The 70810-nt window shown below is 38.4% G+C and overlaps 6 protein-coding genes across 9 annotated transcripts in view; 5 read left to right on the top strand and 1 right to left on the bottom strand.

The window, feature by feature from the left end:
• LOC149104309 (uncharacterized) overlaps positions 1-906 on the top strand; it is a 3385-nt gene extending 2479 nt beyond the window's left edge. Inside the window, exon 4 of the mRNA XM_089271225.1 lies at positions 700-906. Within this exon, the coding sequence (XP_089127351.1) occupies positions 700-833 (134 nt within the window). The 3' untranslated portion in view covers positions 834-906. The remainder of the gene's footprint in view (positions 1-699) is intronic.
• A 14016-nt stretch (positions 907-14922) lies between these two features.
• On the top strand, positions 14923-25343 carry LOC149104308 (uromodulin-like). 3 transcript variants are annotated; one of them, XM_089272051.1, is made up of 4 exons: positions 14923-15260; positions 22882-23031; positions 23493-23633; positions 24269-25343. In XM_089272051.1, exons 1-4 carry the CDS (start codon positions 14945-14947, stop codon positions 24628-24630), a joined length of 969 nt encoding a protein of 322 aa, XP_089128177.1. In that variant the 5' UTR covers positions 14923-14944; the 3' UTR covers positions 24631-25343. The 3 variants fall into 3 exon arrangements, with proteins under 3 accessions (XP_089128177.1, XP_089128176.1, XP_089128178.1); XM_089272050.1 differs by lacking the exon at positions 14923-15260 and adding an exon at positions 21910-22276 and having other exon boundaries at positions 23484-23633; positions 24269-25238; XM_089272052.1 differs by lacking the exons at positions 14923-15260; positions 22882-23031 and adding an exon at positions 21910-22276 and having other exon boundaries at positions 24269-25233.
• Positions 25344-27890: 2547 nt separating this feature from the next.
• On the top strand, positions 27891-31240 carry LOC110068128 (uncharacterized). The gene is made up of 4 exons (XM_089272049.1): positions 27891-28258; positions 28902-29051; positions 29534-29683; positions 30622-31240. Exons 1-4 carry the CDS (start codon positions 27943-27945, stop codon positions 30981-30983), a joined length of 978 nt encoding a protein of 325 aa, XP_089128175.1. The 5' UTR covers positions 27891-27942; the 3' UTR covers positions 30984-31240.
• A 2440-nt stretch (positions 31241-33680) lies between these two features.
• LOC110068133 (NFU1 iron-sulfur cluster scaffold homolog, mitochondrial-like) lies at positions 33681-59794 on the top strand. 2 transcript variants are annotated; one of them, XM_089272064.1, is made up of 11 exons: positions 33681-33897; positions 34684-34825; positions 35619-35685; positions 37570-37684; positions 38740-38803; positions 39296-39335; positions 43916-43951; positions 45406-45504; positions 46992-48586; positions 50751-50831; positions 58662-59794. In XM_089272064.1, the coding sequence occupies exons 1-9, from the start codon at positions 33711-33713 to the stop codon at positions 47106-47108; spliced, it is 867 nt and encodes a 288-aa protein (XP_089128190.1). In that variant the 5' UTR covers positions 33681-33710; the 3' UTR covers positions 47109-48586; positions 50751-50831; positions 58662-59794. The 2 variants fall into 2 exon arrangements, with proteins under 2 accessions (XP_089128190.1, XP_089128191.1); XM_089272065.1 differs by lacking the exon at positions 50751-50831.
• LOC110068134 (intestine-specific homeobox-like) lies at positions 39958-41932 on the bottom strand. The gene is made up of 3 exons (XM_089271224.1): positions 41893-41932; positions 41372-41523; positions 39958-40753 (listed from the first exon to the last, which is right to left on the bottom strand). The coding sequence occupies exons 1-3, from the start codon at positions 41930-41932 to the stop codon at positions 40271-40273; spliced, it is 675 nt and encodes a 224-aa protein (XP_089127350.1). The 3' UTR covers positions 39958-40270.
• A 3573-nt stretch (positions 59795-63367) lies between the features above and the next one.
• On the top strand, positions 63368-67576 carry LOC149104307 (uncharacterized). Its single transcript, XM_089272101.1, has 6 exons — positions 63368-63539; positions 64272-64346; positions 65276-65335; positions 65842-65909; positions 66610-66787; positions 67366-67576. Exons 1-5 carry the CDS (start codon positions 63464-63466, stop codon positions 66775-66777), a joined length of 447 nt encoding a protein of 148 aa, XP_089128227.1. The 5' UTR covers positions 63368-63463; the 3' UTR covers positions 66778-66787; positions 67366-67576.
• Positions 67577-70810: the final 3234 nt, after the last annotated feature.

Genomic DNA, 70810 nt, shown 5'->3' with positions numbered 1-70810 from the left:
GGGTTTCTGGGGGGAAGCCACCCCCCAAGGTTTTTTTCAAATTTTTGAAAAACCCATTTACTCTAAGGGGCTGAAACTTTCAGTAGCTGTTCATTCATCTTCTACAGAAATGTTGATATGACAATTGTGTGCCTCTCAGCTTTCACGTTGCCATGACAACCATCAAATTTCATGAAGTTTTGGCCAAAAAGCTTTTTTGACATAATTCTGTATTTTTTTTCCAGTTTTCTTTACCAATTTGTAGAAATTTCAGAAATTTGTACATTTCATAAGCATTCTGGCTTGATTTTGTACTGGTTTCAATTATTTTTTACTTTTTTAAAAAATTGAAATCCAAGATGGCTCATCCAAGATGGCGGGTCAAATGACGTCATTTGATGTCATATGACTTCATAAGCAACAAAACCGGTATCATCTTGTAGAGGAATCTCAGGGCTTTCTAATCAACGTAAATTTATTTCGCTCTGCCCTTGCAGAACCAAATCCAAGTTGGGGGAGGGTGGTTCATCAACCCACCCTTCCCTTGTACCACGGTAGGGGTATGAGTTAGCTTGTACGTCCGAGGGTTAATTGTTTTACTTAAGAAGAAAAAACGATGACCCTAGCCAGGGCTTTTGTGGTATAATGTGGAAGGGTCATGTAAAAACAAACTTTAAATGTGTGCTTTTTTGATATTGTTTATTTTTTTTTATGACTCAGAGATCAACGAATGCACGAGTAATCCCTGTTTAAACGGAGGTTCATGTGCGGACCAGGTTAACGGATATGTTTGTTCCTGCCAGGCTGGATATACAGGAATTCATTGTGAAAGTAGTAAGTACAATTCGCGTTAGATATAGTGCATTTTACCTAGGGCCTTTCGCTAAACAGAACATTTTCACTGTTTGCTCACTCGTAACACGAAATGGCCCCTTCTAAAAGAGAATTTCAATGAAGATCTTTTTCCATCTCTTTCGTCGTCGTCTTCTTCTTCTTCTTCTTCTTCTTCTTCTTCTTCTTTTTCTTTTTCTTCTTCTTTATTCAGAAATCAACCAATGTGTCAGTGATCCCTGTTTAAACGGAGGCTCATGTGCAGACCAGGTTAACGGATATGTTTGCTACTGTAAGAATGGATACACGGGATTTCATTGTGCAAGTGGTGAGTACAATTCTAGTTTTGATGAAATTCATTCAGGCTCTCTGGCTGAACAGAGAATTTTGAGTTTTTGCGAACTGTTCTTTCGAGCTCGCCCTCTTTACAAGCGAGTCTCAAATAGGTGTTTTCATCTTTTCCTCCCTCTCTTTTTGTAACTCAGAGATCAACGAATGTGCCAGAAATCCCTGTTTAAACGGAGGGTCATGCACGGACCAGGTTGACGGATATGTTTGTTCCTGTTGGGCTGGATACACAGGAATTCATTGTGAAAGTAGTACGTACAATTCGCGTTTTGATATTGTACACTTTCAGTGGTCACAGGTCTTTCGCTGAACAGAAAATTTTTAATATTTGCTCAGTCGTAATACCAAACTGTTCTTTTTAGCAGAGACTTTCAATAAGGTTTTTCTTTTTCTTTTTGTTTTCACTCAGAAATCAGCCAATGCGCCAGCAATCCCTGCTTAAACGGAGGCTCATGTGCAGACCAGGTTAACGGATACGTGTGCCACTGTCAAAATGGCTACACAGGATTTCATTGTGCAAGTGGTAAGTACAACTCTAGTTTTGATATATTTAATTCAGGTTGTTTGGCTGAACAGAAAATTTGCAGTATTTGCTCACACTTCTCTCGAGTTCGCCCCTTTCACCAGAGACTCTCAAAATAGTGTTTTCATCTTTTTTCCCCTCTCTTTTTATAACCCAGAGATCAACGAATGTTCCAGCCTGAGCAATCCCTGCTTAAATGGAGGGTCATGTACAGACCAGGTTGACGGATACGTTTGCTACTGTAAGGATGGGTACACAGGAATTTATTGTGAAAGTGGTAAGTGAAATTCTAGTTTTGATCTCATATATCAAACACGAGAGACCGTGTTTAACCACATTTCCAAACACCGAGAAGAGAGTTAAAAATACGACGCGTAGCAACGTATTTTTTATTAGCCTCGAGGTATTTGGAAATGTGTTCAAATAATGTCTTGAGTGTTTGATATATCTTCTCAATCGAAAACAAATCTAAGGGGAAAACGGAGTAATAAAATGATGAATTATTAACGAGGTTTAAGGTCTCTCTTCAACGCAACCCCCCCTCCCCCGCCCATTTTTTTCAAGTCAGACCATTTAAGTAAAACTGTCATAAATGTAGTTAACATTGAGAATTTTGAAAAAGGTTCTCTCAAGAACTTTGCGTTCTAAGCTGTAACAATTACAAATTATTATCACATGCATGACTATTAAAGCTAGTGTAAATTAGCTTTAGCACATTAAGTGTGCGATTTGTTACAAAAAAACTTAGTTCTCGGGAAAGCAATAAAGCTATTTTAAACTTATTTACTTCATACAGTAACTTCAGTTGAATAATTTCAGAAAATTGGATTGCCTTGACACCATCTGCAGTTTGTTTTGGCGCCAAAGATGACTCTTATGGCTCTTTCAAGATTCTCGTTCCTGGTAAAATCATAACCTTCAAATTGACATATTTGAATGGCAGCGTGAGCTGTGACGAAAATGTGCCACGAGCTGAGTCCAAATGGGGATGTAAGAGGCTAGCTGTCAGTGCTCACCCTTTGGGGACTCACATCACTGATTCCAACAAGGAACGTCTTCTGCCTAAAACTGAGCACTTGAAAGGAGGATCTCAGTGTATAGCTGATATATACTACAACCTGCCATGGACCACACCGGATTCTCCAGAGCTCATATTCGATAAATTCATTTCCCCTTTACCTGTGACAGAGAACCAGGAATTCCAAGTATGGTTTGGTGAGGATTTAAACAACTGCTCTGAAGGGGATAACGGCCCTGAGAAGACTTGTGCAGAAGTGTATGGCTTGTATGTTTGACTTTTAATATACTTTTCTCTCCGCCCAGGAATGATCGGCCATTACCTAACGCTTCCCTATCCGTTCCCCTAATTACGAACTCAGGAAAGCTTTCCCCTTCTTAACACAGTAGCAACCCGCGCGTATGAACCTACCATTTTTGAAGTCTGGCAAAATGGGTTATCGGATAGTTATTGGCAATTTAGGTTAATTAGGTTCTTTTAAATTAGGTTCTTAATTTCTAAGAAGAAGACAAGGGTTGTTGATTACCAAAAAGTATTAATAAACTTGAGTTTGGTCCTGATATATACAGTATTTATTCGCATCACTTACTGCATTACGTATTTTCTTGTTAATAAATTTGCAATCATAAAGTGACATGCACTCCTTGGTTAATATGTTTATCATAGTACTAATTTAACTGTAACCCACATATAAGAACCTGCTTGATCTTGCTGGGCTAAACAGTTTCTAATATTTTCGGGTATTAAAATGGCAAATTTCCACCAGCAGGTTCTCAAACCACTGGGTTCTTACAAGCGGGTGTTTTACTGTATTTCAATCAGGAAATCGTTCAAGAGGAAGATTCCATGATAACCTATTACAGTGATCACCCATTTTTTCTAATAAAATATGTATAAACCTAGGAGTGGATATTCCTACTTTCTCTCACTATTCATAGTTATCGACAGGATCGGCTTTCTGTAATATTTAATTAGTTTAAGTAGTTTTTTAATTACAAAAATGTGCTACCCAAAATATATGATACGTGTATTGTGTTCTAGGATTAAACAATAATTGTAAGAACTGCTACTTTGTATACACACCTTTTCATGCATTAAAAAATGTCATTAACAATCAGCATGATTATTATCCGTAATTACAACAAGAGCGTGCTGAAAATCAGCTTTTATTAAGGAGCAAAAGTCTTGTGCGTTTACATCATTTCTGGACTGCAACCATGGGACATGACTTTTTGGTAACCTGTTTGTTTTTAATCATGAGAAGTTTCAGTTGCTAAATAAGGTAATTATGCCACAGTTCAGATCAAATGAAAAAAAAAAATTATGACAACACAGGGCATTCTTATTCGGTCAACCATTTATTGCTGGCGCGTGTTTATACCGGTCACGCCATCAAAAATAAAAATCGTAAGCATTTAATAAATTAATTAAGTAAAAAATCTGGGATATGATAGATGATTGATATATAAAAGACCACGCCAAGAGTTAGGTCTGCGCTGTTTTTCATTCACGCGTTATTACAAAAATTATGACAACACAGGGCATTCTTATTCGGTCAACCATTTATTGCTGGCGCGTGTTTATACCGGTCACGCCATCAAAAATAAAAATCGTAAGCATTTAATAAATTAATTAAGTAAAAAATCTGGGATATGATAGATGATTGATATATAAAAGACCACGCCAAGAGTTAGGTCTGCGCTGTTTTTCATTCACGCGTTATTACAAAAATTATGACAACACAGGGCATTCTTATTCGGTCAACCATTTATTGCTGGCGCGTGTTTATACCGGTCACTAACATGGCGGCCGTAACATAACGGAAACATCTGTCATTGAGTTTTGCTATCGAATTGAAACATTTTTACTCTAGAGTTCAGAAACATTTAAAGTAATAGTTCTTCTAGGGAAAGAACTGTTCAGTTAGCAAAACGTTGAGCGATAACTCTTCTTTTGACATACGCGAGAGCCTTCTCGGACCGCCATTTTAATGCCACGCAACGCATAGACATAGGAATTTAAACGTCTTCTATCATAAAATAAGGAACCCTGTCGAGCTTAACGTTGTTAAACGTCAAGTTCTTAGAGGGTGTTTTATCTGATGAAACCAGAACTTCAGAGGGATTGGTACAAGTTTTTGAGTTTGGAAAATGACTGCGTCATACGAAAACCGGAAATAAAATGGTAAATCCTTAACCCTTCACGATTTCATACGATTACTCAATTAATCAAAACTATAACAAAATTCTCGAACGTGATTGGCTATAAGCAGCCCGATTTGAGCATTTATTGGACAGTGTACGAGTTATGCTTGTAATTGGACAGTACGCGTCATTTAGCGGGCGCTGTTGCGGTACACTATGTTGAGTAAACTGCTGTGTTTTTCAGCATTCATGAAGACATTCAATCGTTAGGCGCTCAATCGATAGTTTGTTCGTTTCTCGAATTTTGTCATAGCAGGAGCCATAATCGGGGACGGAGACAGTAAGCGAGCGCCATTTCTAGTATTGGGGTTGTCCCCATGATATGGGACAATAATTCTATTTTTAGAACAAATTGCGCCATCACCTGCGGCACACGCGCGTACTTGCTGCGAGGATTTTTGCGGATGTCGCGCGGGGGAAATGGCGTCCGAAAGTCCCGAAATTTTTCATGTTTTTGGCCCACAACTCAACGCGTTTACGTCTGTTGGAATTTTGCTTAAGTATTTTCGTCGTAAGCTGCTCCAGTTTGAGTGAAGTAAGACAGTGTCGAATTTAGTTATGTTCCGCTGTAAGCTTATATATATATCGCTGACCAGGTTGTGTTCCGACGGATGCTTCTTTTACATGAGCTGTACATTAATCCACTTTAAATTTCACATATGTTGAAGATTAACAGCTTTTCTATCACACAGCAAAGAACTAGCTGGATATATTTGGATATAGCAGAGCTTCAGGACTTCATAGTTTCCTAGCTCCTCTTGCCACACGTTTGCGAGGAATTTGTCAGTTATCTATCGCGACCGAAAAGTAAAACAAAATAATTGCGAGTTTGAGTTTCGCTGGAGTTGTATGCAACGCTTGATGTTTCATCAAGGCCCAATAACTTTACGTCCGTAGATACTGCTCAGTTTTATTCGTGCAAAATTCCAGTAAATTCTCTGTTGTCGATGAATGAGAGCGCCCGCCGATGCGTATTTTGTACAGTCATTAAACATGACAAATTGTACTTCCGCCGCACTTTCGTGTGAAAGCGTACATCGAACTCAAACAAGAACTCTATAGTTTTTAAATATGTTTTAAGATTGATAAATGTTTGAGAACATATTAAAAGCTAAGCTGAAAATATGTGAATAAAGCAGAAATAATCAGCAAAGTTACGATGACGCTTTCTTTAATCAACTTGGAATAAAGATTTCGATTTTGTTGATCGAGTCAATGTCGAGTTATCAAAACTCCTTGTCTATTTTCATTTTCGCAGTGTAAAACTTCACTATGCTTATGTTGAAGAAACACACATGATGTTAGTAGCCTTTTTCGCGTTCGTGAAATTTGTTGCAGCATCTCAGCACAAAAGATAACGAAAGAAATCTTTGTCAAGATTTGTTGACATTTGAAAACACCGACTCGGCCTTGAAAGTGCACGAGCTGCACTATGCAAATGAGCTAATTGCAGCTCAGAGCATAAAACTACATATAAGCGCCCTGGTTCGTATTCCCTGCCTTATTCCCTGCCATCGCTGTGAAAAATACGCAAGAGAATCTCTCAACTCTCACCATTTGATCACGCAACGTGACAACATCCACGTGAGAGCCCCCGACATGTGCGTGAATCCGCGCGGATATATGACGTCAGGATGGCGCAATTTGTTCTAAAAATAGAAAAATTGTCCCATATCATAGGTGCGCGCGAATCCCGAGACTTACGGTCTCCGTCCCCGATTATGGCTCCTGGTCATAGTTTTGATTAATTGGTAACAGGACATCGCGTCGTCCAATTCAGTCTGTAATCATGCTCGTGATTAACAAATCAGACTCCCGCTTCGCGGTCGTCCGATTTTGTTAATCACTCGTATGATTACAGACCGAATTGGACTCCACTCAGTCCTATCACCATTATTAATCGTATCTATAAGAAAATTCTCGACCGTCATTAGCTCCCCGCACGCCTGTTTGTCACGTAATCGGCGCGTGGTCAGGCGGGTGTCCAATCACAGGTATCCAATGATTGGATGCCGACGCCATTCCCCGTTGTTACAGAAAAAAAAAAAAAAAAAAAAAAACATTTTCACTTCTATGATGTAAGATAGTTTAAGTTCAAATAAACTGCATTCTTGAAAGTGTTTACATGTATATTTTCTTTAGCTTATTTAAACGGCCAGTCATTAAATGATGTCCAATATTTTCCCTTCTGTTTAAACGATAACAGAAATGGGTGAAAAATAAAGGCTGGGAAAACGTTTTTGAAAAAAAGCGCCTCCCTTTATAAAACTTTATTTGTTTATAACTTGGTGCTATTTTTCGCTTTACAGTATACAGCTTTATTATTATTACAGTTATTAAAGCACGAACTCTGAACTTGACCTCTCAAAACTTGATCATGACATCCTGATGATGTCAAAACTTTGTTACTTTTTCTTATTCTCACTTATTTTCTTATCAGAGCATTATATACGTCTCCTTTTACCTAATTTTTAACTTTCTAATGGAATGCCTGGAGACGTTATAATGCCTAATATCTAGTCCCTCTTGTTTTCATGATAGCAAACTGAACCACGTAATGTTTCAAAAATGTTCCTGAAAAGGTGCTTACCTTGTAAAAGGCCTCATTGTTTGTAGCCTCGTGCTACTTCTACGAAGCTGTTTCTTCCTAGCTGTAAGGCGTTATGCGTCCCATGATTGGACAAGGACTGATGCTGGTGATGATTTCTTCTTACTCTAAAATTGGTAGCATCATAGTTGATGGAGGGTAATGGTTATGAAACTCGACAAAGTTCTTTGTTGTATGTTTTTGTTCTCTCTTTTGGCCTTGGCCATGCACAAAACACAATAGTTGTTTACTACTGACCGAGGACCTAACCAATAGACGTATGAGCGCAAAACAAAAGATTGTGCACGGTCGCGGACCTTCCAACATAAATTTTGGCATCTTTGTTTGCTCCTTTGATGTTTGCCGGGCTTCATAACCATTCCTCTATATTAACTATGGTAGCACCTAGAAGGCTAGTCAAAGTTATGAGATATAACAATGGGATATTCCATTAATCATCAGCGAGTTGTTAACAGATTTTTGTTTACCTTTTTTGTCTTTTAATTTCTTCAAGTTTTGTCCCATAATACCTGTTTCAGCATACTTCTTCAGAGAATGGGAAGGATTTCCTTTTTTTGAATTGTGTATGTCACTTGAAAGATTGGGGGTGACACAGGAAAATACAACTGGATATACAAATGATAGCTTTGAGTTCAAATTTAGGCATGACGAAACGTTTAATTTGAAAAGTTCCTAACTGGTCGTAAATAATTCATACTACATCTAAGTTAAGGAAGTTTAAAACATTTGTGAAAGCCAAATAATGACCAAAGCAATATCAATTGCAACTACAGTAGGTAATGAGGTTTGTTTATCGTAATTCAAAAGTATACAGTACAAGGAGAAAAGATATTACGTGCAAGTAACTTAATTATTTATAATACGAGTTCGTCCGCCGGTTAGAGACCGACCATTAGTAAAGATATGGAGGAAGTGGAATTCGCAAGGTGCATGCATTCTTTAGTCCGACCTTCCATGCTATGTAATTTAAAAATATGAAATCTCATGCTTGATTATTTTTCTTATGATGGTAAAATCGTTACTTTTCCTTCTATGCATAAAACTTTTCTAGGCCTCTAGTTTGCATATCTTTTCCTGCGTAATTTTCCATAGCATAATATATGATTGATATTTCTCCACCCAGTCTCACGACACACGCACCTTTTCAGATCAAATAATTTTTTTCGTAAGCGACCATCCCACCATAAAAACAACCCTTAACATCCGTATCGAGTTCAATATCAAGTTTATTACCATGAGTTATCCTATCAGCAAGAAAATAGCCAATCGTCAACTAAGAATATAATTTTCCGGTTAAGCCAGACAATTTAGCTATAGATTAAAAAAAAAAGGAGCAACAAGAATACGAGATAGCGCTACCAATTAGGAGAACTGATACTTTGCACTGAGTTCAAAATAGTCCATATCTAACTCACCGAACGTTAGTAAATGTAGTAATGACAGTGGTGGGTACGAAAGATTGAAATGCCACTTTAAGAACGTTGTAAGTTCTTTTTCGCTCTTAACGTTGATAGTAGAACTTGTCGTGAAAATCATTTTGGGTTCCAAAGTTTTCACGCTAAAGTTAAAGCATTTGATTGAATGGATTTCTTGCAAGTATAGTTTACGTAAAAATTGCGAAATGCCATATTTATGGGAAGCATTTTTTATGCTCCATTGAAAATATATAAATCAATATAAATGATACCCCAGTTAGCTGCAGGTGATATCAGTTTAATGGGCAGATATAGCTTGTTGCATGGCTTATGCCTGATGAGATCAAGAGCTATTAACATCTCTTTAGTTTGGAGTTGAAATTAGACTCGGGCGCAAGCTGCTGCTAGTCGATGCTCTTCTTGGCTTCCCCTTAAGACGTCAGAATTAATTGTAGACGTTGGATGCAGTGTTGTAATGCGTTTATTTCCGTTCTTCACTCTCGTTCCATGGAATATAATAATTCCTTGTCCGATCTACGCTAACGGTGAGTTGGAAAATTTTCAACTGTATCCATGAATTTGGATGAATACGCACCATGTTAAGTAAATGCGGTGTATTTTTACACAGCTAACTAACATGCACAATTGGCGGAAAATGAAAAAAAAAAAAAAAAGTCCGGTTTGTGGGTTTGCTTTTTGATCGGTTTAAGTTTTCAGTCAGAGCCCCTACGCAAAACCTATCTGGTTTAAATACGACAGAATTTTTTTAAATTTATATGTCATGAGAAAATTAAAATTTCTTCAGACCGGACGAGCAACAACGGCATTGTAGAAAAAATTTGCCGATCAATCCCGTGCGCATCTTTTAAAGAATGTAATCTATTACAAAACGGCGAGATTGATAAAATACATTTAAGATACGTAAGAACTTGAAATAATCCCTGTCTCTGAGTATTTCCATCTTTCCAGCCGATCTTGCATTGAATTATTAAATCTTAACTACTGTTGTATCTGACAGTATAGGTTATTCCCTTTCTCTCTTTTTCCCTGTTAAAGAATGCTTGTGGAAGGAAGAGACAGCAGTGCGAGAACAACGGGATTTGTCAGGCCGGTTTTACAGACAAGGGTTATAGATGTTTGTGTACTCCTGGGTTCCGGGGGGAGCACTGCGAGGAAGGTAAGTGCCATAGCAGACAGTTTGTTACATAATTGTAAGTGACAGAAAAGTAAGATGGGAAAAACTTGGATGTAAATTTATTGAGCTTAAAGGCCAATTTCATTTAACGCTAATTTGGTTGCTATGGCATTGCAAATGACGTTACAGATGACACGTCAAAATATCGGAGCTGAGATGAATGAACAGCCGCTGAAAGTTTCTGCATATCACAGAGTAAATCCTATTTTCCGAATTCTGAAGAAACCCTTGATGGGAGGGAGAGAATCTATGCTTCAGTGCCCCACTCCGTTGTACGCCCGAGGATTGAAATAAAACTGTCATAAATGCGATATGCATTGGAAATTTAGCGAAAAGTTCTCTCGATTATTTTTTGGTCTCGTAACCCGTAACACCATTAGTTTTTACAAACGTATGGCATGCATGGCTATAAACGCTGCTGTAACGAAGTCATTTTTGATTAGTCGAAGCGCATTAGCCGTACGATTTCGTAGAAGCAAACGTAGTGCTAAGAAAGAAATCAAGCTAAACAACCGTCTTTTTTTAAAACTTAATTTTAGAACTATTTGAAGATTCCACATGAGCTAACTTCAGTGGTATTTTGTTTGTTTGTTTGTTTGTTTTTTTCAGTAAACTGGATTTCCATGGCACCACCGGAAGTTTGCTTTGGCTCCAAAGATGATTCTTATGGCGCCTTCAAGATTCTCGTTCCAGGACGAATCGTAACTTTCAAATTAACATACCTGAATGGCAGCGTGAGCTGTTATAAAGACTCGCCAAATTCTAAGTCCAACTGGGGCTGTAGATCAAAACATGATTACACCATGAGGACACACATAACTTATTCCAACAAAACACGTCTTCTGCCTAAAACAGAGTACTTACAAGGTGAAGCAGGCTGTGCGCAATCGTATTACCACCTGCCATGGGCGACAATCGACTCCTCAAAGCTTGTATTCGACAATCTATACTCGCTTTTGGCTGTGACAGCTCACGAGGAATTCCAAGTATGGTTGGGTGAGGATTTAATCAACTGCAGTAATCGCAATAATGGCGTGAAGAAGACATGTGCGAGGGTGTACGGCTTGTAAGTCTGACGCTTTTCTGTCCTTCTTTCTTAGCAGTCAACAATTATCGTCCATTACTCGAAACCTCATCACCCCTCGTCCCACACACATGAACTTAGAATACAGTCGAACCTCCCGTAAGCGACCACCCAAAATGTCAAGCCTAGGTGGTCGTCTAAGGGAAGTGGCCGCTTACGAGAGCTTAGACCATATTGGGTCAAAATTTTGCATCATTAGCACATGGTAACTGCAGCGACTTGCGCCGTGTTTTTAAACGTTTTATTCATGTGAAAAGTTAATTTCGTGAAAAATTTCGGAACTTCCCATTCAGAAATTTCCGTCTCTTGTACTACTCAGCAATGAGCTTATGTTACAGCGCCTTATTATGCAATTTCCAATCTATTATCTGTCAAATGGTCGCTTACGAGAGGTTAAAAACAAAGAAAATTTCAAACGTTTAACTCTAAAAGTGGTCGCGGTCGCTTACGTGAGGTGGTCGCTTACAAGAGGTTCCAAATATAGTCATTTGACTTGGAAACTTTTGGTATTTTGGAAAATTGGTCGCTGAGGAGAGGTGGTCCAACCGGAGGTTCGAGTGTAGTTTTGTTCTCGTACATCTCATTCGCTCGTCAAATCATTTATAACCGTCAATGAAGAACTGTTCCAGAGATCAATACACTCAGTAATTCAATCGAATTGCCATAACTTTCATCGCATAACATCTACGCATTGTGTTTTCCTTAACATGTGTCTCCTGTCCTACACGAAGACTGGCGCCTAGTGCGCAGGGATATACCGCTCCTTAAAACTAATGCCGAAGCATTTTCATCATTCACGATGGTGCTCCACCATCCAAGGAGGCCAAATAAAAATTTCAACCAAAGATAACTCAAAACTGCTGGTTATCGGCAGTATTTTGTTTTACTGTCGGCCGTGCTTCTTTAGTTATATTTAACTAGTTTCGTTTACAAAATGTGTTGCTCGAAATATGATACATAGATTGTGTTTTAGGGTTAAAGAGGACTTTAAAGAGCAGTTTCCAACCTTTTTATGCACTGGTTAAAACCAAACTTTTATCACACGAAATTTAATTGCAGAAACAACAGTCTTGTACAAAGATATACTGCATGTCATCGAAAAGCAAACAAATCTACAGTAAAACTTCATGAGAATAATTAATTATTACTATCGTCACCTTCACCTTAACTAAACTAGCTAAAAGAAGCAAACAGAAAATGATTCAGTTGATAAACGTTGATGTTACTTACTCGAATGAAAAGCTGATAAAATGATGCTTTACAATGCAATAGTGCAAAATATATATAACTTTAAATATTAGTATTACCTGATGATTTTTAACCGTGTATAAAGAAATGTTAAATAAAAATAAATAAATAAATATTTGCCATGCAGACTCTGGGAAACATTTTCCGAAAATTTGAACAGCGAGGACAAAGCAACCTCCCAAAGCATAGGCATTCCCATTTTTTTTTTTTTTCAAAATTTCCTCCTCCTGATTTAAAGTTGAAAGGTTCGCAACTCGGTGATTTAACAGTTATTGTTTTCTCCGGAAATCTTTCCCAGAACATTTTCTGTTCCCTTGGCGAGCAAATCCCTGGCACTCAACATAGCCAGGTTAAGGGGCCAAGTCACAGTATTGTCGGTACCTTTGCTTATTTTTTGCCATCTGAGCCAGCCATCTTCAAATTGGTTGACCAGCAGCTTTTTATTGACAAAATCGATGTCGAGCACTTCTCAAATAACGATGATTTCCGAGCGTTGTAAACAAAAGTTTTATATAAAAAATAGACATACACTTGGAAAACGCCAGGCCGATGTTATTCCAGGTTTTTCTAGTGCAATCCGTATACTCAAGAAATGATCATCTAGGTCTCGATCTTAGAATATGATAAATGTGTGATATGAACTCACAGAAAGGCATAGTGCCAGTCATTTTCAACTTTTTGTATGTAATCAATAATTAAACCGCCTGGAAAATAACAGAATTTGCTTCAAGTACTTTTTCAGCGGGAAATAAATTCAAAGCGTTTAAACAATTAAAGCGAGAAATCAAATGAATATTGGCATGAGGTGACAGTATATGACATAAGCTTAACTGTGGGCTCGGTCTGAAATAATCCTACAACAATTACTGCGTTATAAACAGGGAAAGAAAATGTAAAATTCGTCAATAGTTTTCGAGCAAGGACTGTCTTTAACGCCTGCGTGTTTGTTTTTGTTTTGTTTTTTGTTTGCTTTTGGTTTTCTTTTCCTTTGTTTATTTTTCTTTTTGCTGACGTTGTTCTTTAGCAGTAGCACCGTTAGCTGACGACAGACGTCTTTGCATTACAAGAATGGTATCTCACGTTGGTTTTCTAGAACAGATTTTTTGGCAAATTCACGGAACTGGGCGACAACTGAGGAAACAATTAACGACAAAAAAATCGAAATCAGCAGGAAAGCGGATTTTTTTTTTTTTCGCAACGTGAATGGGTTCTTAAATAATAGATAGAGCGCAGTTCTAACAGTTTCGATAATTATTTTTCCTCTTTCATTTGTGTGATGTCTGTAACGGCCATTCCAGGAACAAGATGCAATTCGCTGTGATGAAATCACAGATGTCAAGACAGCCAGTTATTTACACAGAACACAAGAGCTTTTAAATTATGTTTTTACAGAGGATCGCGCCGATTTCGTAAAATCTCAAAAGTAATTTTCCAATAATTAGGAGGCAACTTTAACCAAAGAAAGGTGGAAAACTCTGAAGCCAACAATAATTGCTATTTTAAAGGTAAGTCCTCTACAATTTATTTCTCTCGGCGAACTTATAAGTATCTTCTTATGATCTGTTGCCAGAAATATTCACAGTCTCTGCCTCACCATTTAGGGACGTTGCAGTCGATTGAACGGGGAGAATTTCTGACAGTATTTTTTTTCCTTGCGATGAAAAAGGCGTCATTTTTAGTGAAGTACTTCCTGCTTGAGTAATTTAGTAAAAGTGGAAAAGGAAGCGGCAAGAAGGTTTCTTGCATTAATTAAGGTTTGCTTGAGTATGATGGACTGGATGGCAGGAAATTATCTGAAAAACTCTTTTGTCTCTTGTCATAAGTAACACTTAAAGACGGATGCGTTTAAGTCGGTCAAGAGCCCCTCGTGAAAATCATCTTTGACTTAAGTGTGGTTCCCTCCCTAAAGGTCTTTTTATTGTTGCTATTTTGTGGAGCTGTACTTATAAGATTTTGTCATCCTTTTGTGAATCACAAACGCAAAAAAATTGTTCAACTCACACCTTAACTTGAAACTGTCTTACATCTAGATCAGGCATGTTATAACTTCCCACGAAAATTTGAGCTTAAAACTGAATTTAATGTATTATTTAGTAGTCAAGCGTATTTGTTTGGATTAAGATAATAAATAGAAGATAATCCCAATGATAGTGACTGATCTTAAACAAAACATTTATTTCTTCATTATAAATTAAAAAAAAAAAAACAGTTCCTGCTTGGTCACAACTCGCAATCAACGTACAGTGAGCAAATTGACAACTTCGCGAATTTGAACCGTTATGGCATTTTTTTATTAAGTGTGACATTAGTCATTTCGACTAGTGGGACAGAGAATCAATATCCTCGTTATATCCTTCCCTGTTATTTCGGCTACAGACCTGAAGATTAATCAGTAACCCTGATTTTCTTTATTATTATTATTATTATTTCTTTTTTCAACATCGTTATTTCAATTTAAGGAAAACTATTGTAGACGCCATTGGTGAAGGACATGGCCTCTACACGACTTGTTCGCACCGCTACCGTGCTTATACTGTGCCAGAGTTTAAGCGTAGTGGTTTCTCAGAAGTGTGAAGGCGAATATTCAATCGCTGGCATGATGCTTGAGCGACACATCTTTAAGATAACGAAGACGCCATTCCCCTTTAACTGTCTTCAAGCCTGTCATGTTGACGTCAGATGCCAAAGCTTGAATTACGTCATTTCCCAAGAGATTTGTGAATTGAGCAACCGTGCCAAGGAAGCCAGACCTGAAGATTTTGTTCCTAGTTCCGACAGATACTATTACAGGAAAACCAAGAAAAGAGGTATAGTCCGGAAGACGTTTGGGGTGATCGCTGCTGACGTCATTGTTGACATCTTGTCTCATTAGACTTAGGGTAGAGAAGACATTGTGCTAGATGCAAATTGACTGAAAAAATTAAAAAGCTTGCGAAACTCAATAATCGATGCAATTTTTAGCTCTTTAGGTGAAATGTTTAAGAAGATATCGGCTTTCAAAATAATTTAAAAGAAATTTAATACGTAGGACTCAAATTCCATTGCTGATGTTTACGTAGCACTTACACTAATAGGGACTTTAAGATATGGTACGGCTAGGCTGTAGGACGGCGGCAGTTATTGAAGATCACTTCCGGTGACGTCATGACACGCGTACCAGCACGGCTTTCCCGCTGTAGCCTTGCTTTCTACAACGGGAAAGTGCTTGGTTTCACGTACTCCTCACTACGTAAGCATAAGCCTGCTGTTTACTTCTCATTTTAAGCTTTTTTTAACTGTTTGAACAGCCTAGTTTGAAGATAAAGTTCTCATTCATAAAAATCAGTTCTAAGATCATTATTTCTTTGTCATTTGTACAGAAAATTTGAACGATTTTAACACCTACCGCGAGATGATCAATTCAGTCATATTAGTATCGGGCCGAACAGCCGTTTATAAGAAAGCTTCGTATGTTCTAATCTGAGCTATAATTGTTTATTACTGTTCAAAATGTATTTTATTATATTCGAAAGTTTTGTATTTTCGGGCTTATCCCGTAATCGTTGTACGAACAACCTGTCCGTGTTGAAATCGAGGTTTTTCAGTATATCAGAGTTTATATTTTGTTTTGTGATTGGAATTACAGGCGGTTCTATCAAGTTCGAAAAGGCAAATCTGAGTTCTTGAAGATGTAAGACGGATAGAGGAGAAGGAAATCATTGTCATTAATCACGCCTATTTCGTATGAAAGTAGAGTGATCTCTGGTTTCCTTGAAAGTAGTCATTTTTGTAAAGACACGTAGAGACTGCACATACCGTTGCCGTACAGCAAAATCTTAATCATTTGAGTTTCGCGGGTAAAACACCGTTGTCAGCCTAGTCCCTCACGGCCAAAGTAGCCGTAGTCGTACCTCGCCGTGGCGTATCTTAAAGTCCCTAATGATGCGAATACAGAGATTCTCATATAGGTGTTTTATGCAAATATGATATGGACATTTGAGGACAAACGAAAATCGCTTTTGCAGAAACAACTATCAAGTGACACGCTAATTATCAATTTTAAATTATAACAAGAGATTATGATGATATTCTCTTGGTTATGATAAACGCAAGCGCTTTGTTTTTCATGACAGCTTCCCTTGGTTCCATTCCTGAGCTTCCCGCTAAATCATGCAAGGAAATCAAGATGAGTGAAGGAGGACAAGCGGTCAGTGGCAAATATTGGTTTGATTCTGTTATACCTGGAAGAGCTGTTCTTGCTCACTGCGACGTTGAAACAGAAGGTGAATCTAATAATTTGATTCAGTTTATACAAAATTATGGAAGCGAATGTTGTTGTTATTGATTTTATTTTATTGCTTTTGTTTCAATTTTGTGGTTTTTTGTTTTTGGTTGTTGCTGGGTTTTTTATCCTGTTTGATTAGCTTCGATTTTGTGTGTTCTTGTTTTGTTTTGTGTTTTGTGTTTAAATATTTAAATAAAGTCTTTTTTTGTTGTTTTTTCATTCTTTCTTGCTTAAATCTGTTTAACTACAGACGAACCTGTCTACAACGAACCAGGGGGAGAAAGTTGCGAAGAGCGAGGTCGGGGTGATATAAACACTCCAGACAGTGTTTGACCACATTTTCAAACAGCTAGAAGTTCGTCAAAAATACTCCGCTCATCGTATTTTCAACTCTCTTCTCGGTGTCTTAAAATGTGGTCAAACACGGTTTTTCGTGTTTGGTATATTACTTAAAGCCTCAAAATTGTTCATTGTTCGAGAAAGCCGCATAATTAACAGTCAGTTTCCTTTCACAAGTGTTCTCGGGCATTGAAGTATCCAGTAATATTTCTAAATGTTCCTCGAGACATCGGAGATACAAGAAAACGCCGCCATTTTGTAGACGACCTTCAGCCGCTGCACTGTAGTTAATGGCTGATAGTATACTAGTAGCGGAGCCAATCAAATTGCAGCGTTGCAAGATTATACTATCAGCAGAATTACCAATAGATAATAAGTATTAAAATAATATTAGTAGAATTCTGAATTTCAAAGAAATTCCGAGCTCATAATTTAATTGTCTTAAAATTATTACCTTGCGTTTTTTACCATGTAAGCCTGCAGACCACTAGGAGTATCCGATGTCAGTAAAATAACTGACAGCAAAATAACCTCGAGCATAGTCTTTCTCCAATACTACCCATATAAGGGAAGGCTTCATGGAGAATATGGATGGTGCCCGTCGACTACGAACAACAGAAACGACTTCATCCAAGTCGATTTGGGAACAGTGCGCGTAATCTGCGCAGTGGCAACACAAGGCAAGAAAAACGGAGCATATGTGACGAGCTACAAGGTTTACTTTTCTATCGATGGCGTTATCTGGAATGCATATGAGGTCAATAATGTGGATAAGGTAAATACAATTTCTTATTAGACCTGCAGTGCGAAGTGTCGCTTAACATTTCACTTTTGACGAACCATCAAAATAAAAAACTTTAAATAAAGCTGGCAAACCGAACAATGACTGCTGACAAACTTAACACGAGTCTTTTAACCAATACCATCATGGCTAAACTGACAAATCACTTTCAACGGACCAGACTTATAACATCAGATCGACTGAAAAACACTAATCACCCAACTCTGAAGATGACATTTCAGAACTACCCTCTCGGACGATCACACAAGACGAACTACTGAATAAGTGATACTCCTGGATTCAAATCATCTACTTACTATTTTACTGGCAATTATGCTGCAAAAATGCCAAGAAAGAACTTAAAACGTTAATTTTCTATAAGCTCCACAAGTCAACAGCTCAGGTGCTCTTGTGTTCGCAACGTTACCTAAATTCCTCAACAGCGGCACGTCAATCACCAGCCACAGATTCTTTGTAGACATTAACAAATAACAAGTGTCCTGTACACGTCATCATTACCGTGAACTCCGTTCGGCTTTCGAACTATGTCACCCACGATCGCCCATTACTGCCGGGATGAAACGTTATCATTGCCTGTTACCTACGTGCGTACTCATTTTTGTCAATTAAAAAAAAATTATATAATTAATAGTGCACCTTCCGCTCCGATAGCGGGTATATACAGCGTTCTCACTTGACGCCACGGCAACCACATTGGTGTCCCAAAACAATGAATTAATGGCGGTCGTGTTGGTGTACCAAACCAATCCTGTGGGAATGATTGAACCCTTTTCTTATGTAGACATTTCCTTTTGTTCAAATAAATTTGCATGTGTGCTGCCACGTGAGTGAAAACGCTCTTTAGAGAATAGCCCAAAGAAAATACGCGCGCTGATTGGTTTAAAATTTTGTCTCTATGGTCTTCCACTTAAAACTTTTAAAATATCTTGTGTTTGCTATATCAAAATTCTCTTTGCACCCTTGGAGAGATCATCTCAAACTGATATTGATATATATGTTGTGGAAAAGGTAAACGAGTTATCAGGCCCCAATTTGAAAAAGTGGTGTTTTTATAAAAACGATATTTTAAGAAGTAAAGGTCCCATAGAAGCACCTATTATCAGTGACCTGATTTCTTATCAAGAATCTTTTGGGGTTCACAATCCAGAAATATATAAGTTTCACCCTCTTTTTCCAATGTTTTATCACTTTTTTTTATTTCTTTTACCTCTCAGTAATCTTCTCCTTGTCTTATTCTTTTCTTCGAATTTGTAGTTTGCTTTTGCCACTTAAATCGTATTAGCTTCTTGACATGCCATTAAGCAGAATTCACCAGCCGGAGTGATTTCAAGTGTTTCAGACACTTTAATAGCTGCTTGGGACCCAATGTTAAAGTGGGATAGAACATCATAAGGCCCCAGCTGTAAAACTTCTGAGCCAACAAACATAACTTTAGGTACACGCTCCCAGACCATACCATTTAGTGATTCATACTGGTTTGGGTCTTGCATTCCAACCATTTCCTCAGCAAATTGTCTTCACTCAACCTTTGGTAAATAGGCTTGAGTTCTCTAATGGCATCTAGAGACAGACCATTTCTATGCTCTGATTACGTGTTTGTTTTGTTCTTCGTTTTGCTATCGAGTTTTAGTATAAACATACTGGCGTTCTATCACGAATGCCGTTCTCTGATTGGCTACGCAACTCACTATTAACTCTGTTGTAGATAGTGAGTAGCGTAGCAGCGTGCGCTGGGAACCACTTCTTTGCGTTTACGAAGGGTCTTTGGAGAGGATTTAGATTAAAGTTCTGAACGACTAGTAGATTTATACTAAAATTATTAGATTATTCTCTCTCGATTTCTATGCGTGATAGTTGACGAGAGCGCAACTATCACGCGACAGAAATCGAGAGCGAATAATCTAATTGTTAAATAGAAACACTAGTGAATGTTTGGGAGAACTCGAAAAAGCTGTGGAAACACTCGCCTGTCGGCTCGTGTTCCCGCACTATTTATCGTTCCCCCCAAACTTCCACTCGTGTTTCTATAAATCAATAGGGACACGGTACATTTTTTTTTTTTTCGTTTTTTATTTCTTAAATACAGTAGCTATATTCTAGAGGTCAATGAATACATGGCGTATTGATTAAATTCCACTTTTCACCGGGACGCTAAACAACAGCTGTAGTGTCCCATGGATGCAGGAACTCGAATAAATAATTAATTGCCGTTCATTTTCTCTAGAATACTTTTCTCTACCTAAAACACTGTCCCATTTGTAATTCGGAAATTTTTTACTATTTCATTGTAATTTTAAGGCAAGAACCATTAACAGTTTCAACACGGAGAAAGAAACAACATTACAAGAGATTGCCTTCATTCATAACAAGAAAAAGTTCAGGTAACGTTTGCCGATTCAATATTTTACTGGTGTAATACTGAAAAAAATTGAAAGTAGTCGCCATATGACAAGGGGAAACTGGAAATCAGTATTCATGTCACTTTTGGATAAATTTGTCCTTGGAAGCAGAAAGTAAAAGGAGAAAACTATCATTTGTCATAGTGAGTAGTCTCTAACAGAGATCATGATGAAAATATGCTTCGAAATGCTGACCTGCTCAATACGCTTTAATTGTCCTACAATACGCAACAAACCTTTTGGCAGTTTGCGGTAATTTTATCTCCGTCGGTCACAAACGAAACCTTTTTTCATTAATCGGATGTTTGTTGTCACATTTTAGGTAGGCCTTTAGAACCGAGTTGAAGTGTCTTTACATTTGGAAGCGAACAGGTACTTATATCTTATATGTAAAAAATGTGCGAAAATCTACCAGGCAAGTTATAATTTGTTACTCAAAATTAAAGTTTGAAATATTTTTATCAATGGGTAGAAATTCTTCTGGGTTTAGAGCTAAAAAAGGTCATTATGTATGCTACTTCATGTATTTTTAAGTACAAGAACTGCTAATATCTTTTTAGTTTTGCCGTTGCTTTGCTTTTTTCTTCCAAGAATTAATTATGAGTTTTATGATTTCACCAAAGAACCAAAGGTTATGTAATGCACATTGCGTGCGACTTGAAGGAGTTTGTGGTTTAATTTGCCTTGCCCCCTACAACGTCTTAATAAGGTACTCAGCAGTCAGCCTGTATATACTGCAAATTCAGTAGGAACGAGCAGAAAACGCATAAGATACGTGACACTGCCGATAAATTAGATATAAGGCTCAAAAGGCTCTTAAAATTGTCAGATATTCGCTGGTAATCTAAACGTTTCGGGCGTAGCTCTTCTTCAGTAGGTGGAATATATTGCAGCCAATCAAATATAATTTACACCGTTATTTCTCGAAGGACGTGAAATTTCTGATTTTTCAAGTAGAAAAAACAGTAGTAAATCCCTATTGATATGTAGTTCAGATGTATCGCTTCAAGAATGTTATTTTTCGAGTCCTTTGTTTGTTTACGGAATGACGTGTGAATGCCTTGTTCGATTTCTTTACATGAGTTTAAGACTTTCATCTTTATACCCTAATTAGAATAAAATTGCGTGGACTGTTTTCTTCTGTGGGATTTTTTTTAAAAGAGTTAATATGTTCCAAAGCGTATCTCGCAGTGTATTCTTTCTACACACCTCGCCCCCTATTGAAAAATGCCCTTTCTTTGAAGAAGGAAAAAAAAAGATTTTCATTTCTTAATTAAACCGCTAAAAAAAATTATATTGTGTCTATACGAATCGAGCATCATTTGTATCGAGCACTCCTTTGATTGTGTGAAACCACTTCTATTTTTCTTTGTTTATTGTGAATGTATTCATACAAAAACAGAAAGTAAATGTAACTCGAGTTTCACGCATTAACCGATCATCAGATTTGTCCTTTGTGCGAAAACATGTCAGTAATGAACTTTAAATTTTGAAATTAATAACGGTTGGAACTGCGCTTCTTTCGATTGGATGCTGCTGACATCTCTTCGCGTTAAAAAACGAGAGTTACATCTACTTTCTGTCTACATATTTGTATTTTGCGATGCAGATTTTGTATAGAACACTGTTAAGATACGTCAAACAATGTACTCATTGTTTATCCATTTATTTTTCATATATTTCAATTTAGGGACCTCTGAGGAATGATGTCCACTCGTCGTTTCTGCTTTGCAGTCCAGCTTGTTCTGTGCCAGGTGTTCCATGAAATATCCGCACAGCAATGCGATGGCGAATATTCCATCCACGGCATGATGCTTAAGCAACACGTTTATAAGACGATGAAGACATCAATCTCATTTGACTGTCTTCAGGCTTGTAATGATGACGTCAAATGCCAAAGCTTCAATTACGTCATTTTCAAAAACGAGTGTGAGTTGAATAACCGCACCAAGGAAGCCAGACCGAAGGATTATGTCCCTGACTCAGACAGATTCTACTATGGACGAGTTAGAAAAAGAGGTAAGATGCCATTAGTTTCTGACATTGTAAAAAAAAACAAAAAGGAATCGAAGTGAAGCCCAAACTGACCTCTTACGAGTTACAATTGCTTTCTTTTGGAAGGCTATTCTATCATTTATTTGGAGTAGAATTGTGGTTACAAGTTAGCAAGAGGTGAGATGTTACCAGGGTCTTTGACAGGATAACAAAAAAACAAACAAACAAACAAACAAATAACTGACAAAAGCAGAGGGAAGTGAAGCCGGTTTGACTCTGGCAAGGTTGCAATTGCTTTCGAAGGCTGTTCCTTAATTAGTTTGCTGCAGAATGGTTGAATTGGGTCTCCTATACCTTCATATACGTAGCCTGCAGAACAGGCGGATTAGCGGGGCAGTGAGCGAGACGCGATACTCGAGCGCGGATTTTTTTTGCCCCGCGCTCCGCACTCGTGTGTCGCGTTTCGCCCTAGTGTTTCTCTCTCTGCTCCGCTAGTCCGCCTGTTCTGCAGGCTACATATACAGTGTATACGGTGTCTTGTTTTCAGGAAACATCGTATTGTCTGCAGCCATTTAAAAATTAAGTTTATTTCATTTTTATACATCTGTTTTACATAATTTATCTCCTAGTTCCTCTTGCCTCAATTCCTGGCCTTCCCGCTGAATCATGCAAAGAAATCAAGGCGAGTGAAGGAGGACAAGCGATCAGCGGCAATTATTGGTTTGATTCTATTATACCTGGGAAAGTGATTCTTGCCCACTGTGACATGGAAGCAGAAGGTGAAACTATACTAATCTGATTCAGTTTAATGTGTTTTAAAATAATTTTTTTCGTTGCAATATGAAATTATGGAAGAGAGTGCTGTTGTTGTTCTTCTTGCTGTTTCAATTTTTGTTGTTCTTGTCTTGTTGTTGTAAGTGGCAAGTCTGCATGGTTTGATTCTCGATTCTACCTGAGAAAGTAATTCTTGCTCACTGCGGCATCATAAACAATGCAAAGAAGATAAATTCACTATAACTGAATGAATAATGTTTCAGTGTACTTTTTTTCTTCATTAGTTTTCATTCATCGCAAATCGAATTATTTACCTCAAACTTTGGCCCTGGGCCTTCGGCATTGTCAAATAATTGTCCCGCTCGCCGTTGATAAATCCCGATATTTTGCTCAATCTCGTCCAATAATTCCTAATAGTTTGATGGGTAGCTTTTGGAATGATACGTCCGTATTTTAGTCATCACAGATATCGACGAATGTGTCACCGACGCTCACGACTGTCTCAAAGATTTAGCTGACTGCTCAAACACGTTGGGAACTTACACTTGTGCCTGTAAATATGGCTACTATGGAGACGGAAAGACAAGTTGCCTCCCTCTGCCAGCAGGTGGGTTAAACGTTTGATACGTTTGCCCCTAATCTTAAAATCTTGATTGTAATAGCTATTAAATGACAGATGGGAGGTGGTTGTTTGCTAGTTGTTAAAGCATTTAAAAAAAAAACCTAGTAGTTTCATTATTTGAGTCCTACATCCATAACACAGTGTGTGCACCTTTTTCTTGAAATATATCAAACACGAGGGACAGTGTTTGAACACATTTCCAAACACCAAATGAGGAGAGTTGAAAATAGGACGCGTAGCGGAATACATTTGACGACCTTCGAGGTGTTTGGAAATGTGGTCAAAACACTATCTTGAAACTGTCTTCTCAATCGAAACAAAAACTAAGGAGAAAATGGAGAATTAAAATCGTGAAAAATCTCTGCTAAATAAGATCAGATATCCAAACACCGTCACGGTTATGGTTTCCATTTTTAAAACTGGTCGAATTATTACTGAGTTCGAGAATAACATAGCTTTATTAAGAGTTACATGGTGAGAACCTGAAAAGTATCCCAGAACCCTTGCTGGGCCCAGAAAACAAAAAAGTTCAGTCTGAACACAGTTAAATAAGACCTTCCTTGTTATTTGCACAACTTGTAACGATTAACCCTCAAATGACCTACATCTGCCATTTCTAGAATGCCTAAGCTACTCAGAACTGACCAACGCAGAGCGAAGGGTCACGTCTGCCACAGATGCCAAGCTGTGTGATGCTCATTCACTAGCTCCTGGCTGGTTTCGTTTCCAAGGAGATGCGGGTACCAGAATGCCAACTAATTGCCCATCAAAGAACAGCTGTGGTACTGATATGCCAGGCTGGTTGAATGGCGCTCATCCCACGATGGCTGAGGGTCAAGTCACCAGACAGGTGTGCTTTCACTGGTATATTAACTGTTGCCAATCGACCATTAACATTCAAGTCAGGAATTGTCATTCTTATTATGTGTACTACTTAAGTCAGACACCGACCTGTCATTTAGTCTATTGTGGCACCGACTAAAAACCTTTTTATAACCTCGTTCTCGAGGTCCTTCTTCTTGGTAGCAAGAAGGGAGACCTGTGAAGGAGGTTAATCTTTCTGTTCCCTAGCTAAAATAGGTCGCTGAAAAAGAAGGAAAAACTGATGTTACCACACGACGTTTAGCTGCAATTCAAATTTTTCAATTTTTTTTTTCTTTTCCTGTCTTACATATAATTACAAGAATTGCTTGCACCCGCAACTAGTTCCAAAACTAATCGAGGCGAGGGCTAGAGTTTATCTTAAAAAGGAGAGAAAGCTAAAAAAAAAAAAATAATAAATAAATAAATAAATAAACATAGTAATAATGAGTTAATCAGATAAACTTCTCATGTAAACAACAAAACGCCGCAAGGCACAATAGCTTAGGATGTTGATCAAGTTCTGTAAAACGAAATTTCCGAAAGTAACCTTCCTTGATACGTTTTATGCATGGTCACCACTTTCCATTAGATAAAACCTGCACCATATGTGTGAAAGTACGTAAGAAAGTACTCAACATGTATAAAGAAGAAATCTTGTGGATAAGAAGTTATACCACATAAAATCGAATGAAAGCAATATAATGCAGCATTTTCATAAAGGCGAAATGCGAAACTTTGACTTAACTGTAGTATATAAACTATATAAACTATTTATCTTAAAGAGCAGCAATCACCCCTCTATTTACGTCAGAAATTTTGTACTTATACAAGGGACATTATAGTTTGTTTTTTTTTTTTTTATAGTTTTTTTTATTTATTTATTTTTTTATCAGTAGCCTTCTTTCCATATTTTTTTGGTATTACCTGAAGTAACTTATACCTAATATTAATATAAATCTACTAGCGTTCTATTACGCTTGTCGTTCTCTGATTGGCTAAGCTACTAACCATCTATTCTGTGATAGATAGCGAGTAGCGTAGCAGTGTGCCCTTGTTAACGAAATGACGGCCACTTCTTAATTAGATAAACTTCTCATGTAAACAACAAAACGCCGCAAGGCACAATAGCTTAGGGTGTTGATCAAGTATCGTAAAACAAAATTTCCGAAAGTAACCTTCCTTGATACGTTTTATGGTCATCTCTTTCCATTAGATAAAACCTGCACGCCCTTGTCAACTATCAAGCGATGGAAATCTCGAGCTCATAATCTAATTGTTTAATAATATTAGTTCTCGGACTGTCACTGGAGAAATGATCTGTGGAGGTCAGCAATTTTACCGTCACACTATCCATCGGAAAAGTCGTACTGGAATCTCGGGTCAGAGCAAGTTAAACTTGAAGGGCAAAAAATATTGACAAAGCCAAACCTCCTCTTTGTTATTTTCTCTGCTACCTAAAAGTGAAACAATCAGCATTACTTGTGCTAATCAGTTAAAAATAGTTATTTGCATGATCATAGATCGTTACAGAATTGTTAAGGAGAACCAAAAGATTGAGCTTATTCTTAATTAATTCTTTTGGATCAAGCTAGTTGCACGCACAAAACTAATTCTCAGTGTAAGTGTTATGCCTCGAGGTCCTTATCTTTTCCGGGAAACTTTCCTTTTCACGACTATGTTTCTTTCTTTTCTTTTTTTTTTTTTTTTTTCTTGACGCGATTATATTTCGTTTGTTATCGCTGGGTTATTCTTGAATATGGTGGCTTGCTTAGAAATATAACAAACAGCACTGTTAAGCTACCATCTTTCTTTTTTTAGCTGCCATTTATGTTTATTTAGCTATCATCTACTTCTGTTTATGCATGTGCAAAATAAATAAAAGCATAAAATAAATAAGAGCATTCTCTTCAGCTGTCTCTTTTGTCATAAACAAGGGCGAAGGTTGGATATTTACTCAGGGAGTACCACGCATGCGTCTAAGAGAGATGCCTAATGACTCTATTACGTGGAATGCCGGTGGCAGCACGCGTCGAAGTTTCGGTCAAGTTTCTTTTTCCCTCCGAAGTCACAAATTGACACTTCTTTAAAGATGCCTCGATACAGTTTTCTCTGGACCATACCAAGCATTTTATGACGTCACGTCAAAACGCTCTACCTAGCGGGCATACAGCAGTTATATCCTAAAGGTTAATGAATACTTATAGGATTGACATGTTGATTAATTTCCACTTCTCCCTCGCACGCTAACGAACAGCTGTGGTGTTCCAGGGATTCAGGAACTCAAATGAATAATTTATTTCCATTCATTCCTTTTAGGATCCTTTTTACACATGAAAAAGTGTCCTATTTACATTCGGGAATTTTTTACTATATTATTTCAAGTTGTAGGCAAGCACCATTAATAGTTTCAACGCGGAGACAGAAGCAACATTACAAGAGATTGCCGCCATTCTTAACAAGAAAAAATTCAGGTAACGTTTGCCGATTCAATATTTTCTTAGGCCTGGTGTAAGAAAGAGCGATTACTCGCCATATGACGAGGCGAAATTGGAAATATTTAATTATGTCACTTATGAGTAAATTTATTCTTGGAAGCAGATAAAAAAAGAAGAAAAGTATCATGTCATAGTCGTGTAGTCTCTTACAGAGATCATGATGAAAATAATGTTTCAAAACACTGATCTACACAATACAATTTGAGTGTCACACAGTAAGCAGTAACCTTTTCCCTGTTTTTACAGTTGTTTTCTTTTTTCCAAGAATTAAGTTTTATGATTTACACCAAAGAACCGAAGGTTAGGTAATGCACATTGCGTGTATCTTAAGGGAGCTTAACATAACATAACATTAACATTCTCGAGGCGATGCCTCTGAACCGCATATAACTAGAGATTTACCACTGCCTTCTGGAGCAATGATTTATCAATCTAATTCTTGAAAAAATGAAATAAAATTTCGCGTTTACATCCTTCCAGAAACAACGTTGGAAATGAAAAAAATGATGCCAAATTTAGCTCTCCCATTGCGAGATCCTGAAAAACTGTTAGCGCACTGTTGAAGCCAAATTGATTGCCTACCATATATCCAGCTTGACCACTGAGTTTCTTGTTAAGAACCTGTAGGGAGCGAGGCAAATTAAACCCTAAAAAGTAGGAGCCTTGTTCGATTTGTTTACATGAGTTTATGTCTTTGATCTTTATAGCCCTATAAAAATTCAATAAATTTGTTTCGGCTTTTTCCCTCTGTGGGATTTCTTTATCATAAGGGTTGATATGTTCCAAAGCGTCTCTCGCTGTTTCTTCTTTAAACACACCTCGTCGCTATTGAAAACAACCCTCCCTTCGAAACAGGAAAAAGAGATTTTTGTTTCTTAAACCACCACGGAAAAAAGTATATTGTGTACATATTTCAATATAGGTACCTCTGAAGAATGATATCCACGTGTCGTTTCCGCATTGCAGTCCAACTTGTTCTGTACCAGGTGATCCACGAAATATCCGCACAACAATGCAATGGCGAATATTCCATCCACGGCATGATGCTTAAGCAGCACATTTATAAGACGATGAAGACTTCAATCTCACTTGACTGTCTTCAGGCTTGTAATGATGATGTCAAATGTCAAAGCTTCAATTACGTCATTTCCAAAGACGTGTGTGAGTTGAATAACCGCACCAAGGAAGCCAGACCTGAGGATTATGTCCCTGACTCAGACAGATTCTACTACGGACGAGTTAGAAAAAGAGGTAAGATGTCATTAGAGTTTCTCACATTGTAGCAAAAAATAAAATAAAATAAAATAAAAACACACACATAACAACAACAACAAAAAAAACAAACAAACAAACAAACAAAGGGAAGTGAAGCCGGAAGTGACCTCGTGCGGGTTACAATAGGCCATATTCAATATGTCAATGTTCTAACATGGCTCTGAAGCTTTCAGGACAAACTTCTATATTTGGTGTGGTTTCCTTTGTATCCAAGTCTCTTTTGGGAATTGTGAGACAAGAAGCCAACGAGCCATGTTAGAATATTGACATATCGAACGTGGCCTGTTGCTTTCTTTTGGAAGGCTATTCTATCATTAATTTGGTCCGGAATTGTCGCAAATTAGAAAGAGAGGCAAGATGTCATCAGAATTTCTGACATGGTAACAACAACAACAACAACAACAAAGAGAACTGACAGCCGGCGGCTTGACTCTGTTGCAATTGCTCTCTATTGGAAGGCTGTTGCCATTATTTTGGTCCAGAATGGTTGAATTGGGCCCCGTGTACCTCCACATGCACTGTATACGGTTTCTTGTTTTCAAAAAACATCATAAATATTGTATGTCCATTCGATTTTATTTCGTTTTTATGCTTCTATTTTACATAATTTATCTCCAAGTCCCTCTTGCCTCCATTCCTGAGCTTCCCGCTGAATCATGCAGAGAGATCAAGGCGAGTGAAGGAAGACAAGCAGTCAGCGGCAATTATTGGTTTGATTCTATTATACCTGGGAATGTGATTCTCGCTCACTGCGACATGGAAACAGAAGGTGATACCCCTTATTTGATTCAGTTTCTTTTTCAATGTGTTAAGTAATTTTTTTCGCAGCAATATGAAATTATGGAACGGAATGATGTTCTTGTTTTTGTTTCAATTTTTGTTGTTCTTGTTTTTGTTGATGTAAGTGGCAAATACTGATTGATTCTCGATTCTACCTGGGAGAGTGATTCATGCTCACTGCGGCATGATGAAACAAGTTAAAGGAGATAAATTCACTATTACTTAATGAAGAAAGTTTTAGTGTACTTTATTTCATCACTAGCTAGTGTTTTTTTTTTTCGTCCAAACACCCCGTCCATTGCAGATCAATTACTCTGATCACCTCAGTCTTATAATTTGGCCCCGGGCCTGCGGGTTCGTCAAATAATTGTTCTGCCCGCCCCTGATAAAGCACGATATTTTGCTCAACCTCGTCCAATAATTTTTAATTGTTTGATGTGTAGCTTTTGGACTAAAATGTCCATATTTTAGTCATCACAGATATCGACGAATGTGTCACCGACGCTCACGACTGTCTCAAAGATTTAGCTGACTGTTCAAATACGTTGGGATCTTACACTTGTGCCAGTAAACATGGTTACTATGGAGACGGAAAGGCAAGTTGCCTCCCTCTGCCAGCAGGTGGGTTTAATTTTGATAAGTTTGCTCCTGATCATAAAATTTTGGTTGTAATAGCTATTAAATGACAGACGGGATGTGGTTGTTTGCTAGTTGGTAAAGCATCCAAAAAAAACAAAACAAAACAAAAACAGTAGTTTTATGATATGAGTTCAACATCCCTGACACCGTGTGTACACCTTTTTCTTGCATGTGATATATCAAGCACGAAAGACCACATTTCCAAAAACCGAGAAGAGAGTCAAAAATATGATGAGTAGCGGAGTATTTTTGACGAACTTCGAGGTGTTTGGAAATGTGGTCAAACATTATCTTGAAACTATTTTCTCAATCGAAACTAAAACGAAGGAGAAAATGGAGAATGAATCTGTGCTAATTAAGATCAGAGATCCAAACACCGTCACGGTTATGGTTTCCTTTATTAAAACTTGACGAATGATATTAAGGAGTTTTAGAATGCCATAGCTTTGTTAAGAGTTACCGGTTTAGGACCGGAAAGGTGTCCCAGCACCCTTTGCGGAACCAGAAAACCGAAAAATGCCCAGTCTGAAAACGATGAATTAAGACCTTCCTTGCTGTGAATGCGAATGTCGACTAACCATAAATTTCAACGTTTAATCTGCTTGTACGCGAGGCGCCGTGAGACAAACTCGCAGTTCCAGTTACACCGATGGGCCTTCGTAAGGCCCACGTAAAAGTCAACTTAACTGCTGTACAAACCGTGAAAACTGATTGACCTTTGTGAAGTCAGACCCCAGGTTAGGATATCGGTGGGCCTCGGGGTCTTTACTGGAAGGGCCACCTATGCGCATACTCGAGACTAAAATACAATATCATGAAAACATGAATCCCATGGAGACATGAAGCCCAGCAGTAGCACTTATTATTTGCATAACTTGTTAACGATTAACCTTCAAATGACCTACATCTTCCATTTTTAGAATGCCTAAGCTACTCAGAACTGATCAATGCAGAACGAAGGGTCACAGCTTCCATAGATGCCAAGCTGTGTGATACTCATTCGCTAGTTCCTGGCTGGTTTCGTTTCCAAGAAGATTCGGGTACCAGAATGCCAACTACTTGCCCAGAAATACACAGCTGTGGTACTGATGCCCCAGGCTGGTTGGATGGCGTTCATCCCACAATGGCTGAGGGTCAAGTCACCAGACAGGTGTGCTTTCACTGGGATAACAGCTGTTGCCGATGGTCCGTGAACATTCAAGTCAGGAATTGTCATTCTTATTATGTGTACTACTTAAGTCAGACACCGACCTGTCATTTAGTCTATTGTGGCACCGACTAAGATCCTTTTCATAACCTCGTTCTCGAGGTCCTTCTTCTTGGTAGCAAGAAGAGAGACCTGTCATTTAGTCTATTGTGGTACCGACTAAAATCCTTCTCTTTATAAAACCCGTTCCCAGTTTCTCTCTTCTTGGCGGGAAGAAGAGCGAGAGAACCTGTGAACGAGATTTACCTTTCTAGTCGCTGAAGAAAATGTAAAATAAAATATAAAAAATACCACACGACGTTTGGCTACGGTTATTTATATGAGCTTCTCGTGAGAGCCAAAAAAAGTATTTGTAAAAAAAAACAGGCACACTTGGCGACTTGTTTAGAAATATAACAGCACTGTTTAGCTACCTTCTATCTCTGTTTACCTATCATTTATGTCCATTTATGGATGAGCAAAAGAAATGAAAGCATTCGCTTTGAAAACACTGACTCTTCAGCTCCACCTTTTGTAACAAGCATAGAGAGTACCACGCATGCGTCTGAGTAGGCTGTCCAACGAATCTACACTTTTTTATATAAGAATATTGTTTTTCCCGCCGAGGCTGAATATTCTTATTTTTCTACTGATTTTCGGCTGAAAATATTCATGTGAATATTCTTAGATTATAGCGTGTGGCATTTCTGTTTTCGAATGTATTTGGTGTCTGGATGGTGTTGAAGTACGTTTTGGAGCCTGCCTGCAGGCATAAAAACCTGATATGACGCACATATAATTTAGCTTCTTGCAGAAATGTTATTAGGATCGAACATACGGCTAGTGCTGTTTGTGTTGCTCTTAGGCTTGTTTTGCCGTTTAGAGAAAGAAAGGATGTTATACGGTTTAGTGAAAAACATATAATTGTATTGTATTTACCAATTTTTCAGACACAAAATTATATTCTTTTCAAAATGTCAGCCTCGGGTTTATTTTCTAAATATTCATAAAATTTTTATAAAACATATTCATATATAAAAGAAAGAGTGTATTCTAATTTAAATAACACTCAAGCTATAGTCTCCAAACAACGATGCTTCTCCTAAAAATTATCAGGGTCAATTTTAAAGCGCCAATTAGTTGGTTATTTGGCTTGGTCGGTTTCTAAGGCAGTCAAGTTAAGTGTTAAACCATAAATGAGGCATTTCCTATATGCTTAAATATACTTTGTTTTTAATGTTTTTAAATTGCTTTTCGAACTATTCTGATTTTGTTTAAAAAAATCTTTAAAATCCAAGATGGTTTTACCAAGCAAGATGGTGGAAATTTGGAATTTTACGTGTAATTTTTGGCTAGTGATGATTAAGTGATGTTGTTAAAGTAGACAAGTTCGGATGCTTTACACACCATACAAGTTTGATTACTATAGAGTAGAGACTTCTGGAAATAAATGCATGGAAAGTAGGGGTTGGGGGTGGGAGGCAGAAAGACCCCAACCATTATTAGCACCCGTCACTCTTAGAGACTATGGAGTTGCGTTCTACTAAGTGGTTCTGGTTTTGCGGTGGGTGTGGCTGAAAAAACCAATGCGGAAATGACATTTTGACACCACCCTTTGTCAGCAAGTTAGCAAGGTAACATGTTAGCATGTTAGAATGCTAACATGTTAGCATGTTGGCATGCTAGTAGGCTAACATGCTAGGATATGTTAGCATATGTTAAGATGTTACCATGCTAATATGTTAGCATGATAGCATGCAAACTGGTTAGCATGTTAGCATGTTAGCATGTTGATAGGCTAGTATGTTTGCATGGCAGCATGCTAATATGTTAGTGCACGTTAGCATGATAGAAAGCTAACATGCTAGCATATGATAGCACATTAGCATGCTAACTTGTAAGCAAATTTTAGCCTGTCGGTACGCTAACACAGGCTAACATGTTAGCATTTGTTAGGATTTTAGTAAGGTGACATGCCGGTTGGCATATGTTAGCATGTTAGCATATGTTAAAATGTTAGCATATGTTAAAATGTTAGCATGCTAACACAGTTATAAGAGCGTCTTTAATATCATTTTTTTTCGAGTGCACTCTAAATTATACTTTGACAGCTAAAAATAGTGGTGTTTTACCATCACACACTCTAAGTGCGACCAGAGTCCACCCCCGACCTTTTCATATGAGAGTTCCCCCCTTCCAGGGGAGGGCGCTTCCACAAGGTGAGTTTTGCTCTCATTTAGCTCAATGTTTAGAGGATTATAGAAGAGCTAATTAATCATTATTTTACTAATCACGTTTGGTAGTTTCAGTCCAAAGGTCCGGAGAAAAAAAAAAAGGTAAGCAATTTTTTTTAGCTATCTGCTAGGCCTTGTTAAATTTGGATTCGACATTTTAATTTGTCACGTTGGCAAGGAAAACCTTACGTAGCTCTAAATTGATACAGTTTTTCTATGGATATACACTGAAATACTTTCCGTAATTCCGTTGAATTCTGATCACCGAAATGCCTGAGCTTGCGATCGCAGACTAATGCATTGCCTTTGCGTAAAATTGAGCTACCCTCAGGACCACCTGAGGATTATCTTTTGGGGTCCCGCGTTTTAGTAATCCTGTTTTTAAATAGGATTTTTTTTATGCGTTCCGGATTTTAGTAATTTTGTGCCCCGGTTGTAGTATTCCGGTGTTTCGTTGTTCCGGTGTTCCGGCGTTCCATCGTTCCAAGTTTCAATCTTTTCTTCACTAGCCATCGAAGAGCCCGCGACCGTTTTCGTCTCTGTCAGTTGCCCATTTACCTGCTCATGCGCAGAAGCGGGCAAAACAAACATGGCGACGAAAGTGCGCTACTTCCAGTTTCTTTCCAGAAATGCACGAAACCTCGTCCTCATCAGGAGAGGTTTTCAGAGTGTTAAATATGGCCAAGTATCTAGGAGTAACAGTGGAGTAATGACAGCTCTTGCTTGCTCCCGAAACAATCGGTATTCACTTCAGAATCCTTGTTTTCCAGCTGGAGGTGAGCTAAGCTCTGTTTTCACATTAATGTTACATCGGAGACCCGCTATTTTGTTCGTCAACAGATCCTTTAGATTCCTGTTGTAATTTCAAATTGTTGGCTTGAGAACGATTCTTCGTGATCGTGATATCAGCCGTAAAGTTGTTTTGGTACAGACGTAAAATTAGAGTACGTTGCATCACTCGATAAGGAAGTAAATTTACGTGTAAATTTTATGTCTAAGAATGTCCAGAATCATTTCTGTGATGCAATCATTTTAATCAGTTTTGGGAAAGGGGCTTAACCCGAAGGCATATATACATGTATCCGTAATATATAGTGTAGTAAAGGATATTCAATGGACATTATAGACTCTACACCCACTTTAGAAAACAACCGGATACATAAGCTCATTTAATAGCGTACATGTATATCAAGATTTTTTCTCTTTCTTTTTTTTTAATGAAGACCCTGAAGATATAAAGACATGAATGATTGTCACAGTTATATTCACAAATTAAACAACTGTGAAAAATCCAGGCTAGTATGGGATTTGAATTGAACCCATGATCTCTGTGAGGACTGGTGCAGTGCACTACCAACTGAGCTATCAAGCCAGTCGGGAGAATCAAGTGTGGAATTTTTAGGTTCAGGGCGAAATCTTTTCTTTAAACCATTTTCTTTTTTCTCTTTTTCCCCACGTGTACCTCACGTCAAGTTATTAAACATCCATTCAAAATATTCCCAACTGTTACATGTGTTGTACTCCTTCATGACATTTATTGTGTACATTAATTGCTGTCACAGCCCTTGTGAGGACAATGTTCATCCAAGTGCAGGAAACACCAAATCCAAACAGTTTAAAGTTTGTTCCGGGAGTACAAGTCTTGGATTCTGGTACAGTCAACTTTCCTAACTCACAGGCTGCATTTTGCTCTCCACTAGCAAGGTAACAGCTGTGTAGTATTTAACAATTATTGGACAAGGTTGAGCAAAAGACCGTGATTTGTCAGTGTCTCGCAGATCAATTATTTGGGTTCGGCAAATAATTGATCTGCAAGACACCAACAAATCACGATATTTTGCGATAACTGAGCTCATTTTAGAAAACTCTCAGACAGCTCGGAAGAGCGATCGGCCATTTTTTACCCAAGAGCATGGTCACAATTGCACATGAACAGAATATTATTTGCAGCAAAACATAATATTTAGATGGTATTACACATGAGCAGAACATTATTTGTAGGCAGTTATTTGTAGGTCACGTGGTGGGCTCTCAGCCAGTGAAAAGGACAAAAAAATGCATCAAATGATAATTATATTTATTGTACAGTTTTGATAGAATTAAATACAAAGAATGGAAATTTCAAATATGAATTATTTCAAATATGAAATAATTCATATTTGAAATAATTCAAATAATGAATTATTTCATAGATACTTTACATCAGAATTAAATACAGCACTCATACAAGTCATATGGAACTACATGAAGGACCAGAGCAGCATATTTTCTATTTCCTAAGTAGTAAGGACATTGATGATGTCATTTCCTGATTTTTCGCTTTCGTTTGTGCAAACAATCAGTTTTGTAGATATAATAATAAGAAAATTACATCATGATGGTAGCTTGAAGAAATTATGAATTTTATTTTCTCATATTGAATTAATCAACATTTTTTTCTCACTCACTGCAAGAACACTTTTTTTTCCTAGTTTATAACTTTATTTGTGTTTTGCAGAAGTCTATTCCGAATTCAAGGTGTAACAGGAGTAATGTTTGGACCAGACTTTATCACAGTCACAAAGGTAAGAGGAACAAACTGTTCTCTGTAATAGGAGACACTACATGTAACCAAAATGGCATTTAAATAATAACTATCATGGTAGGTAAAGGTGATGCATTTGAGCTAAGTAGCCCATCAGGCTGGTGCTTATCTCCAGTTTCAGTAGCATGAAGTGACAAGGGGTATTTCTACTCGCTCCTGGATGGGACGCCAGTCTATCGCAGGGTTATCCCCCAACATTAACAGGGCTCAACACTAACTTTTCAACTTGTTAGCCCCTAGTGACAACTTAGATGTTACTAGCCAAAAAAACATTATACTAGCCAAGTGTTGACATTGGCTGGGTGCAACGACAGTGGACATTTGAGACTTACACCTTCTTCCTGAGCAGGTTGTTTCTTTTCAGAACTCTCGTTTTTTGGCTTTTTCTCTTTTACTGCCTGTGAATAACCCTCTTATATCCATTATGGAATTTTAAGAAAAAAACAAAACAAAAAAACAATGCAATTTTGCATCTGAAACGTATTGACCAGTTGAGATATAGTCAGAACACCTTGTGTCACGCTTGACTGGTAATGTAAAACACCAAATTGCACTGGTTTTAATTTTGTTCAATGGCCTCCTGTTTTCCTCACATCAAATCTCTCAAGCCAACAGATCACAAAGAAAAATCTAGTGATTTTCCTGAAAAGACTTTCATGACTCTGTTTTTCTTTGAGACTTTCTTGTAAGAATATTGAGACCCTGAGACATCATTGTCAAGTCTTCTTCAGTCTCCTCACAGACAGGAACTGTAGAATTCAAACTGTTTCAAAAGCAGCATTAGCGAAATTTGACTGCTAATAAATGTCGAAGGAAATAAGTTTTTCTCGTCTAATTATTTCTGCAGTGGTAAGTTTTGTCAGTATATGGAGACAACGACAAATCACCTCTATGTTGTTACGCAAAATGAAATGTAATCCCTTTACAATTCCGCACGATTTTGTGCATGATTTTATCAGGATGCTCAAGACATGTTTTGTGCTACTAATTTTGTAACAAGAAAAGAACATCGATATGTGCTTTCAGAAAATACTGTCTTGTTTGTCAAGTATTACTTTCAACATAATATCATGTTCAGTTTTTATACTTTTTCAAGTACTGCACAGCGAAAAGCAAACAAGATATGTCCACAATGAATTTCTGACCTTGTTTCCGAGAAAAGTGTTAGTGTTTGTCTCCCTTGAGGAAGACACAAACTAGTTCGGCCAATTTCATTTTGTTTACTAGCCAAAGTGGCTAGTGAGAATCAGAAACCTGTTAGCCAAAACTAAATTTCTTCTAGTCTGTGCCTAGTTGGTTATCGTTAGTGTCGAGCCCTGATTAAATTTTGCCGATACCCATCAATACATGTGGGTGGAGAGAGGCACAGTGAGGGTAATTTAAAAGTGTCTTGCACAATCAGAATCTTGAACACAACACAATGTCTCCAGCCTGGGCTCGAACCCAGACCGCTCAATCTAGAGTCGAGCACACTAATCAATTGAGGCCACTGCACCTTCCAGTGAATCAAATCAAATCATAACTATGACCAGTAGATAATGTTCATCTTCAGATGGAATATTGTTTTATTGGGATAAGGAAGCTCATTTATTTAGTATCAAACCTTCAACTGTGGGAGAAAGAACAATATACTAATGAGCAGCATTGATCACCGCAATTAAATTTGACTCAAGCAAAAATGCTGAAACTTTAAACAACATGATGAATGATGAAATAATCAATGATTAATTTTGTTGTTGTTGTTGTTTTATTTTATTTTTGGTATCCTTTTTGCCACACTAATTTTTTTTGTGTGTGTGTGACTGACAAATTTACATAACATGGAGCTAATGATATTTGTTTGTATGATGTTCTGTGTTTCTAGACTGATGATGAAGTTGACTGGCCATTGTTAAAACCTGACATATTTGCCTCTATAATGGATTTTTTTGCCAGCAATGTTCCTATTCTCACTGAAGACCAACCAGCAAGTGACACAGGTGACACTACTGTAGTATAAATGATTTACTAGCATTCCATCATGAATGCCGTTCTCTTATAAGTTGGTGGAATAACTGTAAAGAGCATTTAGATAAAGTTTAGAATGACCAGTAGATTCATACTAAAACAATGAGATTATTACATGTAGCTCTAGATTTCTCAGTTCTGTGTGTGATTGTTGATGAGGGCTATCATGTGTTAGTAAATCTACAAGCATTCTATCATGAATGCCATTCTCTGATTGGCTCTGCTACTCACTATCTATTCTGTTGTAGATATTGAGTACTTAGCATAGCAGCGTGCGCTGGGGGCCACTTTTTGTTTTCAAAGAGTCTTTGAAGAGGATTTACATGTACATGTAGCTTAAGTTTAAATGACTGCTAGATTTGTACTATAAACATTTAGATTGCGAGCTCAATATTTCTATGCATGATACTTGACTCGGACTGCGCCCTTGTCAACTACAGTATCACGCAATAGAAATCTTGAGCTCACAATCTAATTGATAAATACAAATGTAGACATCTCGGGCTAATAATCTAATTGTTAGATTTAATTATAATTATATGGCTAGTTCACTGCTCACTGGATACAGCAGTCCTGTTTCTATTCTTGGCTTGGGTCACTGTGATGATTGTTCTTGAATGACACACATTACTTTCACAATGCCAGTGGCAATTTACAAGAGTATTATTTCACTTAGTACTACCAAGTGCGATATATATCAACTATTTGTAAAGATGTTAAATAATAATGTAGTATTAGAGACAGCCTGATGAGCCGCCATTTGACTCAAATAATAATAATAATGATGCAGACAATAACCACAGTAGATAGTTACACAGGTCTTGGACATTAATACTTACAAATTTAATAATTAACAGTTGACAAGAAGACTGTGAACTGTACATGTAGGTTTCTGACCAGCAACTAATATTTGCCTATTGATGAAATGTTCTAAATTTTGATATTAAACCAAAAAATTAGGTGTTCTTATAATCTGATATTCTAGCTGAAAAATTATTGTGATGTTGTGTTTTTCATTATTTTTTAGCCATTGCTGATGATGACGATGAGACTGTTGCAATGATCAAAGAATTGTTGGAAACAAGAATCAGGTAGTTTTTCACTAATAATCTCTTACTAATTTTTATAAGAATTTATAACCTTGATAACAGCAGCTGGTAATGAGCCTAAATAATTTATTGCATGATAGAAACTGAAGTGAAGTTCCACTCTTGTCTTGCTAACAACTGTACCATTCTATATCGGTTTGACAAACGGAGTGTCTGCCATTGAGATGAACATGCGCAACTATTAGCAGAAATAAAATGATGATGATGAGTGATGATGATGCTTGTCACAGCTTTTCAAACATTTGAAGAAAACTGCGACATTCTGCCTGGAGAGTGGAGAGTTTGTGCGTTGATAACTGGACGATGTATTTGAAAAATAATTATTATCAAATTGCCGAGGAGATAGAACATACAAACTGTGAGATTCATCAAATTGTCTTTCGTTTTTCTTTCTTTCTTTCCTTCTTTCTTTTTTCTTTTTTCAAACAACTGTTTAATTAAGTATTGATGAGTTGAAATGTTGCTGTTCAACAGACCTACTGTCCAAGAAGACGGAGGGGATATTCTTTTCAAGGTTTGTAGAAATTTTGTGTTTTATGTTCAAATTGGGCACATGGTCTACAGAAATGACGCCAGGCTCTTAGAATTGCAGAAGTTTAACTTTCGTTGAGTAATGATCATTGATGGTTCAAGTGCAGGAACCACTATCCATGGATTTGGTCAAATTGACCTTGACTAGAAAGAACTTGCAATTTTTGAAGCGTGGCTTTAGTCTAGAGCTCCTTAGGAAGATATCTCAGATATATAAAACTCAGCTCTAGACAATATAGCCCCTGTTTTATTACGACCCAGAATTGTAAAAAGAATAGGCAGATGAGTGTAGAGGCACGGTGACCTCACGGTTAGTGCACTCAATTCCAGATTGAGCTGTCCGGGTTCGAGCGCTGACTGGGGACATTGTGTTGTGTTGTTGGGCAAGACACTTTACTTTCACAGTCTCTCTCTCTACCCAGGTGTATAAATGGTAGTGACGGATTTAATGCCGGGGGTAAACCTGCGATGGACTACAATCCCATCCAGGGGGGAGTAGAAATACTCCTAGTCGCTTCATGCTACAGAAACCAGAGATAAGCTCCGGCCTGGTGGGCCACTTGGCTCGTATGCAGACTTAGGCCGATGAGTGAAGTCAATTAGTATATTTTGTCAAAGAATTTATTTTTTGACAGTCTGCAAGACATGTAATTTACAAATGTGATAAGCTACATGTAGTTTCCACCTCGTGACTTTTGTATTCGCTGTTCTAAAAACTTCGGCAACAAAACTAGAAGAGTTAAAGTTTACTAATTCATGGCATTTAAGAATATTCTTATCAACTATGCTATATCATTTCTGTAAATACACCTAAGGAAAACAGAAATCCATCTACGTTTCCGGTCTGTCGGTATCCGGTTTTCGATGTTCAACTAACCCTAAAATGATTGATACTGTCGCGTGCGTGCGTTGCTTATCCTAATTTTCTCGCTTAAAACCGCAAGCCAAGGTTGCCGCGGCCAAATAATCGTCGGCAGAGTGGCGGCTCTCTCCACTGTCCGAGTCATAGGGGGCTTGGTGCTCGGTCACGCGGTTGTTAACAGGTGAAGTACTGGAGCTGAGCGGAGTACCTGTTGAAGCTGATTCACGTGGGTGGACAATCGCGCTGACTGTTTGTGAAGCAGCAAACGGAAAATTGGTATCTCCGTTGAAAACGTCTGATCCAAGCACACCCCAGGGCGGGAACACAGAAGGGCTGCCTGCAAACGGAGCGTAGACTGGACTCCATGACTTGAGAGGCGTTTGATGAATTGGCGGGAAAACAGCGGACAACGGCTGGGACATGGCCGGCAGAATGACGTCACGGTTGTCTGGCCTCATTTTGGAACCAGGCATCGGTGGGGCTGGTTTATTCTTTATTTCATGCTTTCTCCGTCTCGCGCGGCGGTTTTGGAACCAGACCTGTAAGAGCAGAACAGTGTTCATTTTACTTCACTGTAGTTCGTGAATTGTTTTTATTAGCTAGCTTATGGAATTTTTAATAATGTTAGAGAGCACACGAGCGACGTCGCCTCCTCCCATTCTCCTCGCGACTTAACCGTTGGTTTTTGTCGACCATTGTTTTTCAATCACTATGCTATCTAGCCTCAAATCGAACGCGATCGAACCTAATCGAACTAACGAACTCAATCGAGCCCGATCTAACTTAATCGAACGTGTAACTCCTAATTGTCACGATTATTATTCAAAGTGTCACGGTAAAGAGATGTAGTACTTCGAATTCAGTCCGCAGAAGACTGAGAAATGATTTCCGTCAAACCTCGCAACATTTTCGAGGTGGGCCAAAGATTCCAACTGACTTTTAATATCTTTTAAAAGTTGTGACAAAACAACAATTGAAATTTGAAAGAAACCGCGCAATAGATAACTTTAGTAAAAGTTAGCCCATTAAAGATTTTCATTCGTGGTCTGGCAAGTTACGAAAGAAAAAGTAACAGCCACGGATGTGAGTAGAAATTCCCTTACGTTTGATAACTTATCTTCAAAGCGGCTTGCGCGCCAATCATTCAATCGTCTTACCTGAATCCTGGCCTCTCCGATGTTAAGTTCGCGTGCAAGGTCCTCGCGGATCCGGATTCCCGGGAACTTCTCGTTTTCGAATGATTCCTCCAGGCGATCGAGTTGTTCGTTTGTAAACGCTGTCCTTCGACGCCTTTGTCTCGATCTGTCATCTTAAAGAAAGAGAAGTTTTAAGTTGCTTTTACGACGTGAGCTAGATATGTGCTTGAAGCAAGTACGCTGTTTATATTGACATTAGGTGGTGTCGGTCTGAATGAGATACCTAATTTTTTTTTACTGGGGAGAGAGACGTGCATTCGTTTCGGCCTTCTCAATAAATTTAAACCATTCTTCAAGCAAAGCATGACGAACGATCGTTGAAAATGGACGGACGTAAATTGACTTAGAGAGCGGAAAACTTCAGAGCACTGCATGCTGTTCGTTTTGATCAATTCTTCTTTTAAACAGATATTTCTATCCTACTGAAAAACCTAAAACTTGCCGATCCCTTGTGTTTAAAACCATTAGTTACTTATATTCACTTTCCGGCGCCGGTCTTTTCGAGTTCTTTCTTGAAGTCATGATGAAACCAATGAAATTTTGAGTTCCGTGGATGCAAGCAGCGAGCAGCGTTCTCAAAACAGCGATAAGTGAACAACAGAGAGACTCGTTCTGTTTTAAGGCATGTGACGCGCGTTGTTTAATAAAAGGGCGGACACACAAAGTTAAACACACAATAAACGTGTTACTGACTTAATTAGCAAACATTTCTCGCCCCCTATTGTTCCTCACTTGTGAGATTTACCGTTGTTATGCACTAACTTGAACCTAAACTGAACTTATTGTTTTCTATTGTTTGGGTTCAACTTGCAAACTTTCTGCACACATCTAATGTGTTTGTGTTAAATTTTTTTAGTTGACAAAATCGTCCAAGTTTATATCGTCTGTTCTCTAAGTTATGATCAAATTCTTTGTAATCAAGTTTAAGTGGTCAGAAATCAAATAACTCGCGTTGAAAATGTATTTACGCGCTCACAGTGCTAAGTAAATACTTTGTTGATGTCTCAAATTATTTCACGCTAGTCTTTTCCCGACACTCCTTTCCTGGTTTTTCTTGGTTTTAGCGTCACTCTCGTTAATTTTAACCACATCAGTGATTAGGCTCTGGGAGAAAAAAAATCGTTTCGCTTTTACATGCAAATACACCTCTGCCTACTTTTTCCATTATAGCTTATACAATACCTTGAGAGGGAAACTTTTTTCGCGTTTTTTTTTTCTTTTTATAACCCCCAAAAAGAGTTTGCTATGAAATCTAACATTTTTCAAAAAGTGAAACTATTCAAACTAATATCTTAAAAAGCGCGCGAGTTATTTACAAAAAAAGGTTTTTCAATAAAAGTCAAAGAACAGTTAGGTGTCATAATCCTTATACGGCGTCGACTTTTTGCGCGAAATGGCTTCATCCGAGAGCTCTTACTACAAGACCCTCGTTGGCATTGTTTTTTGTTTGTTTGTGTTTTTTTTACAGGCCATTTCGCTGTTTCTGTTCTCGATTCAGTTCGCTCTTCCATCTTTTCTATCACTCCATACTGAGGTCATGAGACGTGCTAAAAATAAAGAGAATAGTCCATGGACAGCGAAAAATCAAAGCCAGGACCTAAGAAGAACTCAAAAGCGGAATTTCTCGAGGGCAAGAAGAATCCTTTCGCCAACAGTGACAAAGGATCGTGCATACTCGTACCCATACTCTTTCCACGCTTATTTCTCTTGGTTTTTCCCATTTATCAAGAGCGGCGAAGACTGCTCTATAAACGCACGCTGAAGTTCAACAAGGAGAACGTGATTGTCACACTACTATATTGCCTTGGAATCCCCGCGAAAATCATTTCGCTCGCTGTGAACGCTAGGGGTGCCATAATTTCATTGGTTGGCGGCAAATTCTGTTGACATACATCCGAGTAAAGGCGTGACATGTTTACAACTCTTCATCGGCGATAAAACTCGCACTAGTTTTTCGCGAGAATACCATCTCTTTAATTTTGAATGAATGAGCAGGGTATGTAGGATTGTCAGATTTTCACGCAATTTGGCCAGTGTGTCAGGGATATTTTTATATCATGGCTATTTCTCTTGTGACGGCCGCGAACGAAGGGGGTCGGCAAGTTATTCGTTTCTGTAACTTTACGGGTCTATAAACACCAAGAATACAGAAAAACCCTAACACACTTTGAGAGATTGATGCTTGCTGACTAAAACTGTGCAGTACTTACTTGCGTTTGATCTGTTGATACACGATTAATTCGGCCGAATGATGACAATCGTTTGTTTTCCGTTTCCGGGCGTCTTTCTTCTCAAGAAAGGCACGGCCAAATTAGCGGATATTTTTTTTTTTCCCGAATACTACAGTTCATAACCTTTCTATTGATATGAAGTTTGTCGTAGTTTCCCTAAAATAACACAGGTACGAATGTTTTTTGTTCTATAGGACACTCACGAAGGTATTGCCAGTTTTCAAGAATTTTAGCTCACAAGACCTAGAGGTTTATTTGTTTGATTGTTTTGCAGGGCTTCCATGATGGTGTCGTGAAGCTAAAACTGCAGGTCAGTGAACTCGCATTAATTTCTGTTGTCTTCTTTGTTACCACGACAAAATTAATACAGTTATCTCTTTAGCAAGAGCGAGTACAAATAAAGATTGATGGTATTGCCTATCAGTAGCGTACTAAAGCTGGTAACAGTTTATCTATATGAAAAAGGTTTTACGGGCTAAAATAGTGTGCCCGTAATGTAATGATGAGGCAGCTGGGGGTCTGAGACACAGCCTAACCTCTAATAAACGGAAGCCTTTGGGCCAACTTTTGATTGTACTAAAGACGTCTTTAAATCGGTGTTAAGTTAATGGAAACATTTGTATACACATGCGGATTTTTAGGCCAAGTTCACACCAGCGACAAAACGACATAAGAAGGACGTTGGGTCGTTATGTTTGCAATTTGAACATCCTGACATAGTGACATAATACCAACGTAACAGCATGAACATAACGACAAATGGGAAAAAAGCGATCTTTTCCTAAGCCTGGTTCACACTAGCGACATAACGACATAACGACATCGTCACGAACGACATAAAAAGGACGTTATCTCGACGTAAAAAGGACGTTATGTTTGTAGCGTGAACATGTAGACATAATAACATATTAGCGACATAACAGCATGAACATAACGACATAAAGATAAAACTGATCTTTTCCTTATGTCGTTATGTCGCTAGTGTGAACCAGGCTTTAATCCGTTTATGTTGATGTTCACATTGCGACATAAGCTATGTATGTCGCTACGTCGTTATGTAGCTGGTGTTAACTACTTAGTGACGAAGGTAATAGGCCATTTCCTAGTTGTCTTTTACCTCTATGTCAAAACGAGGCTTCATACGAAACCATTCAAATGAAAATGAGTTTCAACAACCGGTTCATTTTCATGCAAACTCATTTTCATATGAAAGGTTTTGAACGAAGACCCGTTTTGAAACAGAGGCCCAAGGTAACTCGGGAACGGGCCATTCGTGTTTGCTTTGGTTTTGTATTTCTACGCCGAGTGATTGGCTTTCAAAAAAACGCGCCAAGCTTTGCCACTTTTTCAACCAATCAGAAGCTAAACCAAAACCAATCAAACGTGAATATCGTGCGCGTTTTTCCGTACTTCACGACTGCAAGAATTTTTCATCAGTTCATCTACAGGATTGTTTCTCTCCTTTGTGGTACTTACGGCATTCAAATGAAAATTGCTCAAACGCAAATTGTATCCGAATTCGTCTTTGTAGGTAAAATTATAACTTCTATTTAGTCTACACATTAGCTGTCAAGCTAGGGGCCTAGAAGGCCCTCTTGTTTGGACTCGCGTTTAGTTAAGTCTAAATGAGACCAAAACAAGTCAGAAAGATACCGACTGACAGTAGAGAAATGCGTTCGATTTCCCCGGGATTTGGGGATGGGGAGAGGGGAACCTGAAATTACTGAGATTACATATTACTATGTTTGCCCTGTTACCTTGCAGGGTGCTTGCTCTAGTTGCCCAAGTTCGATTGTAACTCTAAAGAGTGGCATTGAAAACATGATGCAGTTTTATATCCCTGAAGTGGTTGCTGTTGAAGAGGTAAACGTTGATCTATTCATTGCGCATGTTTGTACTTAAAACAGTGTTTAAGGCCCCATCCACACTTCTTCGCCAAAGAAATTTCACAACGCAGCTTTATTTCTCCAGTTAGGCCTATCGTCCACACTAATTCGTCACGAAAACGGAACTTTTCGAAACGCTCTTCAAACCGGGGGAATTTGAAAACCCCGGCCTTGCTTTTTAGTGTAAACGGAAAAAAATTTGAAAACGGAACTTTTCGAAAACGATGACATCACAATAGTCATGTGATTAACCTGCCCAAGTCTTCCTCAAACACAAATCCAAAAAGACCGGTGACAGTTGCGTCTTCACTGGATTTTTCCGGCGTAGTGTGGACGGAAAACATTTGATGCGTTTTCAGAGTGAAACCTCCGTTTTCGAATTCCTCCGGCCTAGTGTGGACGGAAAACATTTGATGCGTTTTCAGAGTGAAACCTCCGTTCTCAAATTTCTCCGGCCTAGTGTGGACGGAAAACATTTGATGCGTTTTCAGAGTGAAACCTCCGTTTTCAAATTCCTCCGGCCTAGTGTGGACGGAGCCCAAGTCTCGAGGCTCTGTAGCCCTTACTGGGTCGTCACGCAATTCTTGGGAAGAACTGTTATGTGACGTCCCAAACAGATGTACCGCTCGTAAATAACAATTGCTTTATCCAGTTATGATGCACGAAGGAAGTTTTAAGAGCACGAAAGAATCTTAGAACGTAGACTTCAAACGTTTTCGTTGATAGAATCGGGAGAAGTGTCAGTGGTACAGCCTCCAACGCAGACGTTCTTATGACTCGTCACGTACTCCTCCCCCAACAAACGTGAGAGAGGAAAGATTGCGTGACGAGATCAAAAGGGCGTCTGCGTCAACCTCGTTATCAGGGTCTTTTGCTCCACGGGGTGGGAAGAAGAGAGATCCTGGGAACGAGGTTGCGCCTGCCTAGGAGGCGAGGGATTTTGAAGAAAGAGAGTTCAGCTAGCTTCGTCTAGTTTGACTGTAAACCCCATGGGCTATCAACGACTCAACCGAGTCTCTGTTTGAAAGCAAGGAGTTAGAGCTGACCTTGTGATGACAGATAGTTAAAAACAGTTAGCATGATAACATTATAGTTAACATTTGATGAACACTACTAAGGTTTGTATCCCATCAAAGCCAACAAGAGGCTCACTTTCCTACAAAGGCTTGTTCACCAGGGACTCGACTGTAAAATAGGCTATTTTGGGCGGTCACGGAATTTGATGGAAGTTGCGTCCCCCACGCCCCACCCCGCTTCCCTCGGTTGATGGGGGAAAAAAATGAAGACTCTCCTACGGGGATTCCGTTGACCGCGTTGGTAGAGATAGTCGCTCGAGGAGTTTTGCAGAAAAGTATTATATACACTGTCGTCTTATTCCTTTCAGTCCACAAACTGTTATTTGTTATATTTTGATTGTCCAAAAGGAGTATTACAATGTTTCCCTTCTTTTTCTCCTTCATACAGGTAGAAGATGAGGTAGATGAAATAAGTAAAACGGAATTTGATAAACTGGAAGCTAAACTCGGCGAAAGAGATGAACCAGTGGGGTCGGACTCGAGCGCTCCGGCAAAAAGTGTTTAGCAAGTCATAACAAGTTTGTCTCAAGGAGAAGACGTGTTCAGATCTTCAGGTTACATTACGACCAGCGTCGAATTTCTCCTGAAGAATGATGTTACATAGTCAGCATGTAGGTTGGAAGAACAACGTAGCTGATCATACTTAAAGTCGCGAACCCTGAATTTGTCTCAATTTTGGACTTGATCGTTAAAGATAAATTAAAGTACATTTTTATTTATTGGATATAAATATAAGACATGTTCTGCCACTGTGTAGGAGCCAACAACGAGAAATTTTTTTGCTGACATCAGGGCTGAAATGATTAAGAATCGTTATGTACCATTATAACCAACTATGACTTAAGTTTATGTCGAAAGATTCAGGATCATCTCTTGACGCATTCTTCGAAGCGTCACCCTATCCTTCGAAACCAATATAAAGATCGTCACGCAACTCCCCTCTCAACTTAGCATTGCGTGACTAGCTAGTTCTTTTAAGGTAGGGTGCCGGTTTAACCCAATTTTGCACTTGATAGCTTGAACCATTTATGCTGACTTATCATACCAGCGTTACACTTCCAGTGGCGTTTACTAATTGCAGGTTGCTTTCGAGCATGACTGGCTCTTGTGAAACCGTGCTGCAGCAAAGTTTTCATAAAATAAAGTTAACATGATTACTTTATTACATGCAATGTTTCCTGTGCAGTATGTTACTGTAAATCTTGTAATTAGCTTCCCTCTCTAATTAACCCCACTCCACCCTGAACACCTGAACACTCGTAAAGAAAAAATATTGAAACGATCTTACGAATTTGTCTATAGATGAGTGTGAAATTATCGACGGTTACAGTCAGGAAATAATTGCAAAAAAAGATTCTAACATTTATGAACGATAACTTGTAGAGAACCTGTTAAGGAATATAGTGTTTCCTACAACAGATTTTACGTTCCACCTATTAACCCTTCCCCCAAGGACGCAACTCTTCAACTCCCAGTGTGGATCCACAGCTTCTTTGACAATGTTATGACGAAATTCATTATCAATAACAGGACAGACGCACGAAAAAACTGACGCCAATTTTTTAATTCGCGTGGCCCGATCAGGCCACTTTCGATCTATTAAATTCAGCTTGATTGTGAGGCCTAGAGGACACAAACAAAGTAACTGAATAAACACAGTCATTCAATAGGCTATTTTGCTAATGCAGATACTTCCTAGTTCCATTCCCTCGTGGGGGCAAGAAGTGTGTAGCGTTGCACTTTCGTCCTGCGTGGCAGACATGTCTAACACCTTTTGACCAATTGTATGTGTTGTTGTTTCTTCCAATGAAAATGCGTTGTGATCGTGTCCTCTGAGATTATTTTACTAGGGGACGGGACGGTGTTTGCCAGTTGAAAGCTCGAAACCTATCGATTGTGACTTTTATCGTGAGGGTGTTTTGCCGGATCTTTCTGCATGTTCCGAAACACATTTACAGCTGCCTTTGAAGCCTAATATTGTTGGTAAGAAGCTTTGTGAAGTGTAGTGTATTGTATTATGTTGTTTGTAGAAATGGAGTGAGCAATTTATATGGCTCAAGTCTACGAAGCCATTTCGACATGTTCATCAGCAATCTAAGTTTTGTTGATCGTGTTGCTTTCAAGCGGCACGAACTAAGCTGGCACTAGTTTGTATAGTCCACACTGTTGTGTTTTGAATTTTGCAATTAAGATCTGCCTCCGTCACGGGCATAAAGAAATGCTGTCGTGCAGACAGAGCAAATTTTCACTCAGCTTATTACCACCTGGTATCGCCAAATGCCACCAAATATACGGCTTAGTTGGATAAAAATGCTGTAGAGCAAAGCAAAAACAGTAGTTTCGAAATAATGTGCAGGATTGCAAGGATTGAAATTGGTTACAGTTCAAGAAATTTGAGTTTAGTTCAGGATGTCAAGAAATCGAGTTTACCATTCTTGTGACAGTTTGAACTTTCGAGCCTTTATTTTGTCTGGTATTTCTTTGCTTCTACCAGTATTGGGAATGATTTCTACCGATGTTAAAGTAAGCTTAAAAGTAATCTCCTGGACACAATACATTTCCCTGAATGTTTCCTACAAAGCACAGTCTCTAAAAATAAATTAAAATAGGTCACCATGCTTGCAAAAGAGATATGATGTACCAGTCTTACCCTATTTTGCCAGGTCTTTTAAATAGTACTATTGATTTATTTTATCACTCCGCATTACATTTTGCGGTGGCTGGAAGGTACAGTTTTTTGATGAACTTTGATAGGCATACATGAATTTTTGAGCATAAGGAACAACATAATAAACAACTTATGCAAAAGAATCGAAAATAATCCAAATAACATACAATCCATGAGTAATGATTTTGTTTTTGATGCTATTGAATAAGTGTAAAATTCTGCGCTTGAAGCGTTCGCAATATAGTGCTAAGGAATCACCAGTTAAGGTCAGGGTTGTTTGTCCTTCTGTTCTTCTTTTCCTCTGTTGTTGACTTGCTACCTTTAAGCTGTTTGTTACGAAGCAGTGTTTTGTAGACACACAGTGTGAATAGTCATCATGTGAGGCTGCTTCAAGAAGTGCTTGCCTAGGTTTCCTTTTCTATGCGGCTGGTCCAATTAGTACATATTATAGTTCACCACTGAATTTTCTCCAATTCTTATTGGTTTAAATTGATCACGTGACGCAATAGTGTTCATCCGTGGAGAGACACTATCAGCCCATAGTGCCTGTCTGAGGAAAATACCCAGATGGATAGTACTCATCCATGTAAATGTTTCTGTAAAGAAGCGGGCTTACAGAAAGTAAACAATGGAAATATATTAAGTGGGTTTTTGTCTGTTTTCTTTTTCAAATTTTACATTTGGCTTCAACGACCTTCCATGGCTTTCATCTAAAAAAGTTGAAAATAATTCAATATGAATTTTGAACTGGCGTACAGAAGAAAATTTAGTGGTGAACGATAAAGACAATAGAGTGTTTATGTCTCGGAACTATCGGTTGATAGTTGTCCCTTGGAAATTTGATGTTCTTAAAACTAGCATATTTGTTTTAAGAACATCAAATTTCCATGGGGCAACTATCAACCGATAGTTCCTCGACAGAAACACTCTATAGTTTAAATAGGGATACATGCCAATACCTTGTCATGTCTTCATTAGGTGGTATTGCCATTATCTCTTTGTGCCAGCTCTTGTGTGAGGAACATTGCCATTCTTGTTATCTTCTGGAGAATTTATTCATGTTTTTGGATACTTGGGTTTTTTTTTGTTCTTTTAATGTAAAAACAATTAAAGAAGGAGAAAACGGTTTGTTTATCTACTTGTATCTTTTTTCTCAAGGATGTCTTTTATCTCTTGGTAAATATGATGTAGTTCTCACCAGCTAAACTTTGCCACTAGAGATTCAGTCTGTTCTGTTTTGGTTTCATTGTCAGTTGAAATAGACTTTAAAAACCTAGGTCTTGATAAGATGGTCATACTCTTGCAGTTGTTTCTGATTAAATTTTGTTTTCTTTTAAATTTCCCTTTACTGAGGAACAGCTTTTAATCTACAAGGCTGTACATGTATGTTATTTTAAAACAGTCAGTGTAACTTAAAATATAATTGCATTTGTGTGATCTTGTGTTTAACAATAATGCTTTGAATTTCTGTTTTTGCAGTAATGGATGATCATCATGGGTTGGATGAGGGAAAACATGCACAAACTGAAGAAAGTCATAGTAGAGAAGGAACTAGGGATGGTGAGCATCAGTCCTTACCATGATATGTATCAGTTGCCATGCATTGATAACTTTTTTAGAGTTGTGTCTTGCCAAAATAATTCATTTTTTTGTTACCTGTACGTAATTGGGTCTTAACTGTAATGGCAGCACTTTCTCAAGAATTTTAGGGCTTATGTCCTCATATTATGCTTCAATATCTGGTTAGCTTATGAGTTTTTTCTTGTACACTAAGTACTCCAGCAATACTAAGAAGAACATTGCAAACCAAATGTGTTAGAGGAAGCCAACTATTATGTATTAGAGAAAGCCAACTATTATGTGTTAGAGAAGGCCAACTATTTTTCAAAACACATCTTCTTCACACCTGGATAAATTAGCCAGTTTCTAGTGTTTAATTCCTTTTCATCCCTGCTATGAAGGCTTAAAATTTAGCACAGGGAGTATTTAGTAGATGGAGTTTCAAAATCTTAAGGAAGAAGTGATTATACAGTACCACTTTAATGCACAGCTTATTATCCTTGTGTATCCATTAAACTAGTCAACAACCCATTGTCCCCACTAGAACAAAATAATTTTGTTTTTAAAATTGATATAAAATAAAAGTCTCAACTTACTGGTACTTTGGGAGGTTCTGTGGTATATTATAGGTTAAGGTATAGATGTATGGCAGTGATACAAGCAATTTTTGCTGCATGTTACACAGAAGATATTTGCATATCATATGTAGTTACTCAAGCATTTGTCACAGTGCACATATTTTTTCTATTCTTTGTTGTGACTCTTATTTAAAACCCCAAAAGCTGTGAACAAGACAGCTTGTAGGAAGTTGAGCTTTCTGTGTTAGCAAATGACAACCTTAACTTAAATGACAAAACTGGTAAACCATACATGTACAATTGCCGCTACTGTATTCTACATGTATACTTACAGCCTGCAAAGCACTCACTTTCTTTCCTGCAATGGTTTAGGGCACAACAAACATAAATGAATTAAGAGAGGTTGAGGAGTTGAGGAGGCAGAGTAAAGAAAACTTTTGGATGCCACAAAGCTCTTAGAATGAGCTTGACAGCTATTAATGCTGTGTTCGACACTAACTTTCTTGCTAATTTGCCCTTTGGGCAACTAGTTCTGTTTTTGTTGGTTCCCCGTGTGTCTTTTTAGTTGCCGTACCTAGTAGACTTTTGTTGCCTAGTAGCACTCACGAGAAAATTTCAACTTGCAGAAATGCTCAACTTTTTTATAAACTTGCCTTCTTGTTTTGGTGTTGCAACAGTGATTCATTGGGTTATTAATCAGTCATAGAGCACACCCCTCACAAGATTTTAAACATCCACGAACTGTGCCCACACATTTTGATGAGACTCCACTTTTCTAACAAATAGACCCAGTGAAGCACTTTTACTGGTCAAATACGATGAACCAACTGTCATGAATGAAAACATAATTCATGCCCAGAAGCACATCATTATCATTAATATTATTGTTATTATTTTTGTTGTCATCATTGTTGTTTTTATTGCTATTTTTATTTATTATTATTGTTATTATTAATAATTGTCTTTTTAACTATATATTAAGGAATGGCAAAAAGATGGCTCAGCCCGTACCTGTAGTACCTATTTTGTATTTGTAATCATAGATTAACAAAACTGCTTCTCTTCCTCACCAGAGATCAGTCGGGGAGTAGCTTACAATCCTGACAACAGTGCCCCATTTCTTTTTGAGTCACAACAGTAAAACTTATAGCCAAAATATTGCCATACCATACAATTTGTGTGGAAAGACTTTGACACAAAAGTTATTTCCAAATACTGTTGCAAAATGCATCTTTGAAAATTCAATGAGGTTATCAAGCATTTTATAGTATTTTAACCCTTTAAGCCCCACAGGAAACTGATGAAACACAAGCCCCTATTCCCGGAACCCAACCGGCATTGCAGGACTTAAATGACTGATTTTTAGCATGCTTAGAATTTTGTCTTATATCTTAAAAACTACAAGGCAAAAGACAAAACACTTAAGACAAAAAATGTTCAGCAACAATTTATTTTTAATTCTAGACTTAACCTACAGCAAACGGTTAATCATGAAGTGAACTGAAGCAAGAGAAACATTGCACAAGTCTGAAAAATGTCATTGTTTACACTGAAATACAATGTTACCTTGCAAAAAAATGGCAAAAAAAACGCTCAAATACTAGCTAAATCCTACTAAATGCGAAAGCATCAATAAATATGTCTATGTACAATAAAATAGATTTCAAGTAATGCCTCAAGTTCTGGTTATTGCGAAGTAAACGAAGCAAATGTTCAATAGGTGAAATTTGAATTTCGTGCGCTTGTGGCGCTTAGCTTAGGTCACCGATGTGATTCGGGAAGCATTCCAAGCAAATCCGCTTGTTGCAGTGCTGGCAACCCATTCTGCAAAACGTTGTCCTCTTTCGTTTGAGGCATCGTTTGCATCGTCCTTTATCAAAAGCAATCGGCCAATGTCCAGCCTCCGTCTGCCCAGAACTTGCTGTTCTTCCACGGCTCGTGAAATCCCCGATAAGGTCCTTCGCAAGTTCGACTCTAAATGTTAGTTGTGTTCTTGAACGATGATTTACGGCCTTTTTCTCCAAGATAAACGCATTGACAATACTTAGATCGACGCAAAACCAAAAAAGATAGCGCCACCATTTCCTTGATTTAGTTCCGATAGCGTAATACCCACGCAACTGATCGTGAAGGTCTACGCCTCCCATGCTCTTGTTGTAACTCTTCACAACGGGAACAGTCGGCACTTGAATAACAGTTCCATCGCGCTGCTTACGGTTTACAGTCTCGTTTCCTACTGGATTACTTTCAGTACTGATAAAGTGAACAACCTTTTTGTCCTTCCAGGTTGTTGCAACGACATTGTTCTTTCGCCTAAACAGCGCCTCTCCTTGCTTCAATCGCTTGATGCGAGGATTGTTTGCCGCGAGATCCTTAGGAAAGTCTTTCCTGTTCGCTCTTGCCGTTGCACATGAATAAATTTGATCCTCCAACAGATCTTCGGCAAGCTTAACAGTTGAGAAAAAATTGTCATAGAAGACATGATGATTTTTCCCAGTAAAGCTCCGAGTTAAATCGTGAACAACACGATAACCCAAGTTTTGTTCGGCGGCGCCATCTTGTCTTTTTCCCGTGTAAACTTGGAAGTCGCAGACAAAGCCACTAGATGCTTCGGCGCAAACCCACGCTTTAATTCCACACTTAACAGGCTTCATCGGCATATATTGTCTCATTCCAAGCCGTCCCTTAAACTTTACCATCGCTTCGTCGACGGATAAATCTTTTTGCGGTCTCAGTTCCATTTTACAACATTGAACGACGCGATCAAGAACAGGGCGAACTTTGAACAATTTGTCATGTCCAGGATCTTCACGAGGAGCTTGATTTGCATTATTATTTAAATGAAAATACTTGGACAATTTGTCAAAGCGATTTCTCGACATCACTTTTTTAACGAAAGGGACGCCAATGAGTGGATCCTCACTCCAGTAAAGGCGAGTTGCAGGCAACCTTTTGATGCCAAACAGCACGTGAAGACCGATAAAGGCTTTCATTTCATCAAGCGTTGTCTCATACCATTCACGGTCGGGCTTCGTAGCGATACATTCCCGTGCATGGCGGTTCGTTTCAGCGACGATTTGCTCTATAAGTTCTTCTGGAAACATCAAATAGAAGAAATCGATTGCAGTTCCATCTTCTGCAACTCCAGAAGTTGGGCCAGTAGCCTCAGTGAATGGGGAGACCTCAACAGGGTTTGAGTTTTCGTTCCACGTTTCTTCTTCGGCTTCTTCCTCTTCAAAGTCTGAAAGGTCTTCGGTAGAAACAGAAGAGACTGAAATATCTGACTCCGAGTCACTCTGATTTCTAGCTTCAAATCTTTCTTGTCTCCAAGCAGCAACAGTTTCTCTTTCTTCTTCGTCAAATCCCAAGAACACGTCCTCTTCAACTTCGCTTTCGCTAGCGGCCGCCATCAAACTTCAGTTGCGATTTTCATCGTGATGCTCAGTGAAAGCTTGTCACGTTTGACACGTCAAATGAAAGCTAAAACTCTTTTCTATTGGTTGAAAAACAATGGAGCAGCCTAGCAACAATATAACAGGTCTTTTGATTGGTCAGAATGAAGGCAGGTCTCAGAGTGCCAAATGGCACTCTCGGGAATAAGATGCAGTCACGCAAGAGTGCCATATGGCACTATCGGGGCTTAAAGGGTTAAGAACTAGGGATTAATGCTTTTTATGGTTCGCATGATCACTAATCGACTAGCGACTTTTATTTAGCAAGCTTTGGGGCAAGCTTCTCACAAAATTTGGGTTCATGGCTTGTTTCGGAAATGAGAGTCAATTGTAGAAACTTTCAGTGAATGTTAGAGTTGAGTTTACATGTCTTTGACCTTTAAGGTAATACTTCTGAACTTCTACTCAAATGATTTCCCCAAAACTTGGGCATGGTTTGTATTAAGTCAAAATAAGCTGGTTCCAGAAATTGAGTAAAAGTATGCCAGCAAAATTTTTTTTTTACTGGTAGTGTTGTTGTCCAAAAGATAGGGTCCAGTCAAACACCAGTAAGAATAAATTAAAATATTATCCCCAGTAAATGATACTAAGTAACATTATCACCAAGTGAAAGACAAAATATTTCCCAAAATTTCTTAGCCAACACTTCAAAGCCCCAAAATTTATGTTGCAAACTTTGACATGGGTGAGTGTGCCCAGAATAACTGCAGAGCCACCTTAAGTAATGATGAAATGGAATCAATAGAATAACCATGATAAGAATGGTGTTACCCTTTTGATACAATATTAATAACAAACAGTGGGGCTTGACTTTTCAAAATTACAGAAAAACTCAAATTGCATCTAGGGCCACCAGATCACAGTTTTCAAGCAACATACATTTAAATAGAAAGGAATTGTTAGCCAAATTAACTTTAACTAAAAATAACAGACACTTTTTAAAAATAAAGTGGTTTGCTATTAAACAGTTAAAAAACAGTTCCTTTATATTGCTATATGTAGAAACATAAAAAATGAAAAAGGTTTGTCAAACACAACTCGATACACCACCACCACCCACATAAATTATGATACTCTCCCATGTAGATGTGGAAGGAAAACACCTTGTTTTCACTCTAAGAGGAATTGGAGTTTGCAAGCCCTGACAGTTGTTCAGATTGGTTTCTTTGGAGTTAATGACAATAAATTGATTAACACCAAATTAATTAAGAGAGCACTCAACAACCAAATTGATGGCATTTTGTTGGGTTCTTCATTAGGCCGTTGTTGTTGTTGTTGTTGTTTTATCATGACAGAACTCAAAAATGATATTGTTCGTAAAATGCTTGACAGTGGTCTTATAAATGAGTAGTTTTATGGACGTTATTTTGAAGATATGCCGTTGATGGACAAACCAAATAAATCTGACATGTTTTACGGTCAACAAATTTGAAGATGGCTTGATCCATTTCCTGAACATTTCTCTGAAAAGAACATCCATTGACATTTATAGGAATCACACAAACACTGGACAGAATGTCTTGTTTTCTAGTCAAGTACGTTGACTTAGCAAAATTACTTGGGTTAGGCCTTGTTGCACCAGGCTTCTCGTATATGTGAAATAGACTCACTCATTCAGAAACAAAGAACAATGATTAAAACGTTCTGTTAGGGAATGGCTTTCCTAAATCTGTGGCTTCTAATCTTGTGAGGTGTTTCAAACAATAGCTCGGAACCTAGAACATCTTATCCCAATAACAACAAGACTATGAGTTTTAAGGATTTTAAATTCTAATGTGGGGTTTGGGACTGGCACTAGTTTTGCTAGGCTAATGATATAATTTTGAAAGCAAATGGGAGCTCCTCTGGGAGCCTGTCTAGGAATCCCCATCAATGTCCTAGACCAAAAATGACATGTACATGTACTTTATTACTTCATCTCATACTGGAAGTAAGTGATGTCTGAACAGTTCATTGAAGTGCCTTGAAACCAGAACCAGAGTATTAACAATATTACAAACAACACAACAAAGAAAGTACAGGATGCAAAACAGAGCACAGTGATGCAAAACCAAATGCAAGTTAATTTTGAAACCAAATTGAAAATTGCTATGTAGAGTGAGACGGGTAACTGCAATCACAACTGGTGGTTTGCTATTTGCGTGAAAAATTAGCAGACATTAAGTTGAAGGAAGTGAGTTTGTAGAGAAGTCCATTTGCATCATATTAATCAAAAACTGGTTTTCTTATTTAGGTATAGAAATACAGTATGGTAATAAGTAGTTTCTTAGAAATCTATTTTGAAATAAAAACTAGCGCTAAAAAGTCACGACGTTTCGACCTCTACTAGGTCATTTTCAAGTGAGTAAATTTTCTACATTAGCATATAGCCATAAATTTGTTAAAAACAACTTATAATAGATAAAAATGTGGCGAACGCTAAAATGTGATAAAATATGTGAAAAAGTGTTAAAAATATACAATGGAAAAATAAAATAATCTTAGAAAGAATTGCTCTAAACAAATAATTTGGCGCGAATTGAATCGCACTGTTTGTTTAGCATTGGTTTCAGTTCTTTGATAAAAAAAAACATTTCAAAAATAAGGCAGCCAAATTTGTTCTGACACTTTCTTAAGATTCGAAAACTCTGTGCGATGTCTTCTGGCTCCATATCGTGCTGCTCTCTGAGGTGGTTTCCGATTGCCGATCCTTTGTTTTCTTCAATTCGTTGGTGTAGGTGTCGGCACGTGTAACCGACATAGCCTGCATCACACAGGCCACACTGAAATGAATACACCACGCATTGTTGACTCACAAGAGGCTGCTTGTCTTCCCTGACCTTAATTTCATCCTTGATCTTTCTAATTGTGTAAACTGGGCTAATATCTGCGTTGATCTTCCGACTGAGGTCAGCCAGCTGTTTACGTACTACGTTTGCAGATTTCTGGTCCTTGTAGGGCGACATGATTCTGACTGGGGCTTCTCTTTTATCAGCCACTCGAGTATGTGAATCCTCGGACACTTTTGATTCAATAAATCTGCGAATGATTGACTGCACAAGGTCGTCAGGATAGCACAGTCGGGAAAAGATCTCTTTAACGCGTTCACATTCCTCGTGAAAAAACTTCCACTTTCAAAATACAGTATGAATATTTATAATTTGAATTATAATAATATTACTGTTGTACTTTAGATTATAATTCCAATGCTCTTTTTAAAAACTGATTTCAGTTTCATTAGGTAGTTTGGTGCTTTGGGCCCAAAACAGCAGCCTGAAAACGGTCCTTGTAAGTTGACAAGCCCTTGAATAGCCAGGAAGTGTCAAGAAATGGGCCCTGAAGAGGCAAAGGGCCGACTTCAGACACAACTTAAAGCGAGTTTCAATTAGTCCAGCAAATTTCTTTCACTTTCCGTAGGAGGAAGGTAAATTCCTAAAGATAAACATGAAACGATTTACTACAAATAACTAACTGAAGACGGCAGAAAACTAAGAGGAAAATACAAACAGACGATAAACTAAACGGCTTACCAAAATGCTGGCAACGGGGTTCAGGGAATCAAGAAGATACAAGTGTACCGGACGATAAACTAGCACTAAGTGAACATGAAAGGATAACACAAATATATACGCAACGAAATTTACATACGACGCGAGAAAAAAAGCATGCAGAATGTGAAAAAATGCATTAACATACGGAACAAAAAAGGACACAAAGAAAACACGAAATAGCCGTAACAGGCCCCTTCACAGAAAGTTTCAATTTTCCACAATATTGTTGTGTCTATTGATGAAGTAAATCCCTCTCCATATTTTTAATAGCCTGGCCAAACCATACCTGGAGGCATTAGATGATATGATCGATGAGGAGGAGGAGGAGTTAGAAGAAGACAAAGAAGAAGAAGAAGGACAAGAGGATCAAGAAGAACAAGCGGAACGGCAAGAAGAACAAGACAATGATGATGAACACCTCTACAGAAAGTTAATAGAGGATGAGTTTAGTGACAGTGATAAAATCTGTATTTATTTCGTAGATTTTTTAAATTTTTATGAGGATTTCTTTAACAGATGTATTAATAAGTAATAATTAAGTAAATAGAGGATGAGTCTGAAATTGTTTTGATTGTTCTACATTTACAACAGCTTATTCAAATTAGCCCAAGCTCAAAGGCTGAAGAAAATATGTCATTACTTTTTTTTTTTTTTTACTAAATGAACCACAAATCACCGTGTTGCCTGTGACTAGTTTGTTGGATCTAGATTTAAGGGACAAAAGAGTGACAGAACTTTTCATCTTTGTAATAAGAACCCAGTCACAGTCGTGCCTGACTAACTGTGTCCACCTTCCTTGGTTTAAATAAGCTAATCAAAATGCATGAATGGTGAAAATATCAAGCATCATGTATCCTGCTGATCAGTCGACAACTCCACTTCTCACATTTCTTTTCATAATTTGGATTTGCCAGATTTGAATGGAAGCCATAGGAAAGTTGTTGAAAACATGTCAAAAAATGATGAAAAAAAATTAGTTTGGTGGCCTGTGTTAGAAGTGCACCACTCTAAATGCAATGATAAGTATTATATTAGTATGTCCAAAAGGCATTTATCTGTCAAAAATAGAATTTCTCAAACTAATTCTAACTTTGGTTATTTTGCCTTTGTAACAATATAAATCTCAAGATTATAGTGGTTTTGCAACACAGGCTAAAAACATGCCCTAAAATATAATTTTCGAAAATGTTTGGATAAAGCAACGGTTTTTATCATACGTGAGCATTGCAGATAATTCAAGCCAATTAATTCAAGGTCACAAGTCAGATTGTTTTGGTTCGCCCGTGTGTAGAAAGATCTATAAGATTCCAGTTGATAGTGATAATGGTAGTTATACCTGCTCATGAAAACACCAGTTGTATAAATTCCAGTCTAGCCATAAATAAATAAAAAAAGATTTGTAATCTTCTTTGTCATAACTAAATTATGTTATTGAACTAGTATGAGGTCCGTGTTTGTAAAACATTGGTCGAGTTCTTCGCCTTGCAATGTTATGGCGAGATCCATAGACTTGTTAAAAAAAGAAATACCCGTATCAGTATCCGACGTAAGTTTCATTCCATGTTCAATGCTAAATTCCTGAGGGGTGTGCCTACAAACGAGGACTAACAATAGAGCTATAAATCAATGAACATAATAAATCCCTCTAAGATTCTCTAACCGAAACAAGTGATAGGTTGAGGTATCACTGAATTCCTAATTTTCAACCTTCTGCTTTCATTTCATCCTCCCTCCCGGTTAATAACACGCACCCGTTGTAGCTAGTTCCAGCCGATCCCAGGAATGCAAATCTCATTAGCAGTCAGTGCTCTGTCTGATAACCATAACGGGTACTTTTAAGGGTATCAAGTCTTATATCCGAGATTCGGTGATATTTCTTTCTAAAAACAAAAACTGAAATAGTGTCCAACATAACCTTGCTCAGCACGTTTGCGAAAATCTATTGGTTCCTTTCAGAGGTTTCTTTAAGAGCACTCGGCTAACCTCCAGGTACGATTTCCGTACAGCGCCATACATTAATTATGTATGCAACTATCTCAAACTATCACATTATACTCAAACGGCAATCGTGAAAAGAACGAGTCAGTCAAAAAATTGCATGCATAATTAATGTAAGGGGTGGTGCGAAAATCTTGCCAACCTCCCTGTCAAAATAAGAGAGCCCCTCTGCCAGTTTTGTCCACATAGTATAACTTCCACTGACAGAATCGCTATGATTACGATGACGACCACAAAGCGCTTTGTGGTGTATTGAATAGGCCACAAAGCGCTTTGTGGTGTTTTGAATAGGCCACAAAGCGCTTTGCGGTGTTTTGAATAGGCCACAAAGCGCTTTGTGGTGTGAAAAATTGGAAAAACCAAATAATTTCAGAAAATAGCTGTGAGATATTTGCGAGTCAACGAGCCATCCAGTTTTCAATGTTAAATCCCAAAATAAAACACCACATAGCGCTCTGTGGTGTTTTGAATAGGCCACAAAGCGCTTTGTGGTGTTTTGAGTAGGCCACAAAGCGCTCTGTGGTGTTTTCAATAGGCCACAAAGTGCTCTGTGGTTTTTTGACTTCTACTGCTGTTTTGTAAAGCAAAGCGAACTAGGAACAGTTAGAAAGCACCCCGACCATAAAAATCTACTCGACAAGAAAATTTCTGTAATAAATGTTCGATGCTACAGGAGACGGCTTACCCAAAAAGGTTCAGTCAGCCTCAACAAACTTATACTGAGAAGAGGGCTTTCGCGAACCGGATTTCGTGTGAGTGACAAGATTGGGAATAGAGAAATATTGCGCAGATTGAGTAGTAGTTTTACAGCACCGAAACTAAAATTGGTTACACTGCTTCTCAGAAATTTGTTTTGCCTCTGTAATATCATTAAACGATCTGAATAATTTGAGGATAATCAAAGCGCGGAGTGTAATATTGGCTGGCCGGGAACACGCAGTTCGCAAACCGGAGAGCAACCACTGTTTAAATCTTCGATCGAACTTTCATGTTGAATTTGAAACTGAAAATAGACTAAGCGGTCAATTTCCGATAGAAATCTTGTGAGGTAAATGCCATTCTTGCAAATAGTCGCTGCATATTTACGTTCAGAGTCACTCTGGTTCAGAGTAAAGACATATAAAGTCAAATACTGCTTCCGTACGCTACCCCTCCAAAAATCAATTTTGCTCGAAGACCGAACTGCAACGGAGTTTAGTTACCAGTCTTATGCTGCGTGTTATTAGATAGAACGCATGATATGATTGGCACCGTATATCACATTACGTCAGAGGACATGTCTGCTACATAGGACATAACTGCAACGGTACAGAAGTGATCACTCGGCCAAGGATGGCCTCATTAATTCATAAAATAGATCAAAATTTTCCCCCCACAAGGGACTGGAGCTAGCATTAGCAAAATGGTATATTTCCTTTGTTTGTGTCCTCTAGACCTCGCTGCCGAGCAGAATTTTGCGAAAGTGGCCTACTAAATAATGACAGTAATGTCCAATGCAACCTGAGCAAATTAAATGTAAATTGTACATGCGCAAGATTCTGGGTGGGTAGCTTCTTTCGAGGACAGTCGCGATCTCTTAAACATTACAAATCTCATAATCTATCGGTCAACATTTCACAACGGCTGAACCTCACGGAATCGTTAATTTTAAATCAGAGCCAACACCGCGACAGTTCGAAAATTAGCGAACCATTCACCGCCTTTGCTGACTTTTCAAATATTTCATATGCTCATCTATTGTTGTGTTGAATGCCTGGAGTACCGCCGATTTTTAACGACATTAATTGCTCCTTCTCCGCTTGGATGATTTGACTTCACATAAACGTGACACCGTAGGATCTTATCATGGGATCAAGGCCAATATATGCACACCTGGGATTTCTGAGCTGTTTTGAACATTCCGCAAAGCTACAAATTGATATATATATATATATTTTTTTTTTTGTAATTTTTTGTGCACTAACTATTTCTGTGCACTAACTAATAAGCTTTCCGTGAAAACACTACCAAAATAAGTCCTATATATACCCTGCGTTATGATGCAAAACCAGTGGGTTTTTTCCTTTGTTTTTGGTTAATGATGCGCGTTTGCATTTGAGAAGCTTTCCAAAACTCGTCCTTCGTGTTTCATCGAAAACAATAAATGCACTCGGCCTGCAGTCTCGAGCTCTCATCACTTTTCTCGTGTCTGGAAACCACGACGAAACACTCACCCTTATTTGTGAATTATTGCACTGAGTTCGCTTGCGTGTGCCGAGTTTAACTGCGCGGCTGTTATAATTTATGATAATGTTAGTCAAAGTTAATTACCAAATAATAATTGCTTACTTTATTACGTTAACCGCTTTTTTAACTGAACCAATTCGTATTCTCTTAAATAACTTTGTTACTGAATCTTAATTTCGTACAAGAAGAAATTTGCTCGATAATTTTCCTTTAAAACATTGCGTTGAAAAGGTAAAACTTAAAACCAAGAAATCCAGGTCGAAGTTTGATTTTTTAGTTTAGTTCGAGAGCACTGCAAGACTCAATTCGTGCGAAACGTTCTAGTACGTGACTTTTATTGTATTATATATTGTTTGTCTCTTTTTTGCATTTTTTTTTTCAAGTTATTGCATTGTTTTCTTTGCAGTCACGTCTCCTAGGAATTTAAATTCGCACCAGTATTTTCATTCACTCAGTCCACTTGATATTGTGTTAAGCAAGACATTACTTAATTCTAAACCAAAACGGTTTTAAGTTTGTCCTTTTTGTGGCGACGCTTTACACTGAAATTATTACACTTGATAATGTTTTTAAAAATAAATATATCTTACTTTTTGTAACTTGTAAACTGATCAAGGACAGTTCTGTGACACTGACAGTTAAACAATATCCAATATTTACCGAACCGATAAATTCATGCCAACTTGAGTAAGACGCAGCGAATCAGCGTTGAACAAGCTTTAACGTTTAACATACTTATATTCCCGGGTTATCAAACATTCATCAGTCAGCATCTTCAACGTGGCCGATTCAGAGCACTTAAAAGAAAGGTTACCACTAACGCTCAAAGCCTTAATCCAGAGCTCGAGATGACCACGTTTGCTCCAGCGTTTGTTTTCCTGCTTTTTGCCTGTGCCTCAGCTTTTACAGTTAAGAACTTCAGAGGTGTGTAATTTGCTTTTTATATTAGTCCCGGAGTGCGCCTTTTCCGTTGAAATATTCTGCATTGCATAATGTAACCTCTTAAGTTTGCTAGGGCAAGACGACCGTTATTTCTTCATTGCAGTTGGAGCTGTGATATACCCGGATTAAAATAATAATAATGATAATAATTTAGTAAATCACGGGCACTTCATTGGACTGTACGTAGATCGATCTGATGAACTTCTAAATTTCAATTTCTGCCTTAAGGCGTTGCCTAAATGTTTACACTCAGGTAGGAGCCAGAAAAGTGCAGCTGAAAACCTTCGTCAGTGATCTTGCAGGCAGTTCCATTTCCAATGCAGCCGTTTGATTGACCTAGTCGCAAAAAACATTCCATTTTACAAATAGCGCACGAGTTACACCACCGTTGCACGTATTAGTGTAAAGATAGCTTATTTCAATTTCGATATGGTGCTACGTGTTCAACATACCCCACATATAAATGAGCCTCGAGACGTGATTTTCTTTATTTAATTTTTTGTTTTTTTCGAAAAAAAAAGCACCCTGATTTAGTATTCAGTGACTTTCTTTTTCCATGCAAAGCAATAACTTATTAACGCGCAGTACTATCTCAATTTTAGGCTTTTACTCAGCTCCAAAACAAATAGATAACATCTTAAATAAATTCGTTATGCTTCGCGGTCAATGTTTCACTTCGTTGGTTTTGTGTGATTCGTTTTATTCTTTCCAAAGGACGACCATTCGAATATGACGAGCGAGATCCAGCCGCTCTCTTGTTGGAAAGAGGAGTAATTCCAGACTATGAGGGTGAGTATTGAAACGGCTTAGCGTTTAACTTGAAAAAGAAAAAAGAACAACGAAATATTCCTTTCAGCCGTTCAAACACATAAATTAACAACCGTTGTGACGCGCGCCAAAAATTCAACAAGACTAAATGTATGCGGCATAAATAATTAATATACCGCGTAACACGGCGCATAATTATGCAAAACAATTCAGTCACGTGAGACCGAGAGAGGAAAGCAAATATATAAAGGATAAAATTCAATCCGTCAATCCGAGTAGTTGCATTGTGTCTATCGTATAGAAGACCAAATGCGTGGAACTAACAGTTGTTATATTTCCGGTATTGTTCTCCACCATCTTAGTAGACGTATAGTAATTAACAGGTGAAAGGCAAAACAAAAAAAAGGTACTCAGGAGACAAGGCTAAGTTTGAATCTGCTATTGTACAAAGCGGCTTATTATATATGTATTAAGCGTCTCACGCCATCACTGGACAATGGCGTAAAAGCCAGCAAATACTAAGCGGGGAAATTGGATACGCCTTTTGTTCCCAAGGTCATCCCTGTCAAGTTTTTTTATGTGTTTAGATAGCTCTTGACTTCCAATTCCTAGGAGAGTCTAAAAGTACGTAATACATCAATCCTGTAATACCCCAAGCGGCTTTTCATGCATTTTCTTCCCCCACAAAACATCTGTCGTCGTGCTATAATCGCGCGGCAAGATTGGGATCCATATCTAAAAATACATCGAGATAGGTTACCTTGAGAAAACGTTCTACTCTTCGTCCTCTCTAGGTGAAACCCATTATTGTACATGCTTATTCATAGATGACCCACCCTCTATCTCCCACCTCTTACTACCCTCCCCCCCCCCCCCTCCCCACCTCCCTCTCCCTCCCCTGGCGTAGACTATTTTCAAGGTATAATCACAGATACATTCTTTCTGTACAGACGATCCAGAAGTGTTTAGAGATACTGCGTGGCTTCTGGACAAGATCATATTGAATGATGGTAAGTCGTTTCTAAAAAACTGATTGTCGCGCTTACAATTTTATTTCATCTTCATTTCGTTGGCTGTATGTTTTCAGACCAAATTTTTTGATGGGACGTCAGTGAGTATGCTGCAATCGGATGGAGTGTTACGTGCGACTGGCCGGAGTCGTTAAGGTTATAATTTTCTCTGCTTGAAGAAACCTCAGATTCTTAATGTCTCTCAGTCCTTTGATTTCATTAAATGCTAAAGAAAACTCGCACGTTGGAAGTTTGGGGTGGGGTGGGAGGGTCTAGTCGGTGGCTAGCAAACTAGCTTGCGTTAAAGCTGTTCTGTAATTAATGCGTTTCACATACGTGACATCATCAACGCCATGTTGATTATCCTTCATATCACCAACGTGGCCGCCACGCCCATGTTATTTCAGTCCCTCGGGATTAATTATATTAAATTCACAACAAAGTTACATAACATTCTCCTTTTCTCTTTGTTCTCTCAACGCTGATCGAGTTTCCTTTATTTACAGCTCAAATTCTCCCCGGACCTGTTCCACCGGAAGTCAAGTATAGGTTTCCAAGTGGAAATAAACAAGAGGTATTTACACTGTTCCAAGTTTTGTTTTCGTTTGAAAGTAATTTCACCCAGAACGGTGCTAAAACGTTTAGTAGCAGCTCACTAATTCATCTCTTAGCAGAATTCGGACCAATGACCTTAACAATTAAAAATCACTTTATTTGCAATGTAAATGCCTTGGTATTTAGTGCTGCCGTCAGTAATTGCCCTTGTTGGGGAAGAAAAAACAAGTACTGTAAACTTGGTAAAGATCAACTGTTTGGAGGCTAACCAGTTGGTTATTTAAAAGACGTGGAGGGGTTGAATTCGGGACCAGCGAACACAAATATTAATCCATCTAGTGACAAGGGATTTAGACGAAGATTTAAACCAGGGACATCTGGATTACATGTCAAATGCCCTGACCACTCGGTTACGCCGCCCCGGGTACGAGAACGTTTTTGTGGTTCCTAAAGGATCTACCTCGCGGTGTGCACATCTTAGATTAGCCTAATTTGTTTTCAAGTTCATCGTTTGAAATCCGTGTCAATCTACTCCATCCTTAGCCATCCTTGTTCCTTTGTGGTTTATTATCATTTCTCCAGTGCTTTTCTAGTTTAGTAAACTATTATTTTCATGTTTCGTTCTATTTAAAGGTAATTTATTTACTAAACCAAAATAACTCAAAATACGGTGATTGGGCCCCTTTAACGTTTTATCTTTTTCTTTTCTTCTGTCGCAGTGTATTGATGGGAAAAAGACGATACCACCCCAATGTCAGTGGTCGGGCCTTGTAGTCATCGAGGAAGGAAAGCCACCTCAGCTATTGAAGCTTACGGTAGCAAAGAAATACTGCACCGCAGCTGGGTTCGAAACGCCTGATGACAAGGTCGTTGATTGCGAGGAATGAGAGGGAAAAGGTTTGTCTTTCGATCTCAGTTGGTATATTTGAAACAACGAGTGAGCAACATTTTGTGAAAAGAAGCTGCAAAACTTGTTTGTTCTCCGACGCGATGCGCTTCGTTTAACTATCGTAGACTTCGTCAAGGAGTTTTACAAACATAGACTAAACGCCTGTATTTAAGCCATACCAGCAGCTAGCTCGAGGGACACAACTGAACCAGAAAAACCGGCCAGATTTACGAAAGGGAACAGGAGAAGCTGCAAAATATTTACGGAAGGTGTGACAATGTTTTGAGGGCCAGAGTTTTAGCTAAAACTGTGGTACCCAAGAGAAGCAGATAGTAATGGTCCACTGGTAGTCTTGCCACCCCCCTTCCCAACTCACCCCCTCCCCCTCCCCCCCCCCCTCCTCCCCCAGCTACTGAAACGCTTCTATGGCATTCATCGAAAGGCTGGTTTTAACTTGTGCACAAATAAGCATACTTTTATATAAAAATTAAAGGTCTCTCAATTATTCATTTACTAACTTTCCGCTTCATTTAATATTGCAATGATTGTAGCCAAGTAATTTTTTTTCTCCTTTTTCTCTTTTCAGGTTCACTCTTGGGGACAGCAGACATGGGCTACAAGCACTAGTAATATTAAGCGCTATGCTTAGTTGTTTTGCTCCTTGGCACAATTTAACTTGTGGGCTTTTACTTAAACCAGTTTCCAAACAAGTTTAGTTCTACCATGATATATGCGCGATACATCAAAATGCTTCATGATGTTTCTTTTAATTTCAATAAAAGAAGGGATGAAAGAAACTTGTCTGATTCTTGTCGTTTTGCGGCATTTTCTGGTACTGACTGGTAGTATCATCGTCCACAGACAGACAGCTTATCCGTTTGAGGGAATAATTAGGAAAAAGTCGATTAAAAAATGAGCTTATAATTTACTTACGAATCTGGCAATACCGTGAATCATGCAGCTCAAGCAACTCAAACTCTCTAGCTCGAAACTGAATATAATTGGAATGCAAAGAAACGTACCAAGAATTAGAAGGGATTTTCCCGGGCTACTTGACATTGACACGTTAATAAAGTTGTCTATCTATTCTATCTGTCTTTAGTATAAACCTACTACCGTTCTATCGCGAATGCAGTTCTCTGATCGGCTTCGCTACTCACTATCTATTCATAGATAGTGAGTAGCCTAGCAGTGTGCGGTTGTACGTTATCGAGATGACGGCCGACCCTTTGCGTTTTCGAAGTGTCTATATGAAGAGAATTTGATAAAGTTTTGAAAGACTAGTAGATTCATACTAAAGCAATTCAGTCTCGATTTCTATGCGTAATGGAAATCTCGAGCTCATAATCTAATTGTTAAATAGAAAACTGATAAGGTAGAAAAATGCGAAAAAGTGTCACCTTGTGAAAAATTGCAAACGTTTCGGGCATGGGCTCGCAGACCGGAAAAGCACGGAATTGAAATCGACCCTATTTTGGGCATAGCCCTTCTTCAGTGTGAGAACCGTTAAAAATTATTAGAAATCGATGATGTTCGCTCTAGAACTGAACTAATCTTGAAAATAAGAAATACCAAAAAATTCTAATAATTGGAGGCCTTCTCTTAAAATATTAATTTATTATATTTATATATTAAGACACCAATTTTACCCACGAGAAAAGCCTAAGCAGCTTTACACGCGTTTTTTTACGAAACCACCCACGCAACGCGCGCGAGAGCATTATCCGAGGAGGGACTGGATATCATATTTGTCAGCTGTCAGTCAAGAGGGTGTTAACTAATAACAGCAAACCTTAAATGTTCCCTCTTGACCCCTTCTACATATAACTAAATATAAAACATTTATTTTCTTAAATTTCTGTCTCATTATTAATATTGTTTTTTCGTCATATATCACATAACGAGGATCTTACTAAGTGAATATAAAACTGTTTTCTTGGCCTGACTGATCCTATTTACCTAAAAACATTCAGACGTATAATACATAGCAAAGTCCAGTATTCCACTTAACTTTTCTATTTTCAAGCTAACCTGCGAAAAGCCCTCTCCCGCCCCGATCGCTTCGCTTTCAAAATTCTTCAGCTCCGCGCTCGCCGAATTTGTTTTCCATCCTCGCCGGGAGCTTGTTTGCAGGCTACTTTCGGGCATCTAAACCTGCAGGGGACTCCCGAATAAAAAGGACTGGGCCCGGGGGTGCCCGTCGTACCTTTAAGGGGTTGAAAGGGTCTTAAAAACTCGGTTTTGGTGCCTTTTAGGGTGTTTAGCCTCAAAAGGTCCACAGCGGGAGCATTTACGGTACCTTTTAAGGTATTGAACCGAGGAAAATATGAATGAAGACAATGTGTTGTTTCAGAATCTTAGGGGTGAAAAACATTTCAAACCAGGCCCAAGAAATAGGTTCTTCGTACCTCTGTTAGCGGTTCTTGTCAAAATTCCCGACCACCACCCCGTTGTTTTTGTATAGGAGTTACCCCCGCCCCTTCTCGGGCAACTGTAATCACTCAGTGAAGAGCCGCGTCTGGTGTGCTTTTCTGACACTCTATCTAAGTTACCGAAGATTTCCAATCGCGTGGGCTTTATTTAGATTTCAAATCGCGTGAGATTTATTTACATTTCATAATGTAAATAAATCTGTGTTGTGTACTACTGCCTAATTTTTCGAGCTCTGGTTTGACCTGGGCGGACTTTTGAAATTTGATTGGAGGGATTACGAGGTGAAATATATTACGTGACCTCTGAGTCGCTTGGCGAATTTGCATTAATATTCACTCGGGTGTGTGACTCAAAGGTTAGGTTGCGACAGGTCATATCCTACTGATCCGGTTCAGTGGGTCACAAAAGATCTCCACTTCGATTCGACGTTCACTCTTCTAAGCTCTTCAGTCGTCCGCCATATTTAAACTAATCCAGACCCCCTGATCTCTATATTTTTCTTACACTAAGAGAGCGAAACGGACAAGAATGGCGCTTACCGTGTCTCGCAGCTTCGTCACTCGCTCCTGCGTCAGTCGCTTGGTGTTTGCTTGTAATTCGTCTCAGGGTCTTTACCAGCCCCCAAGAAATAGATTGCTTGCTGAGTCTATTAAGCCGTATGCAACCTTCTCTGCCAAAGAACAGTTCAAAATCCGTAAGATAAAGACAGAAGAGGAGTTTGAAAGCGTCATAATAAATTGGATGGTGGAAGAACGCTGGCGGCCGGGTTTAAAAGATACTGAATGCTTCTTGGCTTGTGATCCAAGCGGAGCGTTTATTGGCGAGTTGAACGGGAAACCCATAGCTTGCATTACAATGACAAAATATGCTGAGAGATTTGCTTTCGGTGGTTGTTATATTGTGAGCAAGGAATACAGAGGAAAGGGATATGGCGGGATGCTTTTTGACGCCGCTATGGCAAGTGTCATGCCGTCCCGTAGCATTGCAATTTCAGGGCTGCTGCAGTGGGAAGAACTGTACAAGCGTAAGGGATTTCGCAGTAAGTTTTATGGGGCGCGCTTTGACTTGCACCCTCCAACAGCTATAACACGCTTCTCTGAAACATCGGAGAGATGTCCCGTAAATATCAAATGTATTGAAGAAATAGATCTGCAAGCGTTATTCAAGTACGACACCACAGTGTTCGGAGTTGAACGTCACGCGTTCTTGTCCAAATGGCTTCGTATCCCAGGGAAACATGGCCGTGTGGCTATCAACAGTGAAGGTTCAATCGTGGGTTATACTGTTGCCCGACCATTGTTTGCCAAAGAAGAAGGTTACAAGATTGGCCCGCTCTTTGCAGATTCCGAGGCAGTTGCAGAGAAGTTATTGAAAGCAGTCTTTGAAGAGCTTCTTCAAGAGCAACCCGCTCCAGTCGTCTGTATCGACGCTCCTACAAAGAAGGCGAAAGAGATTGGCGAAAGGCTTCAGGGGAAGAAGTCACTTGAAATGGTGTACATGGTCATGAATGATCCCCCTGATGCATGTTTTGACAAGTGGCTCGGTATGACCACCTTTGAACTTGGTTAGTTAATTAAGGGAAACTTAATCCAGGATTA

Source organism: Orbicella faveolata, unplaced genomic scaffold (assembly GCF_042242905.1).
Source record: "Orbicella faveolata isolate gen_17 unplaced genomic scaffold, um_ofav_v1 contig_34, whole genome shotgun sequence".
Lineage (NCBI taxonomy): Eukaryota > Metazoa > Cnidaria > Anthozoa > Scleractinia > Merulinidae > Orbicella > Orbicella faveolata.
The sequence above is the reverse complement of the archived record's forward strand: the minus strand, read 5'-3'. Positions and strand labels throughout refer to the sequence as shown.

Coding starts and splice junctions, on each gene's coding strand:
- LOC149104308 (XM_089272050.1), top strand. CDS start 21,961: ATGATGTCCACTCGTCGTTTCTGCTTTGCAGTCCAGCTTGTTCTGTGC. Junction 23,032..23,483: donor CTGTGACATGGAAGCAGAAG/GTGAAACTATAC, acceptor TCCGTATTTTAG/TCATCACAGATATCGACGAA. Junction 23,634..24,268: donor TTGCCTCCCTCTGCCAGCAG/GTGGGTTAAACG, acceptor TGCCATTTCTAG/AATGCCTAAGCTACTCAGAA.
- LOC110068128 (XM_089272049.1), top strand. CDS start 27,943: ATGATATCCACGTGTCGTTTCCGCATTGCAGTCCAACTTGTTCTGTAC. Junction 28,259..28,901: donor CGGACGAGTTAGAAAAAGAG/GTAAGATGTCAT, acceptor TTTATCTCCAAG/TCCCTCTTGCCTCCATTCCT. Junction 29,052..29,533: donor CTGCGACATGGAAACAGAAG/GTGATACCCCTT, acceptor TCCATATTTTAG/TCATCACAGATATCGACGAA.
- LOC110068133 (XM_089272065.1), top strand. CDS start 33,711: ATGGCGACGAAAGTGCGCTACTTCCAGTTTCTTTCCAGAAATGCACGA. Junction 38,804..39,295: donor TTGTTGGAAACAAGAATCAG/GTAGTTTTTCAC, acceptor GCTGTTCAACAG/ACCTACTGTCCAAGAAGACG. Junction 45,505..46,991: donor AAGTGGTTGCTGTTGAAGAG/GTAAACGTTGAT, acceptor TCCTTCATACAG/GTAGAAGATGAGGTAGATGA.
- LOC110068134 (XM_089271224.1), bottom strand. CDS start 41,932: ATGACTTCAAGAAAGAACTCGAAAAGACCGGCGCCGGAAA. Junction 41,524..41,892: donor GAAAAGACCGGCGCCGGAAA/GTGAATATAAGT, acceptor TCTTTCTTTAAG/ATGACAGATCGAGACAAAGG. Junction 40,754..41,371: donor TCGGAGAGGCCAGGATTCAG/GTAAGACGATTG, acceptor CTGCTCTTACAG/GTCTGGTTCCAAAACCGCCG.
- LOC149104307 (XM_089272101.1), top strand. CDS start 63,464: ATGACCACGTTTGCTCCAGCGTTTGTTTTCCTGCTTTTTGCCTGTGCC. Junction 64,347..65,275: donor AGTAATTCCAGACTATGAGG/GTGAGTATTGAA, acceptor CTTTCTGTACAG/ACGATCCAGAAGTGTTTAGA. Junction 65,910..66,609: donor CAAGTGGAAATAAACAAGAG/GTATTTACACTG, acceptor CTTCTGTCGCAG/TGTATTGATGGGAAAAAGAC.